At 40.6% G+C, this 72089-nt stretch overlaps 8 non-coding genes across 8 annotated transcripts; 4 read left to right on the top strand and 4 right to left on the bottom strand.

The window, feature by feature from the left end:
* Positions 1–49086: 49086 nt before the first annotated feature.
* TRNAH-AUG (transfer RNA histidin (anticodon AUG)) lies at positions 49087–49159 on the bottom strand. Its single transcript has one exon. It is a non-coding gene; the product is annotated as a tRNA-His (tRNA).
* A 955-nt stretch (positions 49160–50114) lies between these two features.
* On the bottom strand, positions 50115–50187 carry TRNAH-AUG (transfer RNA histidin (anticodon AUG)). The gene has a single exon. It is a non-coding gene; the product is annotated as a tRNA-His (tRNA).
* Positions 50188–51874: 1687 nt separating this feature from the next.
* Positions 51875–51947, bottom strand: TRNAH-AUG (transfer RNA histidin (anticodon AUG)). The gene has a single exon. It is a non-coding gene; the product is annotated as a tRNA-His (tRNA).
* Positions 51948–52902: 955 nt separating this feature from the next.
* On the bottom strand, positions 52903–52975 carry TRNAH-AUG (transfer RNA histidin (anticodon AUG)). Its single transcript has one exon. It is a non-coding gene; the product is annotated as a tRNA-His (tRNA).
* A 5659-nt stretch (positions 52976–58634) lies between these two features.
* Positions 58635–58707, top strand: TRNAK-CUU (transfer RNA lysine (anticodon CUU)). Its single transcript has one exon. It is a non-coding gene; the product is annotated as a tRNA-Lys (tRNA).
* Positions 58708–60248: 1541 nt separating this feature from the next.
* On the top strand, positions 60249–60321 carry TRNAH-AUG (transfer RNA histidin (anticodon AUG)). The gene has a single exon. It is a non-coding gene; the product is annotated as a tRNA-His (tRNA).
* Positions 60322–61076: 755 nt separating this feature from the next.
* On the top strand, positions 61077–61149 carry TRNAI-GAU (transfer RNA isoleucine (anticodon GAU)). Its single transcript has one exon. It is a non-coding gene; the product is annotated as a tRNA-Ile (tRNA).
* A 2518-nt stretch (positions 61150–63667) lies between these two features.
* TRNAI-GAU (transfer RNA isoleucine (anticodon GAU)) lies at positions 63668–63740 on the top strand. The gene has a single exon. It is a non-coding gene; the product is annotated as a tRNA-Ile (tRNA).
* Positions 63741–72089: the final 8349 nt, after the last annotated feature.

Raw genomic sequence — 72089 nt, 5'->3', positions numbered from 1 at the left:
GCAGGCTCGTAACTCTGTTTCTACTGGAGATACGGGGATGTCCTTTGAGTATGTTATTGTCCAATTTGTCCCCCATCTAACCATACTAAAAACATTGAGCTACGACAAACAAGGGCCGAGATATTAAGCAAAATGTTCGTCAACTTTGGTATCGTCTCACTTATTTTTATTATGTTACTTATGATTTTTGCACTAAACTTTGGAGGCTCATAACTCTTGTTCTACAAGAGATACTGGGATCTCCTTTGGATATGTTATAGTACTCTTTGCTCCCCATACAAGGATACTTTAAACTTGAGGCTACCTCAATATCGTCGTCAACTTATTTTCTGTCTCACTTATTGTTAGAAGGTTACTTTTGATTTTTGAAAAAAAACTTTGCAGGCTCGTAACTCTGTTTCTACTGGAGATACGGGGATGTCCTTTGAGTATGTTATAGACCAATTTGTCCCCCATCTAGCCATACTAAGAATTAGGGCTACGACAAACAGTAGTCGAGTAATTAAGCAAATCGTAAACAAACAAACCCCTCCATAGGAAATACAATAGACTAAATTCTGGAGGCTCGTAACTCTGGTTCTACCAGAGATACGGGGATGTAAATAATGTGACCTTGACACAAATGTTCGGATAATTATAAAAAAAAACTTCGCGGTTTCGAACCTGTGGCCTTCCGGAAGTGGGGCGGATGCGATAACCGCTACACTAAAGATATGTTATTATTTTTAATCGAAAGAACAGGGTCAAGTAATTAAGCAATGCATGAACAAACAAACCCCTCCATAGAAAATGCATTAGACTATACTTTGCAGGCTCGTAACTCTGTTTCTACTGTAGATACGGCGATGTCCTTTGAGTATGTTATATTCCAATTTGTCCCCCATCTAACCATACTAAAAACATTGAGCTACGACAAACAGGGGCCGAGTAATTAAGCTAAACGTAAACAAACAACCCGTCCAAAGGAAATGCATTAGACTATGCTTTGCAGGCCCATAACTCTGTGTCTACTAGAGATACGGGGATGTCCTTAGAATATGTTATAGTCCAAATTGTCCCCCATCTAACCATACTAAAAACATTGAGCTACGACAAACAGGGGCCGAGATGTTAAGCAAAATGTTCGTCAACTTTGGTATCGTCTCACTTATTTTTATTATGTTACTTATGATTTTTGCACTAAACTTTGGAGGCTCATAACTCTTGTTCTACAAGAGATACTGGGATCTCCTTTGGATATGTTATAGTACTCTTTGCTCCCCATACAAGGATACTTTAAACTTGAGGCTACCTCAATATCGTCGTCAACTTATTTTTTGCCTCACTTATTGTTAGAAGGTTACTTTTGATTTTTGAAAATAAAGTTTGCAGGCTCGTAACTCTGGTTCTACCAGAGATACGGGGATGTAAATAATGTGACCTTGACACAAATGTTCGGATAATTATTAAGTTCTTTGCATGTTCCAAGCAAAAAAAAAACTTCGAGGTTTCGAACCTGTGGCCTTCCGGGAGTGAGGCGGATGCGATAACCGCTACACTAAAGATATGCTATTATTTTTAATCGAAAGAACAGGGTCAAGTAATTAAGCAATACGTGAACAAACAAACCCCTCCATAGAAAATGCATTAGACTATACTTTGCAGGGCCATAACTCTGTGTCTACTAGAGATACCGGGATGTCCTTAGGATATGTTATAGTCCAATTTGTCCTTCATCTAACCATACTAAAAACTTTGGGCTACGACAAACAGGGGCCGAGTACTTAAGCAAAACGTAAAGAAACAAACCCCCTCCATAGGAAATGAGTTAGACTATACTTTGCAGGCTCGTAACTCTGTTTCTACTGGAGATACGGGGATGTCCTTTGAGTATTTTATAGTCCAATTTGTCCCCCATCTAACCATAGTAAAAACATTGAGCTACGACAAACACGGGCCGAGTAATTAAGCTAAACGTAAACAAACAACCCGTCCATAGGAAATGCATTAGACTATACTTTGCAGGCCCATAACTCTGTGTCTACAAGAGATACGGGGATGTCCTTAGGATATGATATAGTCCAAATTGTCCCCCATCTAACCGTACTAAAAACATTGAGCTACGACAAACAGGGGCCGAGATATTAAGCAAAATGTTCGTCATTTTTGGTATCGTCTCACTTATTTTTATTATGTTACTTATGATTTTTGCACTAAACTTTGGAGGCTCATAACTCTTGTTCTACAAGAGATACTGGGATCTCCTTTGGATATGTTATAGTACTCTTTGCTCCCCATACAAGGATACTTTAAACTTGAGGCTACCTCAATATCGTCGTCAACTCATTTTTTGTCTCACTTATTGTTAGAAGGTTACTTTTGATTTTTGAAAATAAACTTTGCAGGCTCGTAACTCTGTTTCTACTGGAGATACGGGGATGTCCTTTGAGTATGTTATAGACCAATTTGTCCCTCATCTAGCCATACTAAGAATTAGGGCTGCGACAAACAGTAGTCGAGTAATTAAGCTAATCGTAAACAAACAAACCCCTCCATAGGAAATACATTAGACTAAATTCTGGAGGCTCGTAACTCTGGTTCTACCAGAGATACGGGGATGTAAATAATGTGACCTTGACACAAATGTTCGGATAATTATAAAGGTCTTTGCATGTTCCAAGCAAAAAAACGAAACTTCGCGGTTTCGAACCTGTGGCCTTCCGGGAGTGAGGCGGATGCGATAACCGCTACACTAAAGATATGTTATTATTTTTAATCGAAAGAACAGGGTCAAGAAATTAAGCAATACATTAACAAACAAACCCCTCAATAGAAAATGCATTAGACCATACTTTGCAGGCCCATAACTCTGTGTCTACTAGAGATACCGGGATGTCGTTAGGATATGTTATAGTCCAATTTGTCCCCCATCTAACCATACTAAAAACATTGAGCTACGACAAACAGGGGCCGAGTAATTAAGCTAAACGTAAACAAACAACCCCTCCATAGGAAATGCATTAGACTATACTTTGCAGGCTCGTAACTCTGTTTCTACTGGAGATACGGGGATGTCCTTTTAGTATGTTTTATTCCAATTTGTCCCCCATCTAACCATACTAAAAACATTGAGCTACGACAAACAGGGGCCGAGATATTAAGCAAAATGTTCGTCAACTTTGGTATCGTCTCACTTATTTTTATTATGTTACTTATGATTTTTGCACTAAACTTTGGAGGCTCATAACTCTTGTTCTACAAGAGATACTGGGATCTCCTTTGGATATGTCATAGTACTCTTTGCTCCCCATACAAGGATACTTTAAACTTGAGGCTACCTGAATATCGTCGTCAACTTATTTTTTGTCTCACTTATTGTTAGAAGGTTACTTTTGATTTTTGAAAATAAACTTTGCAGGCTCGTAACTCTGTTTCTACTGGAGATACGGGGATGTCCTTTGAGTATGTTATAGACCAATTTGTCCCTCATCTAGCCATACTAAGAATTAGGGCTACGACAAACAGTAGTCGAGTAATTAAGCTAATCGTAAACAAACAAACCCCTCCATAGGAAATACATTAGACTAAATTCTGGAGGCTCGTAACTCTGGTTCTACCAGAGATACGGGGATGTAAATAATGTGACCTTGACACAAATGTTCGGATAATTATAAAGGTCTTTGCATGTTCCAAGCAAAAAAACGAAACTTCGCGGTTTCGAACCTGTGGCCTTCCGGGAGTGAGGCGGATGCGATAACCGCTACACTAAAGATATGTTATTATTTTTAATCGAAAGAACAGGGTCAAGAAATTAAGCAATACATTAACAAACAAACCCCTCAATAGAAAATGCATTAGACCATACTTTGCAGGCCCATAACTCTGTGTCTACTAGAGATACCGGGATGTCGTTAGGATATGTTATAGTCCAATTTGTCCCCCATCTAACCATACTAAAAACATTGAGCTACGACAAACAGGGGCCGAGTAATTAAGCTAAACGTAAACAAACAACCCCTCCATAGGAAATGCATTAGACTATACTTTGCAGGCTCGTAACTCTGTTTCTACTGGAGATACGGGGATGTCCTTTTAGTATGTTTTATTCCAATTTGTCCCCCATCTAACCATACTAAAAACATTGAGCTACGACAAACAGGGGCCGAGATATTAAGCAAAATGTTCGTCAACTTTGGTATCGTCTCACTTATTTTTATTATGTTACTTATGATTTTTGCACTAAACTTTGGAGGCTCATAACTCTTGTTCTACAAGAGATACTGGGATCTCCTTTGGATATGTCATAGTACTCTTTGCTCCCCATACAAGGATACTTTAAACTTGAGGCTACCTGAATATCGTCGTCAACTTATTTTTTGTCTCACTTATTGTTAGAAGGTTACTTTTGATTTTTGAAAATAAACTTTGCAGGCTCGTAACTCTGTTTCTACTGGAGATACGGGGATGTCCTTTGAGTATGTTATAGACCAATTTGTCCCCCATCTAGCCATACTAAGAATTAGGGCTACGACAAACAGTAGTCGAGTAATTAAGCTAATCGTAAACAAACAAACCCCTCCATAGGAAATACATTAGACTAAATTCTGGAGGCTCGTAACTCTGGTTCTACCAGAGATACGGGGATGTAAATAATGTGACTTTGACACAAATGTTCGGATAATTATAAAGGTCTTTGCATGTTCCAAGCAAAAAAAAAAAAAAACTTCGCGGTCTCGAACCTGTGGCCTTCCGGGAGTGAGGCGGATGCGATAACCGCTACACTAAAGATATGTTATTATTTTTAATCGAAAGAACAGGGTCAAGTAATTAAGCAATACATTAACAAACAAACCCCTCAATAGAAAATGCATCAGACCATACTTTGCAGGCCCATAACTCTGTGTCTACTAGAGATACCGGGATGTCGTTAGGATATGTTATAGTCCAATTTGTCCCCCATCTAACCATACTAAAAACATTGAGCTACGACAAACAGGGGCCGAGTAATTAAGCTAAACGTAAACAAACAACCCCTCCATAGGAAATGCATTAGACTATACTTTGCAGGCTCGTAACTCTGTTTCTACTGGAGATACGGGGATGTCCTTTTAGTATGTTTTATTCCAATTTGTCCCCCATCTAACCATACTAAAAACATTGAGCTACGACAAACAGGGGCCGAGATATTAAGCAAAATGTTCGTCAACTTTGGTATCGTCTCACTTATTTTTATTATGTTACTTATGATTTTTGCACTAAACTTTGGAGGCTCATAACTCTTGTTCTACAAGAGATACTGGGATCTCCTTTGGATATGTCATAGTACTCTTTGCTCCCCATACAAGGATACTTTAAACTTGAGGCTACCTGAATATCGTCGTCAACTTATTTTTTGTCTCACTTATTGTTAGAAGGTTACTTTTGATTTTTGAAAATAAACTTTGCAGGCTCGTAACTCTGTTTCTACTGGAGATACGGGGATGTCCTTTGAGTATGTTATAGACCAATTTGTCCCCCATCTAGCCATACTAAGAATTAGGGCTACGACAAACAGTAGTCGAGTAATTAAGCTAATCGTAAACAAACAAACCCCTCCATAGGAAATACATTAGACTAAATTCTGGAGGCTCGTAACTCTGGTTCTACCAGAGATACGGGGATGTAAATAATGTGACTTTGACACAAATGTTCGGATAATTATAAAGGTCTTTGCATGTTCCAAGCAAAAAAAAAAAAAAAACTTCGCGGTCTCGAACCTGTGGCCTTCCGGGAGTGAGGCGGATGCGATAACCGCTACACTAAAGATATGTTATTATTTTTAATCGAAAGAACAGGGTCAAGTAATTAAGCAATACATTAACAAACAAACCCCTCAATAGAAAATGCATTAGACCATACTTTGCAGGCCCATAACTCTGTGTCTACTAGAGATACCGGGATGTCGTTAGGATATGTTATAGTCCAATTTGTCCCCCATCTAACCATACTAAAAACATTGAGCTACGACAAACAGGGGCCGAGTAATTAAGCTAAACGTAAACAAACAACCCCTCCATAGGAAATGCATTAGACTATACTTTGCAGGCTCGTAACTCTGTTTCTACTGGAGATACGGGGATGTCCTTTTAGTATGTTTTATTCCAATTTGTCCCCCATCTAACCATACTAAAAACATTGAGCTAAGACAAACAGGGGCCGAGATATTAAGCAAAATGTTCGTCAACTTTGGTATCGTCTCACTTATTTTTATTATGTTACTTATGATTTTTGCACTAAACTTTGGAGGCTCATAACTCTTGTTCTACAAGAGATACTGGGATCTCCTTTGGATATGTCATAGTACTCTTTGCTCCCCATACAAGGATACTTTAAACTTGAGGCTACCTGAATATCGTCGTCAACTTATTTTTTGTCTCACTTATTGTTAGAAGGTTACTTTTGATTTTTGAAAATAAACTTTGCAGGCTCGTAACTCTGTTTCTACTGGAGATACGGGGATGTCCTTTGAGTATGTTATAGACCAATTTGTCCCCCATCTAGCCATACTAAGAATTAGGGCTACGACAAACAGTAGTCGAGTAATTAAGCTAATCGTAAACAAACAAACCCCTCCATAGGAAATACATTAGACTAAATTCTGGAGGCTCGTAACTCTGGTTCTACCAGAGATACGGGGATGTAAATAATGTGACTTTGACACAAATGTTCGGATAATTATAAAGGTCTTTGCATGTTCCAAGCAAAAAAAAAAAAACTTCGCGGTCTCGAACCTGTGGCCTTCCGGGAGTGAGGCGGATGCGATAACCGCTACACTAAAGATATGTTATTATTTTTAATCGAAGGAACAGGGTCAAGTAATTAAGCAATACGTGAACAAACAAACCCCTCCATAGAAAATGCATTAGACTATATTTTGCAGGCTCGTAACTCTGTTTCTACTGGAGATACGGGGATGTCCTTTGAGTATGTTATAGACCAATTTGTCCCCCATCTAGCCATACTAAGAATTAGGGCTACGACAAACAGTAGTCGAGTAATTAAGCTAATCGTAAACAAACAAACCCCTCCATAGGAAATACATTAGACTAAATTCTGGAGGCTCGTAACTCTGGTTCTACCAGAGATACGGGGAATTAAATAATGTGACTTTGACACAAATGTTCGGATAATTATAAAGGTCTTTGCATGTTCCAAGCAAAAAAAAAAAAAAACTTCGCGGTCTCGAACCTGTGGCCTTCCGGGAGTGAGGCGGATGCGATAACCGCTACACTAAAGATATGTTATTATTTTTAATCGAAAGAACAGGGTCAAGTAATTAAGCAATACATTAACAAACAAACCCCTCAATAGAAAATGCATTAGACCATACTTTGCAGGCCCATAACTCTGTGTCTACTAGAGATACCGGGATGTCGTTAGGATATGTTATAGTCCAATTTGTCCCCCATCTAACCATACTAAAAACATTGAGCTACGACAAACAGGGGCCGAGTAATTAAGCTAAACGTAAACAAACAACCCCTCTATAGGAAATGCATTAGACTATACTTTGCAGGCTCGTAACTCTGTTTCTACTGGAGATACGGGGATGTCCTTTTAGTGTGTTTTATTCCAATTTGTCCCCCATCTAACCATACTAAAAACATTGAGCTACGACAAACAGGGGCCGAGATATTAAGCAAAATGTTCGTCAACTTTGGTATCGTCTCACTTATTTTTATTATGTTACTTATGATTTTTGCACTAAACTTTGAGGCTCATAACTCTTGTTCTACAAGAGATACTGGGATCTCCTTTGGATATGTCATAGTACTCTTTGCTCCCCGTACAAGGATACTTTAAACTTGAGGCTACCTGAATATCGTCGTCAACTTATTTTTTGTCTCACTTATTGTTAGAAGGTTACTTTTGATTTTTGAAAATAAACTTTGCAGGCTCGTAACTCTGTTTCTACTGGAGATACGGGGATGTCCTTTGAGTATGTTATAGACCAATTTGTCCCCCATCTAGCCATACTAAGAATTAGGGCTACGACAAACAGTAGTCGAGTAATTAAGCTAATCGTAAACAAACAAACCCCTCCATAGGAAATACATTAGACTAAATTCTGGAGGCTCGTAACTCTGGTTCTACCAGAGATACGGGGATGTAAATAATGTGACTTTGACACAAATGTTCGGATAATTATAAAGGTCTTTGCATGTTCCAAGCAAAAAAAAAAAAAAACTTCGCGGTCTCGAACCTGTGGCCTTCCGGGAGTGAGGCGGATGCGATAACCGCTACACTAAAGATATGTTATTATTTTTAATCGAAGGAACAGGGTCAAGTAATTAAGCAATACGTGAACAAACAAACCCCTCCATAGAAAATGCATTAGACTGTATTTTGCAGGCTCGTAACTCTGTTTCTACTGGAGATACGGGGATGTCCTTTGAGTATGTTATAGACCAATTTGTCCCCCATCTAGCCATACTAAGAATTAGGGCTACGACAAACAGTAGTCGAGTAATTAAGCTAATCGTAAACAAACAAACCCCTCCATAGGAAATACATTAGACTAAATTCTGGAGGCTCGTAACTCTGGTTCTACCAGAGATACGGGGATGTAAATAATGTGACTTTGACACAAATGTTCGGATAATTATAAAGGTCTTTGCATGTTCCAAGCAAAAAAAAAAAAAAAACTTCGCGGTCTCGAACCTGTGGCCTTCCGGGAGTGAGGCGGATGCGATAACCGCTACACTAAAGATATGTTATTATTTTTAATCGAAAGAACAGGGTCAAGTAATTAAGCAATACATTAACAAACAAACCCCTCAATAGAAAATGCATTAGACCATACTTTGCAGGCCCATAACTCTGTGTCTACTAGAGATACCGGGATGTCGTTAGGATATGATATAGTCCAAATTGCCCCCCATCTAACCATACTAAAACCATTGAGCTACGACAAACAGGGGCCGAGATATTAAGCAAAATGTTCGTCAACTTTGGTATCGTCTCACTTATTTTTATTATGTTACTTATGATTTTTGCACCAAACTTTGGAGGCTCATAACTCTTGTTCTACAAAAGATACTGGGATCTCCTTTGGATATGTTATAGTACTCTTTGCTCCCCATACAAGGATACTTTAAACTTGAGGCTACCTCAATATCGTCGTCAACTTATTTTTTGTCTCACTTATTGTTAGAAGGTTACTTTTGATTTTTGAAAATAAACTTTGCAGGCTCGTAACTCTGGTTCTACCAGAGATACGGGGATGTAAATAATGTGACCTTGACACAAATGTTCGGATAATTATAAAGGTCTTTGCATAGTTCCAAGCAAAAAAAAAAACTTCGCGGTTTCGAACCTGTGGCCTTCCGGGAGTGAGGCGGATGCGATAACCGCTACACTAAAGATATGCTATTATTTTTAATCGAAAGAACAGGGTCAAGTAATTAAGCAATACGTGAACAAACAAACCCCTCCATAGAAAATGCATTAGACTATACTTTGCAGGGCCATAACTCTGTGTCTACTAGAGATACCGGGATGTCCTTAGGATATGTTATAGTCCAATTTGTCCTTCATCTAATCATACTAAAAACTTTGGGCTACGACAAACAGGGGCCGAGTACTTAAGCAAAACGTAAAGAAACAAACCCCCTCCATAGGAAATGAGTTAGACTATACTTTGCAGGCTCGTAACTCTGTTTCTACTGGAGATACGGGGATGTCCTTTGAGTATTTTATAGTCCAATGTGTCCCCCATCTAACCATACTAAAAACATTGAGCTACGACAAACAGGGGCCGAGTAATTAAGCTAAACGTAAACAAACAACCCGTCCATAGGAAATGCATTAGACTATACTTTGCAGGCCCATAACTCTGTGTCTACAAGAGATACGGGGATGTCCTTAGGATATGATATAGTTAAAATTGTCCCCCATCTAACCATACTAAAAACATTGAGCTACGACAAACAGGGGCCGAGATATTAAGCAAAATGTTCGTCAACTTTGGTATCGTCTCACTTATTTTTATTATGTTACTTATGATTTTTGCACTAAACTTTGGAGGCTAATAACTCTTGTTCTACAAGAGATACTGGGATCTCCTTTGGATATGTTATAGTACTCTTTGCTCCCCATACAAGGATACTTTAAACTTGAGGCTACCTCAATATCGTCGTCAACTTATTTTTTGTCTCACTTATTGTTAGAAGGTTACTTTTGATTTTTGAAAATAAACTTTGCAGGTTCGTAACTCTGGTTCTACCAGAGATACGGGGATGTAAATAATGTGACCTTGACACAAATGTTCGGATAATTATAAAGGTCTTTGCATGTTCCAAGCAAAAAAAAAAACTTCGCGGTTTCGAACCTGTGGCCTTCCGGGAGTGAGGCGGATGCGATAACCGCTACACTAAAGATATGCTATTATTTTTAATCGAAAGAACAGGGTCAAGTAATTAAGCAATACGTGAACAAACAAACCCCTCCATAGAAAATGCATTAGACTATACTTTGCAGGCTCGTAACTCTGTTTCTACTGGAGATACGGGGATGTCCTTTGAGTATGTTATAGTCCAATTTGTCCCCCATCTAACCATACTAAAAACTTTGGGCTACGACAAACAGGGGCCGAGTACTTAAGCAAAACGTAAAGAAACAAACCTCCTCCATAGGAAATGAGTTAGACTATACTTTGCAGGCTCGTAACTCTGTTTCTACTGGAGATACGGGGATGTCCTTTGAGTATTTTATAGTCCAATTTGTCCCCCATCTAACCATACTAAAAACATTGAGCTACGACAAACAGGGGCCGAGTAATTAAGCTAAACGTAAGCAAACAACCCGTCCATAGGAAATGCATTAGACTATACTTTGCAGGCCCATAACTCTGTGTCTACAAGAGATACGGGGATGTCCTTAGGATATGATATAGTCCAAATTGTCCCCCATCTAACCATACTAAAAACATTGAGCTACGACAAACAGGGGCCGAGATATTAAGCAAAATGTTCGTCAACTTTGGTATCGTCTCACTTATTTTTATTATGTTACTTATGATTTTTGCACTAAACTTTGGAGGCTCATAACTCTTGTTCTACAAGAGATACTGGGATCTCCTTTGGATATGTTATAGTACTCTTTGCTCCCCATACAAGGATACTTTAAACTTGAGGCTACCTCAATATCGTCGTCAACTTATTTTTTGTCTCACTTATTGTTAGAAGGTTACTTTTGATTTTTGAAAATAAACTTTGCAGGCTCGTAACTCTGGTTCTACCAGAGATACGGGGATGTAAATAATGTGACCTTGACACAAATGTTCGGATAATTATAAAGGTCTTTGCATAGTTCCAAGCAAAAAAAAAAACTTCGCGGTTTCGAACCTGTGGCCTTCCGGGAGTGAGGCGGATGCGATAACCGCTACACTAAAGATATGCTATTATTTTTAATCGAAAGAACAGGGTCAAGTAATTAAGCAATACGTGAACAAACAAACCCCTCCATAGAAAATGCATTAGACTATACTTTGCAGGCTCGTAACTCTGTTTCTACTGGAGATACGGGGATGTCCTTTGAGTATGTTATAGTCCAATTTGTCCCCCATCTAACCATACTAAAAATATTGAGCTACGACAAACAGGGGCCGAGTAATTAAGCTAAACGTAAACAAACAACCCGTCGATAGGAAATGCATTAGACTATATTTTGCAGGGCCATAACTCTGTGTCTACTAGAGATACCGGGATGTCCTTAGGATATGTTATAGTCCAATTTGTCCTTCATCTAACCATACTAAAAACTTTGGGCTACGACAAACAGGGGCCGAGTACTTAAGCAAAACGTAAAGAAACAAACCCCCTCCATAGGAAATGAGTTAGACTATACTTTGCAGGCTCGTAACTCTGTTTCTACTGGAGATACGGGGATGTCCTTTGAGTAATTTATAGTCCAATTTGTCCCCCATCTAACCATACTAAAAACATTGAGCTACGACAAACAGGGGCCGAGTAATTAAGCTAAACGTAAACAAACAACCCGTCCATAGGAAATGCATTAGACTATACTTTGCAGGCCCATAACTCTGTGTCTACAAGAGATACGGGGATGTCCTTAGGATATGATATAGTCCAAATTGTCCCCCATCTAACCATACTAAAAACATTGAGCTACGACAAACAGGGGCCGAGATATTAAGCAAAATGTTCGTCAACTTTGGTATCGTCTCACTTATTTTTATTATGTTACTTATGATTTTTGCACTAAACTTTGGAGGCTCATAACTCTTGTTCTACAAGAGATACTGGGATCTCCTTTGGATATGATATAGTACTCTTTGCTCCCCATACAAGGATACTTTAAACTTGAGGCTACCTCAATATCGTCGTCAACTTATTTTTTGTCTCACTTATTGTTAGAAGGTTACTTTTGATTTTTGAAAATAAACTTTGCAGGCTCGTAACTCTGGTTCTACCAGAGATACGGGGATGTAAATAATGTGACCTTGACACAAATGTTCGGATAATTATAAAGGTCTTTGCATAGTTCCAAGCAAAAAAAAAAAACTTCGCGGTTTCGAACCTGTGGCCTTCCGGGAGTGAGGCGGATGCGATAACCGCTACACTAAAGATATGCTATTATTTTTAATCGAAAGAACAGGGTCAAGTAATTAAGCAATACGTGAACAAACAAACCCCTCCATAGAAAATGCATTAGACTATACTTTGCAGGCTCGTAACTCTGTTTCTACTGGAGATACGGGGATGTCCTTTGAGTATGTTATTTTCCAATTTGTCCCCCATCTAACCATACTAAAAATATTGAGCTACGACAAACAGGGGCCGAGTAATTAAGCTAAACGTAAACAAACAACCCGTCGATAGGAAATGCATTAGACTATATTTTGCAGGGCCATAACTCTGTGTCTACTAGAGATACCGGGATGTCCTTAGGATATGTTATAGTCCAATTTGTCCTTCATCTAACCATACTAAAAACTTTGGGCTACGACAAACAGGGGCCGAGTACTTAAGCAAAACGTAAAGAAACAAACCCCCTCCATAGGAAATGAGTTAGACTATACTTTGCAGGCTCGTAACTCTGTTTCTACTGGAGATACGGGGATGTCCTTTGAGTAATTTATAGTCCAATTTGTCCCCCATCTAACCATACTAAAAACATTGAGCTACGACAAACAGGGGCCGAGTAATTAAGCTAAACGTAAACAAACAACCCGTCCATAGGAAATGCATTAGACTATACTTTGCAGGCCCATAACTCTGTGTCTACAAGAGATACGGGGATGTCCTTAGGATATGATATAGTCCAAATTGTCCCCCATCTAACCATACTAAAAACATTGAGCTACGACAAACAGGGGCCGAGATATTAAGCAAAATGTTCGTCAACTTTGGTATCGTCTCACTTATTTTTATTATGTTACTTATGATTTTTGCACTAAACTTTGGAGGCTCATAACTCTTGTTCTACAAGAGATACTGGGATCTCCTTTGGATATGATATAGTACTCTTTGCTGCCCATACAAGGATACTTTAAACTTGAGGCTACCTCAATATCGTCGTCAACTTATTTTTTGTCTCACTTATTGTTAGAAGGTTACTTTTGATTTTTGAAAATAAACTTTGCAGGCTCGTAACTCTGGTTCTACCAGAGATACGGGGATGTAAATAATGTGACCTTGACACAAATGTTCGGATAATTATAAAGGTCTTTGCATAGTTCCAAGCAAAAAAAAAAACTTCGCGGTTTCGAACCTGTGGCCTTCCGGGAGTGAGGCGGATGCGATAACCGCTACACTAAAGATATGCTATTATTTTTAATCGAAAGAACAGGGTCAAGTAATTAAGCAATACGTGAACAAACAAACCCCTCCATAGAAAATGCATTAGACTATACTTTGCAGGCTCGTAACTCTGTTTCTACTGGAGATACGGGGATGTCCTTTGAGTATGTTATAGTCCAATTTGTCCCCCATCTAACCATACTAAAAATATTGAGCTACGACAAACAGGGGCCGAGTAATTAAGCTAAACGTAAACAAACAACCCGTCGATAGGAAATGCATTAGACTATATTTTGCAGGGCCATAACTCTGTGTCTACTAGAGATACCGGGATGTCCTTAGGATATGTTATAGTCCAATTTGTCCTTCATCTAACCATACTAAAAACTTTGGGCTACGACAAACAGGGGCCGAGTACTTAAGCAAAACGTAAAGAAACAAACCCCCTCCATAGGAAATGAGTTAGACTAAACTTTGGAGGCTCATAACTCTTGTTCTACAAGAGATACTGGGATCTCCTTTGGATATGTCATAGTACTCTTTGCTCCCCATACAAGGATACTTTAAACTTGAGGCTACCTGAATATCGTCGTCAACTTATTTTTTGTCTCACTTATTGTTAGAAGGTTACTTTTGATTTTTGAAAATAAACTTTGCAGGCTCGTAACTCTGTTTCTACTGGAGATACGGGGATGTCCTTTGAGTATGTTATAGACCAATTTGTCCCCCATCTAGCCATACTAAGAATTAGGGCTACGACAAACAGTAGTCGAGTAATTAAGCTAATCGTAAACAAACAAACCCCTCCATAGGAAATACATTAGACTAAATTCTGGAGGCTCGTAACTCTGGTTCTACCAGAGATACGGGGATGTAAATAATGTGACTTTGACACAAATGTTCGGATAATTATAAAGGTCTTTGCATGTTCCAAGCAAAAAAAAAAAAAAACTTCGCGGTCAAGAACCTGTGGCCTTCCGGGAGTGAGGCGGATGCGATAACCGCTACACTAAAGATATGTTATTATTTTTAATCGAAAGAACAGGGTCAAGTAATTAAGCAATACATTAACAAACAAACCCCTCAATAGAAAATGCATTAGACCATACTTTGCAGGCCCATAACTCTGTGTCTACTAGAGATACCGGGATGTCGTTAGGATATGTTATAGTCCAATTTGTCCCCCATCTAACCATACTAAAAACATTGAGCTACGACAAACAGGGGCCGAGTAATTAAGCTAAACGTAAACAAACAACCCCTCCATAGGAAATGCATTAGACTATACTTTGCAGGCTCGTAACTCTGTTTCTACTGGAGATACGGGGATGTCCTTTTAGTATGTTTTATTCCAATTTGTCCCCCATCTAACCATACTAAAAACATTGAGCTACGACAAACAGGGGCCGAGATATTAAGCAAAATGTTCGTCAACTTTGGTATCGTCTCACTTATTTTTATTATGTTACTTATGATTTTTGCACTAAACTTTGGAGGCTCATAACTCTTGTTCTACAAGAGATACTGGGATCTCCTTTGGATATGTCATAGTACTCTTTGCTCCCCATACAAGGATACTTTAAACTTGAGGCTACCTGAATATCGTCGTCAACTTATTTTTTGTCTCACTTATTGTTAGAAGGTTACTTTTGATTTTTGAAAATAAACTTTGCAGGCTCGTAAGTCTGTTTCTACTGGAGATACGGGGATGTCCTTTGAGTATGTTATAGACCAATTTGTCCCCCATCTAGCCATACTAAGAATTAGGGCTACGACAAACAGTAGTCGAGTAATTAAGCTAATCGTAAACAAACAAACCCCTCCATAGGAAATACATTAGACTAAATTCTGGAGGCTCGTAACTCTGGTTCTACCAGAGATACGGGGATGTAAATAATGTGACTTTGACACAAATGTTCGGATAATTATAAAGGTCTTTGCATGTTCCAAGCAAAAAAAAAAAAAAAACTTCGCGGTCTCGAACCTGTGGCCTTCCGGGAGTGAGGCGGATGCGATAACCGCTACACTAAAGATATGTTATTATTTTTAATCGAAAGAACAGGGTCAAGTAATTAAGCAATACATTAACAAACAAACCCCTCAATAGAAAATGCATTAGACCATACTTTGCAGGCCCATAACTCTGTGTCTACTAGAGATACCGGGATGTCGTTAGGATATGTTATAGTCCAATTTGTCCCCCATCTAACCATACTAAAAACATTGAGCTACGACAAACAGGGGCCGAGTAATTAAGCTAAACGTAAACAAACAACCCCTCCATAGGAAATGCATTAGACTATACTTTGCAGGCTCGTAACTCTGTTTCTACTGGAGATACGGGGATGTCCTTTTAGTATGTTTTATTCCAATTTGTCCCCCATCTAACCATACTAAAAACATTGAGCTAAGACAAACAGGGGCCGAGATATTAAGCAAAATGTTCGTCAACTTTGGTATCGTCTCACTTATTTTTATTATGTTACTTATGATTTTTGCACTAAACTTTGGAGGCTCATAACTCTTGTTCTACAAGAGATACTGGGATCTCCTTTGGATATGTCATAGTACTCTTTGCTCCCCATACAAGGATACTTTAAACTTGAGGCTACCTGAATATCGTCGTCAACTTATTTTTTGTCTCACTTATTGTTAGAAGGTTACTTTTGATTTTTGAAAATAAACTTTGCAGGCTCGTAACTCTGTTTCTACTGGAGATACGGGGATGTCCTTTGAGTATGTTATAGACCAATTTGTCCCCCATCTAGCCATACTAAGAATTAGGGCTACGACAAACAGTAGTCGAGTAATTAAGCTAATCGTAAACAAACAAACCCCTCCATAGGAAATACATTAGACTAAATTCTGGAGGCTCGTAACTCTGGTTCTACCAGAGATACGGGGATGTAAATAATGTGACTTTGACACAAATGTTCGGATAATTATAAAGGTCTTTGCATGTTCCAAGCAAAAAAAAAAAAACTTCGCGGTCTCGAACCTGTGGCCTTCCGGGAGTGAGGCGGATGCGATAACCGCTACACTAAAGATATGTTATTATTTTTAATCGAAGGAACAGGGTCAAGTAATTAAGCAATACGTGAACAAACAAACCCCTCCATAGAAAATGCATTAGACTATATTTTGCAGGCTCGTAACTCTGTTTCTACTGGAGATACGGGGATGTCCTTTGAGTATGTTATAGACCAATTTGTCCCCCATCTAGCCATACTAAGAATTAGGGCTACGACAAACAGTAGTCGAGTAATTAAGCTAATCGTAAACAAACAAACCCCTCCATAGGAAATACATTAGACTAAATTCTGGAGGCTCGTAACTCTGGTTCTACCAGAGATACGGGGATGTAAATAATGTGACTTTGACACAAATGTTCGGATAATTATAAAGGTCTTTGCATGTTCCAAGCAAAAAAAAAAAAAAAACTTCGCGGTCTCGAACCTGTGGCCTTCCGGGAGTGAGGCGGATGCGATAACCGCTGCACTAAAGATATGTTATTATTTTTAATCGAAAGAACAGGGTCAAGTAATTAAGCAATACATTAACAAACAAACCCCTCAATAGAAAATGCATTAGACCATACTTTGCAGGCCCATAACTCTGTGTCTACTAGAGATACCGGGATGTCGTTAGGATATGTTATAGTCCAATTTGTCCCCCATCTAACCATACTAAAAACATTGAGCTACGACAAACAGGGGCCGAGTAATTAAGCTAAACGTAAACAAACAACCCCTCTATAGGAAATGCATTAGACTATACTTTGCAGGCTCGTAACTCTGTTTCTACTGGAGATACGGGGATGTCCTTTTAGTGTGTTTTATTCCAATTTGTCCCCCATCTAACCATACTAAAAACATTGAGCTACGACAAACAGGGGCCGAGATATTAAGCAAAATGTTCGTCAACTTTGGTATCGTCTCACTTATTTTTATTATGTTACTTATGATTTTTGCACTAAACTTTGAGGCTCATAACTCTTGTTCTACAAGAGATACTGGGATCTCCTTTGGATATGTCATAGTACTCTTTGCTCCCCGTACAAGGATACTTTAAACTTGAGGCTACCTGAATATCGTCGTCAACTTATTTTTTGTCTCACTTATTGTTAGAAGGTTACTTTTGATTTTTGAAAATAAACTTTGCAGGCTCGTAACTCTGTTTCTACTGGAGATACGGGGATGTCCTTTGAGTATGTTATAGACCAATTTGTCCCCCATCTAGCCATACTAAGAATTAGGGCTACGACAAACAGTAGTCGAGTAATTAAGCTAATCGTAAACAAACAAACCCCTCCATAGGAAATACATTAGACTAAATTCTGGAGGCTCGTAACTCTGGTTCTACCAGAGATACGGGGATGTAAATAATGTGACTTTGACACAAATGTTCGGATAATTATAAAGGTCTTTGCATGTTCCAAGCAAAAAAAAAAAAAAACTTCGCGGTCTCGAACCTGTGGCCTTCCGGGAGTGAGGCGGATGCGATAACCGCTACACTAAAGATATGTTATTATTTTTAATCGAAGGAACAGGGTCAAGTAATTAAGCAATACGTGAACAAACAAACCCCTCCATAGAAAATGCATTAGACTGTATTTTGCAGGCTCGTAACTCTGTTTCTACTGGAGATACGGGGATGTCCTTTGAGTATGTTATAGACCAATTTGTCCCCCATCTAGCCATACTAAGAATTAGGGCTACGACAAACAGTAGTCGAGTAATTAAGCTAATCGTAAACAAACAAACCCCTCCATAGGAAATACATTAGACTAAATTCTGGAGGCTCGTAACTCTGGTTCTACCAGAGATACGGGGATGTAAATAATGTGACTTTGACACAAATGTTCGGATAATTATAAAGGTCTTTGCATGTTCCAAGCAAAAAAAAAAAAAAAACTTCGCGGTCTCGAACCTGTGGCCTTCCGGGAGTGAGGCGGATGCGATAACCGCTACACTAAAGATATGTTATTATTTTTAATCGAAAGAACAGGGTCAAGTAATTAAGCAATACATTAACAAACAAACCCCTCAATAGAAAATGCATTAGACCATACTTTGCAGGCCCATAACTCTGTGTCTACTAGAGATACCGGGATGTCGTTAGGATATGATATAGTCCAAATTGCCCCCCATCTAACCATACTAAAACCATTGAGCTACGACAAACAGGGGCCGAGATATTAAGCAAAATGTTCGTCAACTTTGGTATCGTCTCACTTATTTTTATTATGTTACTTATGATTTTTGCACCAAACTTTGGAGGCTCATAACTCTTGTTCTACAAGAGATACTGGGATCTCCTTTGGATATGTTATAGTACTCTTTGCTCCCCATACAAGGATACTTTAAACTTGAGGCTACCTCAATATCGTCGTCAACTTATTTTTTGTCTCACTTATTGTTAGAAGGTTACTTTTGATTTTTGAAAATAAACTTTGCAGGCTCGTAACTCTGGTTCTACCAGAGATACGGGGATGTAAATAATGTGACCTTGACACAAATGTTCGGATAATTATAAAGGTCTTTGCATAGTTCCAAGCAAAAAAAAAAACTTCGCGGTTTCGAACCTGTGGCCTTCCGGGAGTGAGGCGGATGCGATAACCGCTACACTAAAGATATGCTATTATTTTTAATCGAAAGAACAGGGTCAAGTAATTAAGCAATACGTGAACAAACAAACCCCTCCATAGAAAATGCATTAGACTATACTTTGCAGGGCCATAACTCTGTGTCTACTAGAGATACCGGGATGTCCTTAGGATATGTTATAGTCCAATTTGTCCTTCATCTAACCATACTAAAAACTTTGGGCTACGACAAACAGGGGCCGAGTACTTAAGCAAAACGTAAAGAAACAAACCCCCTCCATAGGAAATGAGTTAGACTATACTTTGCAGGCTCGTAACTCTGTTTCTACTGGAGATACGGGGATGTCCTTTGAGTATTTTATAGTCCAATGTGTCCCCCATCTAACCATACTAAAAACATTGAGCTACGACAAACAGGGGCCGAGTAATTAAGCTAAACGTAAACAAACAACCCGTCCATAGGAAATGCATTAGACTATACTTTGCAGGCCCATAACTCTGTGTCTACAAGAGATACGGGGATGTCCTTAGGATATGATATAGTTAAAATTGTCCCCCATCTAACCATACTAAAAACATTGAGCTACGACAAACAGGGGCCGAGATATTAAGCAAAATGTTCGTCAACTTTGGTATCGTCTCACTTATTTTTATTATGTTACTTATGATTTTTGCACTAAACTTTGGAGGCTAATAACTCTTGTTCTACAAGAGATACTGGGATCTCCTTTGGATATGTTATAGTACTCTTTGCTCCCCATACAAGGATACTTTAAACTTGAGGCTACCTCAATATCGTCGTCAACTTATTTTTTGTCTCACTTATTGTTAGAAGGTTACTTTTGATTTTTGAAAATAAACTTTGCAGGCTCGTAACTCTGGTTCTACCAGAGATACGGGGATGTAAATAATGTGACCTTGACACAAATGTTCGGATAATTATAAAGGTCTTTGCATGTTCCAAGCAAAAAAAAAAACTTCGCGGTTTCGAACCTGTGGCCTTCCGGGAGTGAGGCGGATGCGATAACCGCTACACTAAAGATATGCTATTATTTTTAATCGAAAGAACAGGGTCAAGTAATTAAGCAATACGTGAACAAACAAACCCCTCCATAGAAAATGCATTAGACTATACTTTGCAGGCTCGTAACTCTGTTTCTACTGGAGATACGGGGATGTCCTTTGAGTATGTTATAGTCCAATTTGTCCCCCATCTAACCATACTAAAAATATTGAGCTACGACAAACAGGGGCCGAGTAATTAAGCTAAACGTAAACAAACAACCCGTCGATAGGAAATGCATTAGACTATATTTTGCAGGGCCATAACTCTGTGTCTACTAGAGATACCGGGATGTCCTTAGGATATGTTATAGTCCAATTTGTCCTTCATCTAACCATACTAAAAACTTTGGGCTACGACAAACAGGGGCCGAGTACTTAAGCAAAACGTAAAGAAACAAACCCCCTCCATAGGAAATGAGTTAGACTAAACTTTGGAGGCTCATAACTCTTGTTCTACAAGAGATACTGGGATCTCCTTTGGATATGTCATAGTACTCTTTGCTCCCCATACAAGGATACTTTAAACTTGAGGCTACCTGAATATCGTCGTCAACTTATTTTTTGTCTCACTTATTGTTAGAAGGTTACTTTTGATTTTTGAAAATAAACTTTGCAGGCTCGTAACTCTGTTTCTACTGGAGATACGGGGATGTCCTTTGAGTATGTTATAGACCAATTTGTCCCCCATCTAGCCATACTAAGAATTAGGGCTACGACAAACAGTAGTCGAGTAATTAAGCTAATCGTAAACAAACAAACCCCTCCATAGGAAATACATTAGACTAAATTCTGGAGGCTCGTAACTCTGGTTCTACCAGAGATACGGGGATGTAAATAATGTGACTTTGACACAAATGTTCGGATAATTATAAAGGTCTTTGCATGTTCCAAGCAAAAAAAAAAAAAAAACTTCGCGGTCTCGAACCTGTGGCCTTCCGGGAGTGAGGCGGATGCGATAACCGCTGCACTAAAGATATGTTATTATTTTTAATCGAAAGAACAGGGTCAAGTAATTAAGCAATACATTAACAAACAAACCCCTCAATAGAAAATGCATTAGACCATACTTTGCAGGCCCATAACTCTGTGTCTACTAGAGATACCGGGATGTCGTTAGGATATGTTATAGTCCAATTTGTCCCCCATCTAACCATACTAAAAACATTGAGCTACGACAAACAGGGGCCGAGTAATTAAGCTAAACGTAAACAAACAACCCCTCTATAGGAAATGCATTAGACTATACTTTGCAGGCTCGTAACTCTGTTTCTACTGGAGATACGGGGATGTCCTTTTAGTGTGTTTTATTCCAATTTGTCCCCCATCTAACCATACTAAAAACATTGAGCTACGACAAACAGGGGCCGAGATATTAAGCAAAATGTTCGTCAACTTTGGTATCGTCTCACTTATTTTTATTATGTTACTTATGATTTTTGCACTAAACTTTGAGGCTCATAACTCTTGTTCTACAAGAGATACTGGGATCTCCTTTGGATATGTCATAGTACTCTTTGCTCCCCGTACAAGGATACTTTAAACTTGAGGCTACCTGAATATCGTCGTCAACTTATTTTTTGTCTCACTTATTGTTAGAAGGTTACTTTTGATTTTTGAAAATAAACTTTGCAGGCTCGTAACTCTGTTTCTACTGGAGATACGGGGATGTCCTTTGAGTATGTTATAGACCAATTTGTCCCCCATCTAGCCATACTAAGAATTAGGGCTACGACAAACAGTAGTCGAGTAATTAAGCTAATCGTAAACAAACAAACCCCTCCATAGGAAATACATTAGACTAAATTCTGGAGGCTCGTAACTCTGGTTCTACCAGAGATACGGGGATGTAAATAATGTGACTTTGACACAAATGTTCGGATAATTATAAAGGTCTTTGCATGTTCCAAGCAAAAAAAAAAAAAAACTTCGCGGTCTCGAACCTGTGGCCTTCCGGGAGTGAGGCGGATGCGATAACCGCTACACTAAAGATATGTTATTATTTTTAATCGAAGGAACAGGGTCAAGTAATTAAGCAATACGTGAACAAACAAACCCCTCCATAGAAAATGCATTAGACTGTATTTTGCAGGCTCGTAACTCTGTTTCTACTGGAGATACGGGGATGTCCTTTGAGTATGTTATAGACCAATTTGTCCCCCATCTAGCCATACTAAGAATTAGGGCTACGACAAACAGTAGTCGAGTAATTAAGCTAATCGTAAACAAACAAACCCCTCCATAGGAAATACATTAGACTAAATTCTGGAGGCTCGTAACTCTGGTTCTACCAGAGATACGGGGATGTAAATAATGTGACTTTGACACAAATGTTCGGATAATTATAAAGGTCTTTGCATGTTCCAAGCAAAAAAAAAAAAAAAACTTCGCGGTCTCGAACCTGTGGCCTTCCGGGAGTGAGGCGGATGCGATAACCGCTACACTAAAGATATGTTATTATTTTTAATCGAAAGAACAGGGTCAAGTAATTAAGCAATACATTAACAAACAAACCCCTCAATAGAAAATGCATTAGACCATACTTTGCAGGCCCATAACTCTGTGTCTACTAGAGATACCGGGATGTCGTTAGGATATGATATAGTCCAAATTGCCCCCCATCTAACCATACTAAAACCATTGAGCTACGACAAACAGGGGCCGAGATATTAAGCAAAATGTTCGTCAACTTTGGTATCGTCTCACTTATTTTTATTATGTTACTTATGATTTTTGCACCAAACTTTGGAGGCTCATAACTCTTGTTCTACAAGAGATACTGGGATCTCCTTTGGATATGTTATAGTACTCTTTGCTCCCCATACAAGGATACTTTAAACTTGAGGCTACCTCAATATCGTCGTCAACTTATTTTTTGTCTCACTTATTGTTAGAAGGTTACTTTTGATTTTTGAAAATAAACTTTGCAGGCTCGTAACTCTGGTTCTACCAGAGATACGGGGATGTAAATAATGTGACCTTGACACAAATGTTCGGATAATTATAAAGGTCTTTGCATAGTTCCAAGCAAAAAAAAAAACTTCGCGGTTTCGAACCTGTGGCCTTCCGGGAGTGAGGCGGATGCGATAACCGCTACACTAAAGATATGCTATTATTTTTAATCGAAAGAACAGGGTCAAGTAATTAAGCAATACGTGAACAAACAAACCCCTCCATAGAAAATGCATTAGACTATACTTTGCAGGGCCATAACTCTGTGTCTACTAGAGATACCGGGATGTCCTTAGGATATGTTATAGTCCAATTTGTCCTTCATCTAACCATACTAAAAACTTTGGGCTACGACAAACAGGGGCCGAGTACTTAAGCAAAACGTAAAGAAACAAACCCCCTCCATAGGAAATGAGTTAGACTATACTTTGCAGGCTCGTAACTCTGTTTCTACTGGAGATACGGGGATGTCCTTTGAGTAATTTATAGTCCAATTTGTCCCCCATCTAACCATACTAAAAACATTGAGCTACGACAAACAGGGGCCGAGTAATTAAGCTAAACGTAAACAAACAACCCGTCCATAGGAAATGCATTAGACTATACTTTGCAGGCCCATAACTCTGTGTCTACAAGAGATACGGGGATGTCCTTAGGATATGATATAGTCCAAATTGTCCCCCATCTAACCATACTAAAAACATTGAGCTACGACAAACAGGGGCCGAGATATTAAGCAAAATGTTCGTCAACTTTGGTATCGTCTCACTTATTTTTATTATGTTACTTATGATTTTTGCACTAAACTTTGGAGGCTCATAACTCTTGTTCTACAAGAGATACTGGGATCTCCTTTGGATATGATATAGTACTCTTTGCTCCCCATACAAGGATACTTTAAACTTGAGGCTACCTCAATATCGTCGTCAACTTATTTTTTGTCTCACTTATTGTTAGAAGGTTACTTTTGATTTTTGAAAATAAACTTTGCAGGCTCGTAACTCTGGTTCTACCAGAGATACGGGGATGTAAATAATGTGACCTTGACACAAATGTTCGGATAATTATAAAGGTCTTTGCATGTTCCAAGCAAAAATAAACTTCGCGGTTTCGAACCTGTGGCCTTCCGGGAGTGAGGCGGATGCGATAACCGCTACACTAAAGATATGCTATTATTTTTAATCGAAAGAACAGGGTCAAGTAATTAAGCAATACGTGAACAAACAAACCCCTCCATAGAAAATGCATTAGACTATACTTTGCAGGCCCATAACTCTGTGTCTACTAGAGATACGGGGATGTCCTTGGGATATGTTATAGTCCAAATTGTCCTTCATCTAACCATACTAAAAACTTTGGGCTACGACAAACAGGGGCCGAGTACTTAAGCAAAACGTAAAGAAACAAACCCCCTCCATAGGAAATGAGTTAGACTATATTTTGCAGGCTCGTAACTCTGTTTCCACTGGAGATACGGGGATGTCCTTTGAGTATTTTATCATGGATTTATAATAGAAGCTTACGCTTCCTGGATATTCCACTGTAGCCTTCAGTAAGGCATTTTGATTTTAAACACATTTATGTCATAAAATTCACGCGGATGGGGACTGGGGGGCTGATGACGAAGAAATTGAGGCAAACTTTTTTCTCTCGGCGCGCGTGCGCGCGCGCTTTTCTAAAAATTGTTTCGCGCGCGCTATTAAAAATTAAAACTTAAGCGCGTGAAAAACTTCCACCCCCTCTGAATTTGCCTCAAATTCTACGTCACAAACGCGCGTGCCAGGCTCCTACTAGCTCGCGCCATTTCAGACGAGGAATAAATGTTGTGCCCGTTTTAAGGCGAGTGGAATATCCAGGAAGCGTAAGCTTCTATTATAAATCCATGATGTTATAGTACAATTTGTCCCCCATCTAACCATACTAAAAACATTGAGCTACGACAAACAGGGGCCGAGTAATTAAGCGAAACGTAAACAAACAACCCGTCCATAGGAAATGCATTAGACTATACTTTGCAGGCCCATAACTCTGTGTCTGCTAGAGATACCGGGATGTCCTTAGGATATGTTATAGTCCAATTTGTCCTTCATCTAACCATACTAAAAACATTGAGCTACGACAAACAGGGGCCGAGCAACCCTTACAAAAATCTTCTTAAGAACTCTTAAGAAAATTCCTTGGGAAATTTCTTTGGAAATCCTTAAGGCGTTCTTTAGGAAATTGGGGAATATTGGCCTCTTTTTCTTTGGAAATTGCTTTGGAAATATCTTTGGAATTTTCTTGGGAAATATCTTTGGAATTTGCTTGGAAAATATCTTTGGAATTTTCTTGGGAAATATCTTTGGAATTTTCTTGGGAAATATCTTTGGAATTTTCTTGGGAAATATCTTTGGAATTTTCTTGGGAAATATCTTTGGAATTTTTTTGGGAAATATCTTTGGAATTTTCTTGGGAAATATCTTTGGAATTTTCTTGGGAAATATCTTTGAAATTTTCTTGAGAAATGTCTTTGGAATTTTCTTGAGAAATGTCTTTGAAATTTACTTGGGAAATGTCTTTGGAAATTACTTGGGAAATATCTTTGGCATTTTCTTGGGAAATTTTTTTGGAATTTACTTGGGAAATGTCTTTGGAATTTACATGGGAAATATCTTTGGAATTTTCTTGAGAAATGTCTTTGGAATTTTCTTGGGAAATATCGTGAGAAGTGGGTAAATTAATTTAGCCACTTGAAACGAGGATAGTTCTTACACGCAGAACCATATCCCAATACAGGGAGTGTAGTGAACTACACCCCACATAGCGAAGGAAGTTCTCGCATGCAGTGTGAAATTGCTTATAAAGTCAGACATTTAATCGACTTAAACAAACGTAAACGGCAGAAAGTTTTAACCTTGTGCAATTGTATGGTGTACTATGTGGGTTTTGGAGGCTTTAACGGCCAAGCAGTAGATACAGACGTTGTTGTTAAATTTAATAATGTATATTCACTGAGAGTTTTTCAAGTATCAGAAACACGTTTAACCTAATTTTCTCTACAATGTTTTCTAAAAAATATTTATTTTGGACTCTAATTACGCTCGAAATAAAGATAAAACATGCCATAAGAGAATTAAGCAAAAATTCCGACTGACAGCTTAGATTCCCTGTAAATCTAAACATAACGATTTTAATTATATACTGTTATTTTACTTTTAAGAATTAGTGCCAGCCGGGAGTGTGGCGCACTCCTGTAAGCCAAGCTTCTGGGCGGCAAAGTTTGAGGGAATAAGACACATGTCGGCGATCCAACCCTATAAGTGCCGACTGCCCCGTGTCCGTCGGAGGTGACTTGACCCCCACACCCCTTCCGTCACCTCCCAAGTAAACCTCATTTTCTTCCCTGCTTAAACACATACTGAACCCTGACTAATCGCATCCTTGTCGCGGACGTATGTGCCCTACTTACATTGAAACATCCACAATAGAAAAAAAGAGTTAGTGCCATAATTTTCGTCATCCACAAACTTAAAATGTGAAAAACTTTGGAAAATAAACCCTAAACCTTCTTTGGAAATTGATCTCAAGAATTCCTAAAGAATTTCGTTGGAAAATATTCCCTAGACGTTCTTTGGGAATTTATCTCTAGAAATCCTAAAGAATTTCTTTAGAAAATAATCCTAAGAAATTCTATGGAAATTTATCTCTAGAATTCCTAAAGAATTTTTCAGAAAATAATCCCAAGAAATTCTTTGGAAATTTATCTCTAGAATTCCTAAAGAATTTCTTTAGAAAATAATCCCTAGAACTTCTTTGGAAATTTTTCTCTAGAATTCCTAAAGAATTTCTTTAGAAAATAATCCTAAGAAATTCTTTGGAAATTTATCTCTAGAATTCCTAAAGAATTTTTCAGAAAATAATCCCAAGAAATTCTTTGGAAATTTATCTCTAGAATTCCTAAAGAATTTCTTTAGAAAATAATCCCTAGACCTTCTTTGGAAATTTATCTCTAGAATTCCTAAAGAATTTCTTTAGAAAATAATCCTAAGAAATTCTTTGGAAATTTATCTCTAGAATTCCTAAAGAATTTTTTCAGAAAATAATCCCAAGAAATTCTTTGGAAATTTATCTCTAGAATTCCTAAAGAATTTCTTTAGAAAATAATCCCAAGAAATTCTTTGGAAATTTATCTCAAGAATTCTTTAGGAAATTCCAAGGAAGTCTTTGGAAATTGTTTCTTTAGAAAATGATCCCAAGGGCTCCGTAGGGTTCCAAAGAAATTCCTTTAGAACTCTTAAGAAGTTTTTTGTAAGGGAATTAAGCTAAACGTAAACAAACAACCCGTCCATAGGAAATGCAGTAGACTATATTTTGCAGGCCCATAACTCTGTGTCTACTAGAGATACGGGGATGTCCTTAGGATACGTTATAGTCCAAATTGTCCCCCATCTAACCTTACTAAAAACATTGAGCTACGACAAACAAGGGCCGAGATATTAAGCAAAATGTTCGTCAACTTTGGTATCGTCTCACTTATTTTTATTATGTTACTTATGATTTTTGCACGAAACTTTGGAGGCTCATAACTCTTGTTCTACAAGAGATACTGGGATCTCCTTTGGATATGTTATAGTACTCTTTGCTCCCCATACAAGGATACTTTAAACTTGAGGCTACCTCAATATCGTCGTCAACTTATTTTTTGTCTCACTTATTGTTAGAAGGTTACTTTTGATTTTTGAAAATAAACTTTGCAGGCTCGTATCTCTGTTTCTACTGGAGATACGGGGATGTCCTTTGAGTATGTTATAGACCAATTTGTCCCCCATCTAGCCATACTAAGAATTAGGGCTTCGACAAACAGTAGTCGAGTAATTAAGCTAATCGTAAACAAACAAACCCCTCCATAGGAAATACATTAGACTAAATTCTGGAGGCTGGTAACTCTGGTTCTACCAGAGATACGGGGATGTAAATAATGTGACCTTGACACAAATGTTCGGATAATTATAAAAAAAACTTCGCGGTTTCGAACCTGTGGCCTTCCGGGAGTGAGGCGGATGCGATAACCGCTACACTAAAGATATGTTATTATTTTTAATCGAAAGAACAGGGTCAAGTAATTACGCAATACGTGAACAAACAAACCCCTCCATAGAAAATGCATTAGACTATACTTTGCAGGCTCGTAACTCTGTGTCTACTGGAGATACGGGGATGTCCTTTGAGTATGTTATAGTCCAATTTGTCCCCCATCTAACCATAGTAAAAACATTGAGCTACGACAAACAGTAGTCGAGTATTTAAGCTAATCGTAAACAAACAAACCCCTCTATAGGAAATGCATTAGACTATACTTTGCAGGCCCATAACTCTGTGTCTACTAGAGATACGGGGATGTCCTTAGGATATGTTATAGTCCAAATTGTCCTTCATCTAACCATACTAAAAACTTTGGGCTACGACAAACAGGGGCCGAGTACTTAAGCAAAACGTAACGAAACAAACCCACTCCATAGGAAATGCATTAGACTATACTTTGCAGGCTCGTAACTCTGTTTCTACTGGAGATACGGGGATGTCCTATGAGTATGTTATAGTCCAATTTGTCCCCCATCTAACCATACTAAAAATAATGAGCTACGACAAACAGGGGCCGAGTAATTAAGCTAAACGTAAACAAACAACCCGTCCATAGGAAATGCATTAGACTATATTTTGCAGGCCCATAACTCTGTGTCTACTAGAGATACGGGGATGTCCTTAGGAAATGTTGTAGTCCAAATTGTCCTCCATCTAACCATACTAAAAACATTGAGCTACGACAAACAAGGGCCGAGATATTAAGCAAAATGTTCGTCAACTTTGGTATCTTCTCACTTATTTTTATTATGTTACTTATGATTTTTGCACTAAACTTTGGAGGCTCATAACTCTTGTTCTACAAGAGATACTGGGATCTCCTTTGGATATGTTATAGTACTCTTTGCTCCCCATACAAGGATACTTTAAACTTGAGGCTACCTCAATATCGTCGTCAACTTATTTTTTGTCTCACTTATTGTTAGAAGGTTACTTTTGATTTTTGAAAATAAACTTTGCAGGCTCGTAACTCTGGTTCTACCAGAGATACGGGGATGTAAATAATGTGACCTTGACACAAATGTTCGGATAATTATAAAGGTCTTTGCATGTTCCAAGCAAAAGAAAAAACTTCGCGGTTTCGAACCTGTGGCCTTCCGGGAGTGAGGCGGATGCGATAACCGCTACACTAAAGATATGTTATTATTTTTAATCGAAAGAACAGGGTCAAGTAATTAAGCAATACGTGAACAAACAAACCCCTCCATAGAAAATGCATTAGACTATACTTTGCAGGCTCGTAATTCTGTTTCTACTGTTGATAAGGCGATGTCCTTTGAGTATGTTATATTCCAATTTGTCCCCCATCTAACCATACTAAAAACATTGAGCTACGACAAACAGGGGCCGAGTAATTAAGCTAAACGTAAACAAACAACCCGTCCAAAGGAAATGCATTAGACTATGCTTTGCAGGCCCATAACTCTGTGTCTACTAGAGATACGGGGATGTCCTTAGGATATGTTATAGTCCAAATTGTCCTTCATCTAACCATACTAAAAACTTTGGGCTACGACAAACAGGGGCCGAGTACTTAAGCAAAACGTAACGACACAAACCCCCTCCATAGGAAATGCATTAGACTATACTTTGCAGGCTCGTAACTCTGTTTCTACTGGAGATACGGGGATGTCCTATGAGTATGTTATAGTCCAATTTGTCCCCCATCTAACCATACTAAAAACATTGAGCTACGACAAACAGGGGCCGAGTAATTAAGCTAAACGTAAACAAACAACCCGTCCATAGGAAATGCATTAGACTATACTTTGCAGGCCCATAACTCTGTGTCTACAAAAGATACGGGGATGTCCTTAGGATATGATATAGTTAAAATTGTCCCCCATCTAACCATAGTAAAAACATTGAGCTACGACAAACAGGGGCCGAGATATTAAGCAAAATGTTCGTCAACTTTGGTATCGTCTCACTTATTTTTATTATGTTACTTATGATTTTTGCACTAAACTTTGGAGGCTAATAACTCTTGTTCTACAAGAGATACTGGGATCTCCTTTGGATATGTTATAGTACTCTTTGCTCCCCATACAAGGATACTTTAAACTTGAGGCTACCTCAATATCGTCGTCAACTTATTTTTTGTCTCACTTATTGTTAGAAGGTTACTTTTGATTTTTGAAAATAAACTTTGCAGGCTCGTAACTCTGTTTCTACTGGAGATACGGGGATGTCCTTTGAGTATGTTATAGACCAATTTGTCCCCCATCTAGCCATACTAAGAATTAGGGCTACGACAAACAGTAGTCGAGTAATTAAGCTAATCGTAAACAAACAAACCCCTCCATAGGAAATACATTAGACTAAATTCTGGAGGCTCGTAACTCTGGTTCTACCAGAGATACGGGGATGTAAATAATGTGACTTTGACACAAATGTTCGGATAATTATAAAGGTCTTTGCATGTTCCAAGCAAAAAAAAAAAAAAAAACTTCGCGGTCTCGAACCTGTGGCCTTCCGGGAGTGAGGTGGATGCGATAACCGCTACACTAAAGATATGCTATTATTTTTAATCGAAAGAACAGGGTCACGTAATTAAGCAATACGTGAACAAACAAACCCCTCCATAGAAAATGCATTAGACTATACTTTGCAGGCTCGTAACTCTGTTTCTACTGGAGATACGGGGATGTCCTTTGAGTATGTTATAGTCCAATTTGTCCCCCATCTAACCATACTAAAAATATTGAGCTACGACAAACAGGGGCCGAGTAATTAAGCTAAACGTAAACAAACAACCCGTCGATAGGAAATGCATTAGACTATATTTTGCAGGGCCATAACTCTGTGTCTACTAGAGATACCGGGATGTCCTTAGGATATGTTATAGTCCAAATTGTCCTTCATCTAACCATACTAAAAACTTTGGGCTACGACAAACAGGGGCCGAGTACTTAAGCAAAACGTAACGAAACAAACCCCCTCCATAGGAAATGCATTAGACTATACTTTGCAGGCTCGTAACTCTGTTTCTACTGGAGATACGGGGATGTCCTATGAGTATGTTATAGTCCAATTTGTCCCCCATCTAACCATACTAAAAATAATGACCTACGACAAACAGGGGCCGAGTAATTAAGCTAAACGTAAACAAACAACCCGTCCATAGGAAATGCATTAGACTATATTTTGCAGGCCCATAACTCTGTGTCTACTAGAGATACGGGGATGTCCTTAGGAAATGTTATAGTCCAAATTGTCCCCCATCTAACCATACTAAAAACATTGAGCTACGACAAACAAGGGCCGAGATATTAAGCAAAATGTTCGTCAACTTTGGTATCGTCTCACTTATTTTTATTATGTTACTTATGATTTTTGCACTAAACTTTGGAGGCTCATAACTCGCTCCCCATACAAGGATACTTTAAACTTGAGGCTACCTCAATATCGTCGTCAACTTATTTTTTGTCTCACTTATTGTTAGAAGGTTACTTTTGATTTTTGAAAATAAACTTTGCAGGCTCGTAACTCTGGTTCTACCAGAGATACGGGGATGTAAATAATGTGACCTTGACACAAATGTTCGGATAATTATAAAGGTCTTTGCATGTTCCAAGCAAAAGAAAAAACTTCGCGGTTTCGAACCTGTGGCCTTCCGGGAGTGAGGCGGATGCGATAACCGCTACACTAAAGATATGTTATTATTTTTAATCGAAAGAACAGGGTCAAGTAATTAAGCAATACGTGAACAAACAAACCCCTCCATAGAAAATGCATTAGACTATACTTTGCAGGCTCGTAAGTCTGTTTCTACTTTAGATAAGGCGATGTCCTTTGAGTATGTTATATTCCAATTTGTCCCCCATCTAACCATACTAAAAACATTGAGCTACGACAAACAGGGGCCGAGTAATTAAGCTAAACGTAAACAAACAACCCGTCCAAAGGAAATGCATTAGACTATGCTTTGCAGGCCCATAACTCTGTGTCTACTAGAGATACGGGGATGTCCTTAGGATATGTTATAGTCCAAATTGTCCTTCATCTAACCATACTAAAAACTTTGGGCTACGACAAACAGGGGCCGAGTACTTAAGCAAAACGTAACGAAACAAACCCCCTCCATAGGAAATGCATTAGACTATACTTTGCAGGCTCGTAACTCTGTTTCTACTGGAGATACGGGGATGTCCTATGAGAATGTTATAGTCCAATTTGTCCCCCATCTAACCATACTAAAAATAATGACCTACGACAAACAGGGGCCGAGTAATTAAGCTAAACGTAAACAAACAACCCGTCCATAGGAAATGCATTAGACTATATTTTGCAGGCCCATAACTCTGTGTCTACTAGAGATACGGGGATGTCCTTAGGAAATGTTATAGTCCAAATTGTCCCCCATCTAACCATACTAAAAACATTGAGCTACGACAAACAAGGGCCAAGATATTAAGCAAAATGTTCGTCAACTTTGGTATCGTCTCACTTATTTTTATTATGTTACTTATGATTTTTGCACTAAACTTTGGAGGCTCATAACTCGCTCCCCATACAAGGATACTTTAAACTTGAGGCTACCTCAATATCGTCGTCAACTTATTTTTTGTCTCACTTATTGTTAGAAGGTTACTTTTGATTTTTGAAAATAAACTTTGCAGGCTCGTAACTCTGGTTCTACCAGAGATACGGGGATGTAAATAATGTGACCTTGACACAAATGTTCGGATAATTATAAAGGTCTTTGCATGTTCCAAGCAAAAGAAAAAACTTCGCGGTTTCGAACCTGTGGCCTTCCGGGAGTGAGGCGGATGCGATAACCGCTACACTCAAGATATGTTATTATTTTTAATCGAAAGAACAGGGTCAAGTAATTAAGCAATACGTGAACAAACAAACCCCTCCATAGAAAATGCATTAGACTATACTTTGCAGGCTCGTAACTCTGTTTCTACTGTAGATAAGGCGATGTCCTTTGAGTATGTTATATTCCAATTTGTCCCCCATCTAACCATACTAAAAACATTGAGCTACGACAAACAGGGGCCGAGTAATTAAGCTAAACGTAAACAAACAACCCGTCCAAAGGAAATGCATTAGACTATGCTTTGCAGGCCCATAACTCTGTGTCTACTAGAGATACGGGGATGTCCTTAGGATATGTTATAGTCCAAATTGTCCTTCATCTAACCATACTAAAAACTTTGGGCTACGACAAACAGGGGCCGAGTACTTAAGCAAAACGTAACGAAACAAACCCCCTCCATAGGAAATGCATTAGACTATACTTTGCAGGCTCGTAACTCTGTTTCTACTGGAGATACGGGGATGTCCTATGAGTATGTTATAGTCCAATTTGTCCCCCATCTAACCATACTAAAAATAATGAGCTACGACAAACAGGGGCCGAGTAATTAAGCTAAACGTAAACAAACAACCCGTCCATAGGAAATGCATTAGACTATATTTTGCAGGCCCATAACTCTGTGTCTACTAGAGATACGGGGATGTCCTTAGGAAATGTTATAGTCCAAATTGTCCCCCATCTAACCATACTAAAAACATTGAGCTACGACAAACAAGGGCCGAGATATTAAGCAAAATGTTCGTCAACTTTGGTATCGTCTCACTTATTTTTATTATGTTACTTATGATTTTTGCACTAAACTTTGGAGGCTCATAACTCTTGTTCTACAAGAGATACTGGGATCTCCTTTGGATATGTTATAGTACTCTTTGCTCCCCATACAAGGATACTTTAAACTTGAGGCTACCTCAATATCGTCGTCAACTTATTTTTTGTCTCACTTATTGTTAGAAGGTTACTTTTGATTTTTGAAAATAAACTTTGCAGGCTCGTAACTCTGGTTCTACCAGAGATACGGGGATGTAAATAATGTGACCTTGACACAAATGTTCGGATAATTATAAAGGTCTTTGCATGTTCCAAGCAAAAGAAAAAACTTCGCGGTTTCGAACCTGTGGCCTTCCGGGAGTGAGGCGGATGCGATAACCGCTACACTAAAGATATGTTATTATTTTTAATCGAAAGAACAGGGTCAAGTAATTAAGCAATACGTGAACAAACAAACCCCTCCATAGAAAATGCATTAGACTATACTTTGCAGGCTCGTAACTCTGTTTCTACTGTAGATAAGGCGATGTCCTTTGAGTATGTTATATTCCAATTTGTCCCCCATCTAACCATACTAAAAACATTGAGCTACGACAAACAGGGGCCGAGTAATTAAGCTAAACGTAAACAAACAACCCGTCCAAAGGAAATGCATTAGACTATGCTTTGCAGGCCCATAACTCTGTGTCTACTAGAGATACGGGGATGTCCTTAGGATATGTTATAATCCAAATTGTCCTTCATCTAACCATACTAAAAACTTTGGGCTACGACAAACAGGGGCCGAGTACTTAAGCAAAACGTAACGAAACAAACCCCCTCCATAGGAAATGCATTAGACTATACTTTGCAGGCTCGTAACTCTGTTTCTACTGGAGATACGGGGATGTCCTATGAGTATGTTATAGTCCAATTTGTCCCCCATCTAACCATACTAAAAATAATGAGCTACGACAAACAGGGGCCGAGTAATTAAGCTAAACGTAAACAAACAACCCGTCCATAGGAAATGCATTAGACTATATTTTGCAGGCCCATAACTCTGTGTCTACTAGAGATACGGGGATGTCCTTAGGAAATGTTATAGTCCAAATTGTCCCCCATCTAACCATACTAAAAACATTGAGCTACGACAAACAAGGGCCGAGATATTAAGCAAAATGTTCGTCAACTTTGGTATCGTCTCACTTATTTTTATTATGTTACTTATGATTTTTGCACTAAACTTTGGAGGCTCATAACTCTTGTTCTACAAGAGATACTGGGATCTCCTTTGGATATGTTATAGTACTCTTTGCTCCCCATACAAGGATACTTTAAACTTGAGGCTACCTCAATATCGTCGTCAACTTATTTTTTGTCTCACTTATTGTTAGAAGGTTACTTTTGATTTTTGAAAATAAACTTTGCAGGCTCGTAACTCTGGTTCTACCAGAGATACGGGGATGTAAATAATGTGACCTTGACACAAATGTTCGGATAATTATAAAGGTCTTTGCATGTTCCAAGCAAAAGAAAAAACTTCGCGGTTTCGAACCTGTGGCCTTCCGGGAGTGAGGCGGATGCGATAACCGCTACACTAAAGATATGTTATTATTTTTAATCGAAAGAACAGGGTCAAGTAATTAAGCAATACGTGAACAAACAAACCCCTCCATAGAAAATGCATTAGACTATACTTTGCAGGCTCGTAACTCTGTTTCTACTGTAGATAAGGCGATGTCCTTTGAGTATGTTATATTCCAATTTGTCCCCCATCTAACCATACTAAAAACATTGAGCTACGACAAACAGGGGCCGAGTAATTAAGCTAAACGTAAACAAACAACCCGTCCAAAGGAAATGCATTAGACTATGCTTTGCAGGCCCATAACTCTGTGTCTACTAGAGATACGGGGATGTCCTTAGGATATGTTATAGTCCAAATTGTCCTTCATCTAACCATACTAAAAACTTTGGGCTACGACAAACAGGGGCCGAGTACTTAAGCAAAACGTAACGAAACAAACCCCCTCCATAGGAAATGCATTAGACTATACTTTGCAGGCTCGTAACTCTGTTTCTACTGGAGATACGGGGATGTCCTATGAGTATGTTATAGTCCAATTTGTCCCCCATCTAACCATACTAAAAATAATGAGCTACGACAAACAGGGGCCGAGTAATTAAGCTAAACGTAAACAAACAACCCGTCCATAGGAAATGCATTAGACTATATTTTGCAGGCCCATAACTCTGTGTCTACTAGAGATACGGGGATGTCCTTAGGAAATGTTATAGTCCAAATTGTCCCCCATCTAACCATACTAAAAACATTGAGCTACGACAAACAAGGGCCGAGATATTAAGCAAAATGTTCGTCAACTTTGGTATCGTCTCACTTATTTTTATTATGTTACTTATGATTTTTGCACTAAACTTTGGAGGCTCATAACTCGCTCCCCATACAAGGATACTTTAAACTTGAGGCTACCTCAATATCGTCGTCAACTTATTTTTTGTCTCACTTATTGTTAGAAGGTTACTTTTGATTTTTGAAAATAAACTTTGCAGGCTCGTAACTCTGGTTCTACCAGAGATACGGGGATGTAAATAATGTGACCTTGACACAAATGTTCGGATAATTATAAAGGTCTTTGCATGTTCCAAGCAAAAGAAAAAACTTCGCGGTTTCGAACCTGTGGCCTTCCGGGAGTGAGGCGGATGCGATAACCGCTACACTAAAGATATGTTATTATTTTTAATCGAAAGAACAGGGTCAAGTAATTAAGCAATACGTGAACAAACAAACCCCTCCATAGAAAATGCATTAGACTATACTTTGCAGGCTCGTAAGTCTGTTTCTACTGTAGATAAGGCGATGTCCTTTGAGTATGTTATATTCCAATTTGTCCCCCATCTAACCATACTAAAAACATTGAGCTACGACAAACAGGGGCCGAGTAATTAAGCTAAACGTAAACAAACAACCCGTCCAAAGGAAATGCATTAGACTATGCTTTGCAGGCCCATAACTCTGTGTCTACTAGAGATACGGGGATGTCCTTAGGATATGTTATAGTCCAAATTGTCCTTCATCTAACCATACTAAAAACTTTGGGCTACGACAAACAGGGGCCGAGTACTTAAGCAAAACGTAACGAAACAAACCCCCTCCATAGGAAATGCATTAGACTATACTTTGCAGGCTCGTAACTCTGTTTCTACTGGAGATACGGGGATGTCCTATGAGAATGTTATAGTCCAATTTGTCCCCCATCTAACCATACTAAAAATAATGACCTACGACAAACAGGGGCCGAGTAATTAAGCTAAACGTAAACAAACAACCCGTCCATAGGAAATGCATTAGACTATATTTTGCAGGCCCATAACTCTGTGTCTACTAGAGATACGGGGATGTCCTTAGGAAATGTTATAGTCCAAATTGTCCCCCATCTAACCATACTAAAAACATTGAGCTACGACAAACAAGGGCCAAGATATTAAGCAAAATGTTCGTCAACTTTGGTATCGTCTCACTTATTTTTATTATGTTACTTATGATTTTTGCACTAAACTTTGGAGGCTCATAACTCGCTCCCCATACAAGGATACTTTAAACTTGAGGCTACCTCAATATCGTCGTCAACTTATTTTTTGTCTCACTTATTGTTAGAAGGTTACTTTTGATTTTTGAAAATAAACTTTGCAGGCTCGTAACTCTGGTTCTACCAGAGATACGGGGATGTAAATAATGTGACCTTGACACAAATGTTCGGATAATTATAAAGGTCTTTGCATGTTCCAAGCAAAAGAAAAAACTTCGCGGTTTCGAACCTGTGGCCTTCCGGGAGTGAGGCGGATGCGATAACCGCTACACTCAAGATATGTTATTATTTTTAATCGAAAGAACAGGGTCAAGTAATTAAGCAATACGTGAACAAACAAACCCCTCCATAGAAAATGCATTAGACTATACTTTGCAGGCTCGTAACTCTGTTTCTACTGTAGATAAGGCGATGTCCTTTGAGTATGTTATATTCCAATTTGTCCCCCATCTAACCATACTAAAAACATTGAGCTACGACAAACAGGGGCCGAGTAATTAAGCTAAACGTAAACAAACAACCCGTCCAAAGGAAATGCATTAGACTATGCTTTGCAGGCCCATAACTCTGTGTCTACTAGAGATACGGGGATGTCCTTAGGATATGTTATAGTCCAAATTGTCCTTCATCTAACCATACTAAAAACTTTGGGCTACGACAAACAGGGGCCGAGTACTTAAGCAAAACGTAACGAAACAAACCCCCTCCATAGGAAATGCATTAGACTATACTTTGCAGGCTCGTAACTCTGTTTCTACTGGAGATACGGGGATGTCCTATGAGTATGTTATAGTCCAATTTGTCCCCCATCTAACCATACTAAAAATAATGAGCTACGACAAACAGGGGCCGAGTAATTAAGCTAAACGTAAACAAACAACCCGTCCATAGGAAATGCATTAGACTATATTTTGCAGGCCCATAACTCTGTGTCTACTAGAGATACGGGGATGTCCTTAGGAAATGTTATAGTCCAAATTGTCCCCCATCTAACCATACTAAAAACATTGAGCTACGACAAACAAGGGCCGAGATATTAAGCAAAATGTTCGTCAACTTTGGTATCGTCTCACTTATTTTTATTATGTTACTTATGATTTTTGCACTAAACTTTGGAGGCTCATAACTCTTGTTCTACAAGAGATACTGGGATCTCCTTTGGATATGTTATAGTACTCTTTGCTCCCCATACAAGGATACTTTAAACTTGAGGCTACCTCAATATCGTCGTCAACTTATTTTTTGTCTCACTTATTGTTAGAAGGTTACTTTTGATTTTTGAAAATAAACTTTGCAGGCTCGTAACTCTGGTTCTACCAGAGATACGGGGATGTAAATAATGTGACCTTGACACAAATGTTCGGATAATTATAAAGGTCTTTGCATGTTCCAAGCAAAAGAAAAAACTTCGCGGTTTCGAACCTGTGGCCTTCCGGGAGTGAGGCGGATGCGATAACCGCTACACTAAAGATATGTTATTATTTTTAATCGAAAGAACAGGGTCAAGTAATTAAGCAATACGTGAACAAACAAACCCCTCCATAGAAAATGCATTAGACTATACTTTGCAGGCTCGTAACTCTGTTTCTACTGTAGATAAGGCGATGTCCTTTGAGTATGTTATATTCCAATTTGTCCCCCATCTAACCATACTAAAAACATTGAGCTACGACAAACAGGGGCCGAGTAATTAAGCTAAACGTAAACAAACAACCCGTCCAAAGGAAATGCATTAGACTATGCTTTGCAGGCCCATAACTCTGTGTCTACTAGAGATACGGGGATGTCCTTAGGATATGTTATAGTCCAAATTGTCCTTCATCTAACCATACTAAAAACTTTGGGCTACGACAAACAGGGGCCGAGTACTTAAGCAAAACGTAACGAAACAAACCCCCTCCATAGGAAATGCATTAGACTATACTTTGCAGGCTCGTAACTCTGTTTCTACTGGAGATACGGGGATGTCCTATGAGTATGTTATAGTCCAATTTGTCCCCCATCTAACCATACTAAAAATAATGAGCTACGACAAACAGGGGCCGAGTAATTAAGCTAAACGTAAACAAACAACCCGTCCATAGGAAATGCATTAGACTATATTTTGCAGGCCCATAACTCTGTGTCTACTAGAGATACGGGGATGTCCTTAGGAAATGTTATAGTCCAAATTGTCCCCCATCTAACCATACTAAAAACATTGAGCTACGACAAACAAGGGCCGAGATATTAAGCAAAATGTTCGTCAACTTTGGTATCGTCTCACTTATTTTTATTATGTTACTTATGATTTTTGCACTAAACTTTGGAGGCTCATAACTCTTGTTCTACAAGAGATACTGGGATCTCCTTTGGATATGTTATAGTACTCTTTGCTCCCCATACAAGGATACTTTAAACTTGAGGCTACCTCAATATCGTCGTCAACTTATTTTTTGTCTCACTTATTGTTAGAAGGTTACTTTTGATTTTTGAAAATAAACTTTGCAGGCTCGTAACTCTGGTTCTACCAGAGATACGGGGATGTAAATAATGTGACCTTGACACAAATGTTCGGATAATTATAAAGGTCTTTGCATGTTCCAAGCAAAAGAAAAAACTTCGCGGTTTCGAACCTGTGGCCTTCCGGGAGTGAGGCGGATGCGATAACCGCTACACTAAAGATATGTTATTATTTTTAATCGAAAGAACAGGGTCAAGTAATTAAGCAATACGTGAACAAACAAACCCCTCCATAGAAAATGCATTAGACTATACTTTGCAGGCTCGTAACTCTGTTTCTACTGTAGATAAGGCGATGTCCTTTGAGTATGTTATATTCCAATTTGTCCCCCATCTAACCATACTAAAAACATTGAGCTACGACAAACAGGGGCCGAGTAATTAAGCTAAACGTAAACAAACAACCCGTCCAAAGGAAATGCATTAGACTATGCTTTGCAGGCCCATAACTCTGTGTCTACTAGAGATACGGGGATGTCCTTAGGATATGTTATAGTCCAAATTGTCCTTCATCTAACCATACTAAAAACTTTGGGCTACGACAAACAGGGGCCGAGTACTTAAGCAAAACGTAACGAAACAAACCCCCTCCATAGGAAATGCATTAGACTATACTTTGCAGGCTCGTAACTCTGTTTCTACTGGAGATACGGGGATGTCCTATGAGTATGTTATAGTCCAATTTGTCCCCCATCTAACCATACTAAAAATAATGAGCTACGACAAACAGGGGCCGAGTAATTAAGCTAAACGTAAACAAACAACCCGTCCATAGGAAATGCATTAGACTATATTTTGCAGGCCCATAACTCTGTGTCTACTAGAGATACGGGGATGTCCTTAGGAAATGTTATAGTCCAAATTGTCCCCCATCTAACCATACTAAAAACATTGAGCTACGACAAACAAGGGCCGAGATATTAAGCAAAATGTTCGTCAACTTTGGTATCGTCTCACTTATTTTTATTATGTTACTTATGATTTTTGCACTAAACTTTGGAGGCTCATAACTCTTGTTCTACAAGAGATACTGGGATCTCCTTTGGATATGTTATAGTACTCTTTGCTCCCCATACAAGGATACTTTAAACTTGAGGCTACCTCAATATCGTCGTCAACTTATTTTTTGTCTCACTTATTGTTAGAAGGTTACTTTTGATTTTTGAAAATAAACTTTGCAGGCTCGTAACTCTGGTTCTACCAGAGATACGGGGATGTAAATAATGTGACCTTGACACAAATGTTCGGATAATTATAAAGGTCTTTGCATGTTCCAAGCAAAAGAAAAAACTTCGCGGTTTCGAACCTGTGGCCTTCCGGGAGTGAGGCGGATGCGATAACCGCTACACTAAAGATATGTTATTATTTTTAATCGAAAGAACAGGGTCAAGTAATTAAGCAATACGTGAACAAACAAACCCCTCCATAGAAAATGCATTAGACTATACTTTGCAGGCTCGTAACTCTGTTTCTACTGTAGATAAGGAGATGTCCTTTGAGTATGTTATATTCCAATTTGTCCCCCATCTAACCATACTAAAAACATTGAGCTAAGACAAACAGGGGCCGAGTAATTAAGCTAAACGTAAACAAACAACCCGTCCAAAGGAAATGCATTAGACTATGCTTTGCAGGCCCATAACTCTGTGTCTACTAGAGATACGGGGATGTCCTTAGGATATGTTATAGTCCAAATTGTCCTTCATCTAACCATACTAAAAACTTTGGGCTACGACAAACAGGGGCCGAGTACTTAAGCAAAACGTAACGAAACAAACCCCCTCCATAGGAAATGCATTAGACTATACTTTGCAGGCTCGTAACTCTGTTTCTACTGGAGATACGGGGATGTCCTATGAGTATGTTATAGTCCAATTTGTCCCCCATCTAACCATACTAAAAATAATGAGCTACGACAAACAGGGGCCGAGTAATTAAGCTAAACGTAAACAAACAACCCGTCCATAGGAAATGCATTAGACTATATTTTGCAGGCCCATAACTCTGTGTCTACTAAAGATACGGGGATGTCCTTAGGAAATGTTATAGTCCAAATTGTCCCCCATCTAACCATACTAAAAACATTGAGCTACGACAAACAGGGGCCGAGTACTTAAGCAAAACGTAACGAAACAAACCCCCTCCATAGGAAATGCATTAGACTATACTTTGCAGGCTCGTAACTCTGTTTCTACTGGAGATACGGGGATGTCCTATGAGTATGTTATAGTCCAATTTGTCCCCCATCTAACCATACTAAAAATAATGAGCTACGACAAACAGGGGCCGAGTAATTAAGCTAAACGTAAACAAACAACCCGTCCATAGGAAATGCATTAGACTATATTTTGCAGGCCCATAACTCTGTGTCTACTAGAGATACGGGGATGTCCTTAGGAAATGTTATAGTCCATATTGTCCCCCATCTAACCATACTAAAAACATTGAGCTACGACAAACAAGGGCCGAGATATTAAGCAAAATGTTCGTCAACTTTGGTATCGTCTCACTTATTTTTATTATGTTACTTATGATTTTTGCACTAAACTTTGGAGGCTCATAACTCTTGTTCTACAAGAGATACTGGGATCTCCTTTGGATAAGTTATAGTACTCTTTGCTCCCCATACAAGGATATTTTAAACTTAAATGTTCGTCAGGTATTGTGGAAAAACTCTGACATTTTACGTTACATCTGAGACGTCACAAAACCTCTCCCGGATGGGCTCGAACCACCAACCTATTGGTTAACAGCCGAACGCGCTAACCATTGCGCCACTGAAGCCCAAAAATTAAATTTTCGTCAGGTATTGAGGAAAAACTTTGACTTTTTACTTCACATCTGAGACCTCACAACACCGCTCCCGGATGGGCTCGAACCACCAACCTTTCGGTTAACAGCCGAACGCGCTAACCATTCGCCACGGACGCCCAAAAATTAAATGGTCGTCAGGTATTGTGGAAAAACTTTGGCTATTTACGTTACATTTGAGATCCAAAAACACCGCTCCCGGGTGGGCTCGAACCACCAACCTTTCGGTTAACAGCTGAACGCGCTGACCATTGCGCCACTGAAGCCCAAAAATTAAATTTTCGTCAGGTATTGAGGTAAAACTTTGACTTTTTACTTCACATCTGAGACCACAAAACACCGCTCCCGGATGGGCTCGAACCACCAACCTTTCGGTTAACAGCCGAACGCGCTAACAATTGAGCCACGGAAGCTCAGAAAATAAATGGTTATCGCGTATTATGGAAAAAGTTTGACTTTTCACGCTACATCTGAGACCTCACAACACCGCTCCCGGATGGCCTCGAACCACCAACCTTTCGATTAACAGCCGAACGCGCTAACCATTGAGCCACGGAAGCCCAAAAATTAAATGTTCGTCAGGTATTGTGGAAAAACTCTGACATTTTACGTTACATCTGAGACGTCACAACACCGCTCCCGGGAGGGCCCGAACCACCAACCTATTGGTTAACAGCCGAACGCTCTAACCATTGAGCCACGGAAGCCCAAAAATTAAATGTTCGTCAGGTATTGTGGAAAAACTCTGACATTTTACGTTACATCTGAGACGTCACAACACCGCTCCCGGGAGGGCCCGAACCACCAACCTATTGGTTAACAGCCGAACGCTCTAACCATTGAGCCACGGAAGCCCAAAAATTAAATGTTCGTCAGGTATTGTGGAAAAACTCTGACATTTTACGTTACATCTGAGACGTCACAACACCGCTCCCGGGAGGGCCCGAACCACCAACCTATTGGTTAACAGCCGAACGCTCTAACCATTGAGCCACGGAAGCCCAAAAATTAATTGTTCGTCAGGTATTGTAGAAAAACTCTGACATTTTACGTTACATCTGAGACGTCACAACACCGCTCCCGGGAGGTCCCGAACCACCAACCTATTGGTTAACAGCCGAACGCTCTAACCATTGAGCCACGGAAGCCCAAAAATTAAATGTTCGTCAGGTATTGTGGAAAAACTTTGGCTATTTACGTTACATTTGAGATCCAAAAACACCGCTCCCGGGTGGGCTCGAACCACCAACCTTTCGGTTAACAGCTGAACGAGCTGACCATTGCGCCACTGAAGCCCAAAAATTAAATTTTCGTCAGGTATTGAGGTAAAACTTTGACTTTTTACTTCACATCTGAGACCACAAAACACCGCTCCCGGATGGGCTCGAACCACCAACCTTTCGGTTAACAGCCGAACGCGCTAACAATTGAGCCACGGAGGCTCAGAAAATAAATGGTTATCACGTATTATGGAAAAAGTTTGACTTTTCACGCTACATCTGAGACCTCACAACACCGCTCCCGGATGGCCTCGAACCACCAACCTTTCGATTAACAGCCGAACGCGCTAACCATTGAGCCACGGAAGCCCAAAAATTAAATGTTCGTCAGGTATTGTGGAAAAACTCTGACATTTTACGTTACATCTGAGACGTCACAACACCGCTCCCGGGAGGGCCCGAACCACCAACCTATTGGTTAACAGCCGAACGCTCTAACCATTGAGCCACGGAAGCCCAAAAATTAAATGTTCGTCAGGTATTGTGGAAAAACTCTGACATTTTACGTTACATCTGAGACGTCACAACACCGCTCCCGGGAGGGCCCGAACCACCAACCTATTGGTTAACAGCCGAACGCTCTAACCATTGAGCCACGGAAGCCCAAAAATTAAATGTTCGTCAGGTATTGTGGAAAAACTCTGACATTTTACGTTACATCTGAGACGTCACAACACCGCTCCCGGGAGGGCCCGAACCACCAACCTATTGGTTAACAGCCGAACGCTCTAACCATTGAGCCACGGAAGCCCAAAAATTAAATGTTCGTCAGGTATTGTAGAAAAACTCTGACATTTTACGTTACATCTGAGACGTCACAACACCGCTCCCGGGAGGGCCCGAACCATAAACCTATTGGTTAACAGCCGAACGCTCTAACCATTGAGCCACGGAAGCCCAAAAATTAAATGTTCGTCAGGTATTGTGGAAAAACTCTGACATTTTACGTTACATCTGAGACGTCACAACACCGCTCCCGGGAGGGCCCGAACCACCAACCTATTGGTTAACAGCCGAACGCGCTAACCAGTGAGCCACAGAAGCTCAGAAATTAAATGGTTGTTAGGTATTGTGGATAAGTTATGACTTTTTACGTTACATCTGAGACCCTACAACACCTCTCCCAGGTGGGCTCGAACCACCAACCTTTCGGTCAACAGCCGAACGCGCTAACCATAGCGCAACGGAAGCCCAAATATTAAATGGTCGTCCGTAATTGAGGTAAAACTTTGACTTTTTACTTCACATCTGAGACCTCACAACACCGCTCCCGGATGGGCTCGAACCACCAACCTTTCGGTTAACAGCCGAACGCGCTAACCATTGCGCCACGGACGCCCAAAAATTAAATGGTCGTCAGGGATTGTGGGAAAACTTTGGCTATTTACGTTACATTTGAGATCCCAAAACACCGCTCCCGGGTGGGCTCGAACCACCAACCTATTGGTTAACAGCCGAACGCGCTAACAATTGAGCCACGGAAGCTCAGAAAATAAATGGTTATCACGTATTATGGAAAAAGTTTGACTGTTCACACTACATCTGAGTCCTCACAACACCGCTCCCGGATGGGCTCGAACCACCAACCTTTCGATTAACAGCCGAACGCGCTAACCATTGAGCCACGGAAGCCCAAAAATTAAATGTTCGTCAGGTATTGTGGAAAAACTCTGACATTTTACGTTACATCTGAGACGTCACATCACCTCTCCCGGATGGGCTCGAACCACCAACCTATTGGTTAACAGCCGAACGCGCTAACCATTGCGCCACTGAAGCCCAAAAATTAAATTTTCGTCAGGTATTGAGGTAAAACTTTGACTTTTTACTTCACATCTGAGACCTCACAACACCGCTCCCGGATGGGCTCGAACCACCAACCTTTCGGTTAACAGCCGAACGCGCTAACCATTCGCCACGGACGCCCAAAAATTAAATGGTCGTCAGGTATTGTGGAAAAACTTTGGCTATTTACGTTACATTTGAGATCCAAAAACACCGCTCCCGGGTGGGCTCGAACCACCAACCTTTCGGTTAACAGCTGAACGCGCTGACCATTGCGCCACTGAAGCCCAAAAATTAAATTTTCGTCAGGTATTGAGGTAAAACTTTGACTTTTTACTTCACATCTGAGACCACACAACACCGCTCCCGGATGGGCTCGAACAACCAACCTTTCGGTTAACAGCCGAACGCGCTAACCATTGCGCCACGGACGCCCAAAACTTAAATGGTCGTCAGGTATTGTGGGAAAATTTGGGTTTTTACGTTACATTAGAGATCCCACAACACCGCTCCCGGGTGGGCTCGAACCACCAACCTTTCGGTTAACAGCCGAACGCGCTAACCATAGCGCAACGGAAGCCCAAATATTAAATGGTCGTCAGGTATTGAGGTAAAACTTTGACTTTTTACTTCACATCTGAGACCTCACAGCACCGCTCCCGGATGGGCTCGAACCACCAACCTTTCGGTTAACAGCCGAACGCGCTAACCATTGCGCCACGGACGCCCAAAAATTAAATGGTCGTCAGGTATTGTGGAAAAACTTTGGCTATTTGCGTTACATTTGAGATCCCAAAACACCGCTCCCGGGTGGGCTCGAACCACCAACCTATTGGTTAACAGCCGAACGCGCTAACAATTGAGCCACGGAAGCTCAGAAAATAAATGGTTATCACGTATTATGGAAAAAGTTTGACTGTTCACGCTACATCTGAGTCCTCACAACACCGCTCCCGGATGGGCTCGAACCACCAACCTTTCGATTAACAGCCGAACGCGCTAACCATTGAGCCACGGAAGCCCAAAAATTAAATGTTCGTCAGGTATTGTGGAAAAACTCTGACATTTTACGTTACATCTGAGACGTCACATCACCTCTCCCGGATGGGCTCGAACCACCAACCTATTGGTTAACAGCCGAACGCGCTAACCATTGCGCCACTGAAGCCCAAAAATTAAATTTTCGTCAGGTATTGAGGTAAAACTTTGACTTTTTACTTCACATCTGAGACCTCACAACACCGCTCCCGGATGGGCTCGAACCACCAACCTTTCGGTTAACAGCCGAACGCGCTAACCATTCGCCACGGACGCCCAAAAATTAAATGGTCGTCAGGTATTGTGGAAAAACTTTGGCTATTTACGTTACATTTGAGATCCAAAAACACCGCTCCCGGGTGGGCTCGAACCACCAACCTTTCGGTTAACAGCTGAACGCGCTGACCATTGCGCCACTGAAGCCCAAAAATTAAATTTTCGTCAGGTATTGAGGTAAAACTTTGACTTTTTACTTCACATCTGAGACCACACAACACCGCTCCCGGATGGGCTCGAACCACCAACCTTTCGGTTAACAGCCGAACGCGCTAACCATTGCGCCACGGACGCCCAAAACTTAAATGGTCGTCAGGTATTGTGGGAAAATTTGGGTTTTTACGTTACATTAGAGATCCCACAACACCGCTCCCGGGTGGGCTCGAACCACCAACCTTTCGGTTAACAGCCGAACGCGCTAACCATAGCGCAACGGAAGCCCAAATATTAAATGGTCGTCAGGTATTGTGGAAAAACTGACATTTTACGTTACATCTGAGACGTCACAACACCGCTCCCGGGAGGGCTCGAACCACCAACCTATTGGTTAACAGCCGAACGCGCTAACCATTGAGCCACGGAAGTTCAGAAATTAGTGTTTGTCCCGTATTGTGAAAAAGTTTTGACTTTTTACGCTACATCTGAGACCCCACAACACCTCTCCTGGGTGGGCTCGAAACACCAACCTTTCGGTTAACTGCTGAACGCGCTAACCATTGCGCCACGGCAGCCCAAATATTAAATGGTCGTCAGGTATTGTGGAAAAACCTCGACTTTTTACGTCACATCTGAGACATCACAACACCGCTCCCGGGTACGCTCGAACCACCAACCTTTCGGTTAACAGCCGAACGCGCTAACCATAGCGCAACGGAAGCCCAAATATTAAATGGTCGTCAGGTATTGAGGTAAAACTTTGACTTTTTACTTCACATCTGAGACCTCACAGCACCGCTCCCGGATGGGCTCGAACCACCAACCTTTCGGTTAACAGCCGAACGCGCTAACCATTGCGCCACGGACGCCCAAAAATTAAATGGTCGTCAGGTATTGTGGAAAAACTTTGGCTATTTACGTTACATTTGAGATCCCAAAACACCGCTCCCGGGTGGGCTCGAACCACCAACCTATTGGTTAACAGCTGAACGCGCTGACCATTGCGCCACTGAAGCCCAAAAATTAAATTTTCGTCAGGTATTGAGGTAAAACTGTGACTTTTTACTTCACATCTGAGACCACACAACACCGCTCCCGGATGGGCTCGAACCACCAACCTTTCGATTAACAGCTGAACGCGCTAACCATTGCGCCACGGAAGCCCAAAAATTAAATGCTCGTCAGGTATTGTGGAAAAACTCTGACATTTTACGTTACATCTGAGACGTCACAACACTTCTCCCGGATGGGCTCGAACCACCAACCTATTGGTTAACAGCAGAACGCGCTAACCAGTGAGCCACAGAAGCTCAGAAATTAAATGGTTGTTAGGTATTGTGGATAAGTTATGACTTTTTACGTTACATCTGAGACCCTACAGCACCTCTCCAAGGTGGGCTCGAACCACCAACCTTTTGAATAACAGTTGAGCGCGCTAACCATTGCGCCACGGAAGCCCAAAAATTAAATGTTCGTCAGGTATTGTGGAAAAACTCTGACTTTTTACGTCACATCTGAGACCTCACAACACCGCTCCCGGATGGGCACGAACCACCAACCTTTCGGTTCATAGCCGAACGCGCTAACCAATGCGCCACGGAAACCCAGAAATTCAATCGTCGTCAGGTATTGTGGAAAAACTTTGGTTTTTACGTTACATTACAGATCCCACAACACCACTCCCGGGTGGGCTCGAACTACTAACCTTTCGATTAACAGCTGGACGCGCTAATTATTGCGCCACGGAAGCCCAAAAATGAAATGTTCGTCAGGTATTGTGGAAAAACTCCGACATTTTACGTAACATCTGAGACGTCACAACACCGCTCCCGGATGGGCTCGAACCACCAACCTTTCGGTTAACAGCCGAACGCGCTAACCATAGCGCAACGGAAGCCCAAAAATTAAATTTTCGTCAGGTATTGAGGTAAAACTTTGACTTTTTACTTCACATCTGAGACCACGCAACACCGCTCCCGGATGGGCTCGAACCACCAACCTTTCGATTAACAGCTGAACGCGCTAACCATTGCGCCACGGAAGCCCAAAAATTAAATGCTCGTCAGGTATTGAGGTAAAACTTTGACTTATTACTTCACATCTGAGACCACACAACACCGCTCCCGGATGGGCTCGAACCACCAACCTTTCGATTAACAGCTGAACGCGCTAACCATTGCGCCACGGAAGCCCAAAAATTAAATGCTCGTCAGGTATTGTGGAAAAACTCTGACATTTTACGTTACATCTGAGACGTCACAACACTTCTCCCGGATGGGCTCGAACCACCAACCTATTGGTTAACAGCCGAACGCGCTAACCAGTGAGCCACAGAAGCTCAGAAATTAAATGGTTGTTAGGTATTGTGGATAAGTTATGACTTTTTACGTTACATCTGAGACCCTACAGCACCTCTCCAAGGTGGGCTCGAACCACCAACCTTTTGAATAACAGTTGAGCGCGCTAACCATTGCGCCACGGAAGCCCAAAAATTAAATGTTCGTCAGGTACTGTGGAAAAACTCTGACTTTTTACGTCACATCTGAGACCTCACAACACCGCTCCCGGATGGGCACGAACCACCAACCTTTCGGTTCATAGCCGAACGCGCTAACCAATGCGCCACGGAAACCCAAAAATTCAATCGTCGTCAGGTATTGTGGAAAAACTTTGGCTATTTACGTTACATTTGAGATCCAAAAACACCGCTCCCGGGTGGGCTCGAACCACCAACCTTTCGGTTAACAGCTGAACGCGCTGACCATTGCGCCACTGAAGCCCAAAAATTAAATTTTCGTCAGGTATTGAGGTAAAACTTTGACTTTTTACTTCACATCTGAGACCACACAACACCGCTCCCGGATGGGCTCGAACCACCAACCTTTCGGTTAACAGCCGAACGCGCTAACCATTGCGCCACGGACGCCCAAAACTTAAATGGTCGTCAGGTATTGTGGGAAAATTTGGGTTTTTACGTTACATTAGAGATCCCACAACACCGCTCCCGGGTGGGCTCGAACCACCAACCTTTCGGTTAACAGCCGAACGCGCTAACCATAGCGCAACGGAAGCCCAAATATTAAATGGTCGTCAGGTATTGTGGAAAAACTGACATTTTACGTTACATCTGAGACGTCACAACACCGCTCCCGGGAGGGCTCGAACCACCAACCTATTGGTTAACAGCCGAACGCGCTAACCATTGAGCCACGGAAGTTCAGAAATTAGTGTTTGTCCCGTATTGTGAAAAAGTTTTGACTTTTTACGCTACATCTGAGACCCCACAACACCTCTCCTGGGTGGGCTCGAAACACCAACCTTTCGGTTAACTGCTGAACGCGCTAACCATTGCGCCACGGCAGCCCAAATATTAAATGGTCGTCAGGTATTGTGGAAAAACCTCGACTTTTTACGTCACATCTGAGACATCACAACACCGCTCCCGGGTACGCTCGAACCACCAACCTTTCGGTTAACAGCCGAACGCGCTAACCATAGCGCAACGGAAGCCCAAATATTAAATGGTCGTCAGGTATTGAGGTAAAACTTTGACTTTTTACTTCACATCTGAGACCTCACAGCACCGCTCCCGGATGGGCTCGAACCACCAACCTTTCGGTTAACAGCCGAACGCGCTAACCATTGCGCCACGGACGCCCAAAAATTAAATGGTCGTCAGGTATTGTGGAAAAACTTTGGCTATTTACGTTACATTTGAGATCCCAAAACACCGCTCCCGGGTGGGCTCGAACCACCAACCTATTGGTTAACAGCTGAACGCGCTGACCATTGCGCCACTGAAGCCCAAAAATTAAATTTTCGTCAGGTATTGAGGTAAAACTGTGACTTTTTACTTCACATCTGAGACCACACAACACCGCTCCCGGATGGGCTCGAACCACCAACCTTTCGATTAACAGCTGAACGCGCTAACCATTGCGCCACGGAAGCCCAAAAATTAAATGCTCGTCAGGTATTGTGGAAAAACTCTGACATTTTACGTTACATCTGAGACGTCACAACACTTCTCCCGGATGGGCTCGAACCACCAACCTATTGGTTAACAGCAGAACGCGCTAACCAGTGAGCCACAGAAGCTCAGAAATTAAATGGTTGTTAGGTATTGTGGATAAGTTATGACTTTTTACGTTACATCTGAGACCCTACAGCACCTCTCCAAGGTGGGCTCGAACCACCAACCTTTTGAATAACAGTTGAGCGCGCTAACCATTGCGCCACGGAAGCCCAAAAATTAAATGTTCGTCAGGTATTGTGGAAAAACTCTGACTTTTTACGTCACATCTGAGACCTCACAACACCGCTCCCGGATGGGCACGAACCACCAACCTTTCGGTTCATAGCCGAACGCGCTAACCAATGCGCCACGGAAACCCAGAAATTCAATCGTCGTCAGGTATTGTGGAAAAACTTTGGTTTTTACGTTACATTACAGATCCCACAACACCACTCCCGGGTGGGCTCGAACTACTAACCTTTCGATTAACAGCTGGACGCGCTAATTATTGCGCCACGGAAGCCCAAAAATGAAATGTTCGTCAGGTATTGTGGAAAAACTCCGACATTTTACGTAACATCTGAGACGTCACAACACCGCTCCCGGATGGGCTCGAACCACCAACCTTTCGGTTAACAGCCGAACGCGCTAACCATAGCGCAACGGAAGCCCAAAAATTAAATTTTCGTCAGGTATTGAGGTAAAACTTTGACTTTTTACTTCACATCTGAGACCACGCAACACCGCTCCCGGATGGGCTCGAACCACCAACCTTTCGATTAACAGCTGAACGCGCTAACCATTGCGCCACGGAAGCCCAAAAATTAAATGCTCGTCAGGTATTGAGGTAAAACTTTGACTTATTACTTCACATCTGAGACCACACAACACCGCTCCCGGATGGGCTCGAACCACCAACCTTTCGATTAACAGCTGAACGCGCTAACCATTGCGCCACGGAAGCCCAAAAATTAAATGCTCGTCAGGTATTGTGGAAAAACTCTGACATTTTACGTTACATCTGAGACGTCACAACACTTCTCCCGGATGGGCTCGAACCACCAACCTATTGGTTAACAGCCGAACGCGCTAACCAGTGAGCCACAGAAGCTCAGAAATTAAATGGTTGTTAGGTATTGTGGATAAGTTATGACTTTTTACGTTACATCTGAGACCCTACAGCACCTCTCCAAGGTGGGCTCGAACCACCAACCTTTTGAATAACAGTTGAGCGCGCTAACCATTGCGCCACGGAAGCCCAAAAATTAAATGTTCGTCAGGTATTGTGGAAAAACTCTGACTTTTTACGTCACATCTGAGACCTCACAACACCGCTCCCGGATGGGCACGAACCACCAACCTTTCGGTTCATAGCCGAACGCGCTAACCAATGCGCCACGGAAACCCAAAAATTCAATCGTCGTCAGGTATTGTGGAAAAACTTTGGTTTTTACGTTACATTACAGATCCCACAACACCACTCCCGGGTGGGCTCGAACCACTAACCTTTCGATTAACAGCTGGACGCGCTAATTATTGCGCCACGGAAGCCCAAAAATGAAATGTTCGTCAGGTATTGTGGAAAAACTCCGACATTTTACGTAACATCTGAGACGTCACAACACCGCTCCCGGATGGGCTCGAACCACAAACCTTTCGGTTAACAGCCGAACGCGCTAACCATAGCGCAACGGAAGCCCAAAAATTAAATTTTCGTCAGGTATTGAGGTAAAACTTTGACTTTTTACTTCACATCTGAGACCACACAACACCGCTCCCGGATGGGCTCGAACCACCAACCTTTCGATTAACAGCTGAACGCGCTAACCATTGCGCCACGGAAGCCCAAAAATTAAATGCTCGTCAGGTATTGAGGTAAAACTTTGACTTTTTACTTCACATCTGAGACCACACAACACCGCTCCCGGATGGGCTCGAACCACCAACCTTTCGATTAACAGCTGAACGCGCTAACCATTGCGCCACGGAAGCCCAAAAATTAAATGCTCGTCAGGTATTGTGGAAAAACTCCGACATTTTACGTAACATCTGAGACGTCACAACACCGCTCCCGGATGGGCTCGAACCACCAACCTTTCGGTTAACAGCCGAACGCGCTAACCATAGCGCAACGGAAGCCCAAAAATTAAATTTTCGTCAGGTATTGAGGTAAAACTTTGACTTTTTACTTCACATCTGAGACCACACAACACCGCTCCCGGATGGGCTCGAACCACCAACCTTTCGATTAACAGCTGAACGCGCTAACCATTGCGCCACGGAAGCCCAAAAATTAAATGCTCGTCAGGTATTGAGGTAAAACTTTGACTTTTTACTTCACATCTGAGACCACACAACACCGCTCCCGGATGGGCTCGAACCACCAACCTTTCGATTAACAGCTGAACGCGCTAACCATTGCGCCACGGAAGCCCAAAAATTAAATGCTCGTCAGGTATTGTGGAAAAACTCTGACATTTTACGTTACATCTGAGACGTCACAACACCGCCCCCGGGAGGACTCGAACCACCAACCTATTGGTTAACAGCCGAACGCTCTAACCATTGAGCCACGGAAGCCCAAAAATTAAATGCTCGTCAGGTATTGTGGAAAAACTCTGACATTTTACGTTACATCTGAGACGTCACAACACTTCTCCCGGATGGGCTCGAACCACCAACCTATTGGTTAACAGCCGAACGCGCTAACCAGTGAGCCACAGAAGCTCAGAAATTAAATGGTTGTTAGGTATTGTGGATAAGTTATGACTTTTTACGTTACATCTGAGACCCTACAATACCTCTTCCGGTTGGGCTCGAACCACCAACCTTTCGGTTAACAGCCGAACGCGCTAACCATTGCGCCAAGGAAGCCCAAAAATTAAATGGTAGTCAGGTATTGTGGAAAAACTTTGGCTTTCTACGTTACATTTGAGATACCACAACACCGCTCCCGGGTGGGCTCGAACCACCAACCTTTCGATTAATAGCTGGACGCGCTAATTATTGCTCCACGGAAGCCCAAAAATTAAATGTTCGTCAGGTATTGTGGAAAAACTCTGACATTTTACGTAACATTTGAGACGTCACAACACGGCTCCCGGATGGGCTCGAACCACCAACCTTTCGGTTAACAGCCGAACGTGCTAACCATTGCGCCACGGACGCCCAAAAATTAAATGGTCGTCAGGTATTGTGGAAGAACTTTGGCTTTTTACGTTACATTAGAGATCCAACAACAACGCTCCCGGGTGGGCTCGAACCACCAACCTTTCGGTTAACAGCCGAAAGCGCTAACCATTGCGCAACGGAAGCCCAAATATTAAAAGGTCGTCAGTTATTGTGGAAAATCCTTGACTTTTTACGTCACATTTGCGACCTCACAACACCGGTCCCGGGAGGGCTCAAACCACCAGTCTTTTGAATAACAGCTGAACGCGCTAACCATTGCGCCACGGAAGCCCAAAATTTGTGTTGTGACGTCTCAGATGTAACGTAAAATGTCAGAGTTTTTCCACAATACCTGACGAACATTTAATTTTTGGGCTTCCGTGGCTCAATGGTTAGAGCGTTCGGCTGTTAACCAATAGGTTGGTGGTTCGGGCCCTCCCGGGAGCGGTGTTGTGACGTCTCAGATGTAACGTAAAATGTCAGAGTTTTTCCACAATACCTGACGAACATTTAATTTTTGGGCTTCCGTGGCTCAATGGTTAGCGCGTTCGGCTGTTAATCGAAAGGTTGGTGGTTCGAGGCCATCCGGGAGCGGTGTTGTGAGGTCTCAGATGTAGCGTGAAAAGTCAAACTTTTTCCATAATACGTGATAACCAATTATTTTCTGAGCTTCCGTGGCTCAATTGTTAGCGCGTTCGGCTGTTAACCGAAAGGTTGGTGGTTCGAGCCCATCCGGGAGCGGTGTTTTGTGGTCTCAGATGTGAAGTAAAAAGTCAAAGTTTTACCTCAATACCTGACGAAAATTTAATTTTTGGGCTTCAGTGGCGCAATGGTCAGCGCGTTCAGCTGTTAACCGAAAGGTTGGTGGTTCGAGCCCACCCGGGAGCGGTGTTTTTGGATCTCAAATGTAACGTAAATAGCCAAAGTTTTTCCACAATACCTGACGACCATTTAATTTTTGGGCGTCCGTGGCGAATGGTTAGCGCGTTCGGCTGTTAACCGAAAGGTTGGTGGTTCGAGCCCATCCGGGAGCGGTGTTGTGAGGTCTCAGATGTGCAGTAAAAAGTCAAAGTTTTTCCTCAATACCTGACGAAAATTTAATTTTTGGGCTTCAGTGGCGCAATGGTTAGCGCGTTCGGCTGTTAACCAATAGGTTGGTGGTTCGAGCCCATCCGGGAGAGGTGTTGTGACGTCTCAGATGTAACGTAAAATGTCAGAGTTTTTCCACAATACCTGACGAACATTTAATTTTTGGGCTTCCGTGGCTAAATGGTTAGCGCGTTCGGCTGTTAATCGAAAGGTCGGTGGTTCGAGCCCATCCGGGAGCGGTGTTGTGAGGTCTCAGATGTAGCGTGAAAAGTCAAACTTTTTCCATAATACGTGATAACCATTTATTTTCTGAGCTTCCGTGGCTCAATTGTTAGCGCGTTCGGCTGTTAACCAATAGGTTGGTGGTTCGAGCCCATCCTGGAGCGGTGTTGTGAGGTCTCAGGTGTGAAGTAAAAAGTCAAAGTTTTACCTCAATACCGGACGACCATTTAATATTTGGGCTTCCGTTGCGCTATGGTTAGCGCGTTCGGCTGTTGACCGAAAGGTTGGTGGTTCGAGCCCACCTGGGAGAGGTGTTGTAGGGTCTCAGATGTAACTTAAAAAGTCATAACTTATCCACAATACCTAACAACCATTTAATTTCTGAGCTTCTGTGGCTCACTGGTTAGCGCGTTCGGCTGTTAACCAATAGGTTGGTGGTTCGAGCCCATCCGGGAGAAGTGTTGTGACGTCTCAGATGTAACGTAAAATGTCAGTTTTTCCACAATACCTGACGAACATTTAATTTTTGGGCTTCCGTGGCTCAATGGTTAGAGCGTTCGGCTGTTAACCAATAGGTTGGCTGTTCGGGCCCTCCCGGGAGCGGTGTTGTGACGTCTCAGATGTAACGTAAAATGTCAGAGTTTTTCCACAATACCTGACGAACATTTAATTTTTGAGCTTCCGTGGCTCAATGGTTAGCGCGTTCGGCTGTTAATCGAAAGGTTGGTGGTTCGAGGCCATCCGGGAGCGGTGTTGTGAGGTCTCAGATGTAGCGTGAAAAGTCAAACTTTTTCCATAATACGTGATAACCATTTATTTTCTGAGCTTCCATGGCTCAATTGTTAGCGCGTTCGGCTGTTAACCAATAGGTTGGTGGTTCGAGCCAACCCGGGAGCGGTGTTTTGGGATCTCAAATGTAACGTAAAAAGTCAAAGTTTTACCTCAATACCTGACGACCATTTAATTTTTGGGCGTCCGTGGCGCAATAGTTAGCGCGTTCGGCTGTTAACCGAAAGGTTGGTGGTTCGAGCCCACCCGGGAGCGGTGTTGTGGGATCTCTAATGTAACGTAAAAACCCAAATTTTCCCACAATACCAGACGACCATTTAATTTTTGGGCATCCGTGGCTCAATGGTTAGCGCGTTCGGCTGTTAAGCAATAGGTTGGTGGTTCGAGCCCACCCGGGAGCGGTGTTTTGGGATCTCAAATGTAACGTAAATAGCCAAAGTTTTTCCACAACACCTGACGACCATTTAATTTTTGGGCTTCCGTGGCGCAATGGTTAGCGCGTTCGGCTGTTAACCAATAGGTTGGTGGTTCGAGCCCATCCGGGAGAAGTGTTGTGACGTCTCAGATGTAACGTAAAATGTCAGAGTTTTTCCACAATACCTGACGAACATTTAATTTTTGTCTTCCGTGGCTCAATGGTTAGCGCGTTCAGCTGTTAAGCAATAGGTTGGTGGTTCGAGCCCATCCGGGAGAAGTGTTGTGACGTCTCAGATGTAACGTAAAATGTCAGAGTTTTTCCACAATACCTGACGAACATTTAATTTTTGGGCTTCCGTGGCTCAATGGTTAGAGCGTTCGGCTGTTAACCAATAGGTTGGTGGTTCGAGCCCTCCCGGGAGCGGTGTTGTGACGTCTCAGATGTAACGTAAAATGTCAGAGTTTTTCCACAATACTTGACGAGCATTTAATTTTTGGGCTTCAGTGGCGCAATAGTTAGCGCGTTCAGCTGTTAATCGAAAGGTTGGTGGTTCGAGCCCATCCGGGAGCGGTGTTGTGAGGTCTCAGATGTGAAGTAAAAAGTCATAGTTTTACCTCAATACCTGACGAAAATTTAATTTTTGGGCTTCAGTGGCGCAATGGTTAGCGCCATCGGCTGTTAACCAATAGGTTGGTGGTTCGAGCTCATCCGGGAGAGGTGTTGTGACGTCTCAGATGTAACGTAAAATGTCAGAGTTTTTCACAATACCTGACGACCATTTAATTTTTGGGCGTCCGTGGCGAATGGTTAGCGCGTTCGGCTGTTAATCGAAAGGTTGGTGGTTCGAGGCCATCCGGGAGCGGTGTTGTGAGGTCTCAGATGTAGCGTGAAAAGTCAAACTTTTTCCATAATACGTGATAACCATTTATTTTCTGAGCTTCCGTGGCTCAATTGTTAGCGCGTTCGGCTGTTAACCAATAGGTTGGTGGTTCGAGCCAACCCGGGAGCGGTGTTTTGGGATCTCAAATGTAACGTAAAAACCCAAAGTTTTTCCACAATACCTGACGACCATTTAATTTTTGTTCGTCCGTGGCGCAATGGTTAGCGCGTTCGGCTGTTAACGAAAGGGTGGTGGTTCGAGCCCATCCGGGAGCGGTGCTGTGAGGTCTCAGATGTGAAGTAAAAAGTCAAAGTTTTACCTCAATACCTGACGACCATTTAATATTTGGGCTTCCGTTGCGATATGGTTAGCGCGTTCGGCTGTTAACCGAAAGGTTGGTGGTTCGAGCCCATCCAGGAGCGGTGTTGTGGGATCTCTAATGTAACGTAAAAACCCAAATTTTCCCACAATACCTGACGACCATTTAATTTTTGGGCGTCCGTGGCGCAATAGTTAGCGCGTTCGGCTCTTAACCGAAAGGTTGGTGGTTCGAGCCCACCCGGGAGCGGTGTTGTGGGATCTCTAATGTAACGTAAAAACCCAAATTTTCCCACAATACCTGACGACCATTTAATTTTTGGGCGTCCGTGGCTCAATGGTTAGCGCGTTCGGCTGTTAAGCAATAGGTTGGTGGTTCGAGCCCACCCGGGAGCGGTGTTTTGGGATCTCAAATGTAACGTAAATAGCCAAAGTTTTTCCACAACACCTGACGACCATTTAATTTTTGGGCTTCCGTGGCGCAATGGTTAGCGCGTTCGGCTGTTAACCAATAGGTTGGTGGTTCGAGCCCATCCGGGAGAAGTGTTGTGACGTCTCAGATGTAACGTAAAATGTCAGAGTTTTTCCACAATACCTGACGAACATTTAATTTTTGGGCTTCCGTGGCTCAATGGTTAGCGCGTTCAGCTGTTAAGCAATAGGTTGGTGGTTCGAGCCCATCCGGGAGAAGTGTTGTGACGTCTCAGATGTAACGTAAAATGTCAGAGTTTTTCCACAATACCTGACGAACATTTAATTTTTGGGCTTCCGTGGCTCAATGGTTAGAGCGTTCGGCTGTTAACCAATAGGTTGGTGGTTCGAGCCCTCCCGGGAGCGGTGTTGTGACGTCTCAGATGTAACGTAAAATGTCAGAGTTTTTCCACAATACTTGACGAGCATTTAATTTTTGGGCTTCAGTGGCGCAATGGTTAGCGCGTTCAGCTGTTAATCGAAAGGTTGGTGGTTCGAACCCATCCGGGAGCGGTGTTGTGAGGTCTCAGATGTGAAGTAAAAAGTCAAAGTTTTACCTCAATACCTGACGAAAATTTAATTTTTGGGCTTCAGTGGCGCAATGGTTAGCGCCATCGGCTGTGAACCAATAGGTTGGTGGTTCGAGCTCATCCGGGAGAGGTGTTGTGACGTCTCAGATGTAACGTAAAATGTCAGAGTTTTTCCACAATACCTGACGACCATTTAATTTTTGGGCGTCCGTGGCGAATGGTTAGCGCGTTCGGCTGTTAATCGAAAGGTTGGTGGTTCGAGCCCATCCGGGAGCGGTGTTGTGAGGTCTCAGATGTAGCGTGAAAAGTCAAACTTTTTCCATAATACGTGATAACCATTTATTTTCTGAGCTTCCGTGGCTCAATTGTTAGCGCGTTCGGCTTTTAACCAATAGGTTGGTGGTTCGAGCCCACCCGGGAGCGGTGTTTTGGGATCTCAAATGTAACGTAAATAGCCTAAGTTTTACCTCAATACCTGACGAACATTTCATTTTTGGGCGTCCGTGGCGCAATGGTTAGCGCGTTCGGCTGTTAACCGAGAGGTTGGTGGTTCGAGCCCATCCGGGAGCGGTGTTGTGACGTCTCAGATGTTACGTAAAATGTCGGAGTTTTTCCACAATACCTGACGAACATTTCATTTTTGGGCTTCCGTGGCGCAATAATTAGCGCGTCCAGCTGTTAATCGAAAGGTTAGTGGTTCGAGCCCACCCGGGAGTGGTGTTGTGGGATCTGTAATGTAACGTAAAAACCAAAGTTTTTCCACAATACCTGACGACGATTGAATTTTTGGGTTTCCGTGGCGCATTGGTTAGCGCGTTCGGCTATGAACCGAAAGGTTGGTGGTTCGTGCCCATCCGGGAGCGGTGTTGTGAGGTCTCAGATGTGACGTAAAAAGTCAGAGTTTTTCCACAATACCTGACGAACATTTAATTTTTGGGCTTCCGTGGCGCAATGGTTAGCGCGCTCAACTGTTATTCAAAAGGTTGGTGGTTCGAGCGTACCCGGGAGCGGTGTTGTGATGTCTGAGATGTGACGTAAAAAGTCGAGGTTTTTCCACAAAACCTGACGACCATTTAATATTTGGGCTTCCGTGGCGCAATGGTTAGCGCGTTCAGCAGTTAACCGAAAGGTTGGTGTTTCGAGCCCAACCAGGAGAGGTGTTGTGGCGTCTCAGATGTAGCGTAAAAAGTCAAAACTTTTTCACAATACGGGACAAACATTTAATTTCTGAACTTCCGTGGCTCAATGGTTAGCGCGTTCGGCTTTTAACCAATAGGTTGGTGGTTCGAGCCCATCTGGGAGCGGTGTTGTGAGGTCTCAGATGTAACGTAAAAAGTCAAACGTTTTCCACAATAACTGACGAACCGAAAGTTTGGTGGTTCGAGCCCACCCGGGAGCGTTTTGTGGTGTCTCAGATGTAACGTGAAAAGTCAGAGTTTTTCCACAATACCTGACGAACATTTAATTTTTGGGCTTCCGTGGCACAATGGTTAGTGCGCTCAGCTGTTATTCAAAAGGTTGGTGGTTCGAGCCCCTCCGGGAGCGTTTTGTGGGGTCTCAGATATAATGTAAAAAGTCAGAGTTTCTCCACAATACCTGACAACCAATTAATTACTGAGCTTCCGTGGCTCAATGGTTAGCGCGTTCGGCTGATAACCAATAGGTTGGTGGTTCGAGCCCATCCGGGAGCGGTGTTGTGAGGTCTCAGATGTAACGTAAAATGTCATAGTTTTTCCACAGCACCTGACGACCATTTAAATTTTGGGCTTCCGTGGCGCAATGGTTAGCGCGTTCAGCTGTTATTCAAAAGACTGGTGGTTTGAGCCCTCCCGGGACCGGTGTTGTGAGGTCGCAAATGTGACGTAAAAAGTCAAGGATTTTCCACAATAACTGACGACCTTTTAATATTTGGGCTTCCGTTGCGCAATGGTTAGCGCGTTCGGCTGTTAACCGAAAGGTTGGTGGTTCGAGCCCACCCGGGAGCGTTGTTGTTGGATCTCTAATGTAACGTAAAAAGCCAAAGTTCTTCCACAATACCTGACGACCATTTAATTTTTGGGCGTCCGTGGCGCAATGGTTAGCGCGTTCGGCTGTTAACCGAAAGGTTGGTGGTTCGAGCCCATCCGGGAGCCGTGTTGTGACGTCGCAAATGTTACGTAAAATGTCAGAGTTTTTCCACAATACCTGACGAACATTTAATTTTTGGGCTTCCGTGGAGCAATAATTAGCGCGTCCAGCTATTAATCGAAAGGTTGGTGGTTCGAGCCCACCCGGGAGCGGTGTTGTGGGATCTCAAATGTAACGTAGAAAGCCAAAGTTTTTCCACAATACCTGACTACCATTTAATTTTTGGGCTTCCTTGGCGCAATGGTTAGCGCGTTCGGCTGTTGACCGAAAGGTTAGTGGTTCGAGCCCACCTTGGAGAGGTGCTGTAGGGTCTCAGATGTAACGTAAAAAGTCATAACTTATCCACAATACCTAACAACCATTTAATTTCTGAGCTTCTGTGGCTCACTGGTTAGCGCGTTCGGCTGTTAACCAATAGGTTGGTGGTTCGAGCCCATCCGGGAGAAGTGTTGTGACGTCTCAGATGTAACGTAAAATGTCAGAGTTTTTCCACAATACCTGACGAGCATTTAATTTTTGGGCTTCCGTGGCTCAATGGTTAGAGCGTTCGGCTGTTAACCAATAGGTTGGTGGTTCGAGTCCTCCCGGGGGCGGTGTTGTGACGTCTCAGATGTAACGTAAAATGTCAGAGTTTTTCCACAATACCTGACGAGCATTTAATTTTTGGGCTTCCGTGGCGCAATGGTTAGCGCGTTCAGCTGTTAATCGAAAGGTTGGTGGTTCGAGCCCATCCGGGAGCGGTGTTGTGTGGTCTCAGATGTGAAGTAAAAAGTCAAAGTTTTACCTCAATACCTGACGAAAATTTAATTTTTGGGCTTCCGTTGCGCTATGGTTAGCGCGTTCGGCTGTTAACCGAAAGGTTGGTGGTTCGAGCCCATCCGGGAGAAGTGTTGTGACGTCTCAGATGTAACGTAAAATGTCAGAGTTTTTCCACAATACCTGACGAGCATTTAATTTTTGGGCTTCCGTGGCGCAATGGTTAGCGCGTTCAGCTGTTAATCGAAAGGTTGGTGGTTCGAGCCCATCCGGGAGCGGTGTTGTGTGGTCTCAGATGTGAAGTAAAAAGTCAAAGTTTTACCTCAATACCTGACGAAAATTTAATTTTTGGGCTTCAGTGGCGCAATGGTCAGCGCGTTCAGCTGTTAACCAATAGGTTGGTGGTTCGAGCCCACCCGGGAGCGGTGTTTTGGGATCTCAAATGTAACGTAAATAGCCAAAGTTTTTCCACAATACCTGACGACCATTTAATTTTTGGGCGTCCGTGGCGCAATGGTTAGCGCGTTCGGCTGTTAACCGAAAGGTTGGTGGTTCGAGCCCATCCGGGAGCGGTGCTGTGAGGTCTCAGATGTGAAGTAAAAAGTCAAAGTTTTACCTCAATACCTGACGACCATTTAATATTTGGGCTTCCGTTGCGCTATGGTTAGCGCGTTCGGCTGTTAACCGAAAGGTTGGTGGTTCGAGCGTACCCGGGAGCGGTGTTGTGATGTCTCAGATGTGACGGAAAAAGTCGAGGTTTTTCCACAATACCTGACGACCATTTAATATTTGGGCTGCCGTGGCGCAATGGTTAGCGCGTTCAGCAGTTAACCGAAAGGTTGGTGTTTCGAGCCCACCCAGGAGAGGTGTTGTGGGGTCTCAGATGTAGCGTAAAAAGTCAAAACTTTTTCACAATACGGGACAAACATTAATTTCTGAACTTCCGTGGCTCAATGGATAGCGCGTTCGGCTGTTAACCAATAGGTTGGTGGTTCGAGCCCATCTGGGAGCGGTGTTGTGAGGTCTCAGATGTAACGTAAAAAGTCAAACGTTTTCCACAATAACTGACGAACCGAAAGTTTGGTGGTTCGAGCCCATCCGGGAGCGTTTTGTGGTGTCTCAGATGTAACGTGAAAAGTCAGAGTTTTTCCACAATACCTGACGAACATTTAATTTTTGGGCTTCCGTGGCGCAATGGTTAGTGCGCTCAGCTGTTATTCAAAAGGTTGGTGGTTCGAGCCCCTCCGGGAGCGTTTTGTGGGGTCTCAGATATAACGTAAAAAGTCAGAGTTTCTCCACAATACCTGACAACCAATTAATTACTGAGCTTCCGTGGCTCAATGGTTAGCGCGTTCGGCTGATAACCAATAGGTTGGTGGTTCGAGCCCATCCGGGAGCGGTGTTGTGAGGTCTCAGATGTAACGTAAAATGTCAGTTTTTCCACAGCACCTGACGACCATTTAAATTTTGGGCTTCCGTGGCGCAATGGTTAGCGCGTTCAGCTGTTATTCAAAAGACTGGTGGTTTGAGCCCTCCCGGGAGCGGTGTTGTGAGGTCGCAAATGTAACGTAGAAAGCCAAAGTTTTTCCACAATACCTGACTACCATTTAATTTTTGGGCTTCCTTGGCGCAATGGTTAGCGCGTTCGGCTGTTGACCGAAAGGTTGGTGATTCGAGCCCACCTGGGAGAGGTGCTGTAGGGTCTCAGATGTAACGTAAAAAGTCATAACTTATCCACAATACCTAACAACCATTTAATTTCTGAGCTTCTGTGGCTCACTGGTTAGCGCGTTCGGCTGTTAACCAATAGGTTGGTGGTTCGAGCCCATCCGGGAGAAGTGTTGTGACGTCTCAGATGTAACGTAAAATGTCAGAGTTTTTCCACAATACCTGACGAGCATTTAATTTTTGGGCTTCCGTGGCTCAATGGTTAGAGCGTTCGGCTGTTAACCAATAGGTTGGTGGTTCGAGCCCTCCCGGGAGCGGTGTTGTGACGTCTCAGATGTAACGTAAAATGTCAGAGTTTTTCCACAATACCTGACGAGCATTTAATTTTTGGGCTTCCGTGGCGCAATGGTTAGCGCGTTCGGCTGTTAATCGAAAGGTTGGTGGTTCGAGGCCATCCGGGAGCGGTGTTTTGAGGTCTCAGATGTAACGTAAAAACCCAAAGGTTTTCCACAATACCTGACGACCATTTAATTTTTGGGCGTCCGTGGCGCAATGGTTAGCGCGTTCGGCTGTTAACGAAAGGGTGGTGGTTCGAGCCCATCCGGGAGCGGTGCTGTGAGGTCTCAGATGTGAAGTAAAAAGTCAAAGTTTTACCTCAATACCTGACGACCATTTAATATTTGGGCTTCCGTTGCGCTATGGTTAGCGCGTTCGGCTGTTAACCAATAGGTTGGTGGTTCGAGCCCTCCCGGGCTCATTTTCAAAATCGACGTAACTCGGCCTAAGAAAAACATTTTGAGTATTTGTTCACTATTTACAAATATATTCACTGAAACCATTATTTTTATACTTTTTGCTATAATTCAAGCAAATGTAACGATATTCATTCAAAAAACTGTTAAAATTCAATTTTTCAATAAGAAATCGTTGTCACGGATTTTGTATCTTGAAGAAGAAAAACATGCGATTTTTTCGGAACTTTTTTGAATGCATTTTTTTCTGGAGAAATGTTTGACCGAATTCAGCTTAATTCCCTATAAAACACTCATTGAAAGTGATTTCATCTCGATAGAACAATAATTAAAAATTTACCTCGATTTTTAATAACATTTTCAAAATCGACGTTTCACGGCCAAAGAAGCACACTTTGAGTATTTCTTCACTATTTTCAAATATGTTCACTGAAACCATTATTTTTATACTTTTTGCTTTAATTCAAGCAATGTAACGATATTCATTCAAAAAACTGTTAAAATTCAATTTTCAGTAAGAAATCGTATTCACGGATTTTGTGTCTTGAAGAAGAAAAACCTGCGATTTTTTCGGTACTTTTTTGAATGAATTTTTTTCTGGAGAAATGTTTGACCGAATTCAGCTTAATTCCCTATAAAACACTCTTTGAAAGTGATTTCATCTCGATTGAACAATAATTAAAAATTTACCTCGATTTTTAATAACATTTTCAAAATCGACGTTTCACGGCCAAAGAAGCATACTTTGAGTATTTCTTCATTATTTTCAAATATGTTCACTGAAACCATTATTTTTATACTTTTTGCTTTAATTCAAGCAATGTAACGATATTCATTCAAAAAACTGTTAAAATTCAATTTTCAGTAAGAAATCGTATTCACGGATTTTGTGTCTTGAAGAAGAAAAACCTGCGATTTTTTCGGTACTTTTTTGAATGAATTTTTTTCTGGAGAAATTTTTGACCGAATTCAGCTTAATTCCCTATAAAACACTCATTAAAAGTGATTTCATCTCGATTGAACAATAAATTAAAATGTACCTCGATTTTTAATAACATTTTCAAAATCGACGTAACTCGGCCTAAGAAAAACATTTTGAGTATTTGTTCACTATTTTCAAATATAACCACTGAAACCATTATTTTTGTAATTTTTGCATTAATTCAAGCAAATGTAACGATATTCATTCAACAAACTGTTAAAATTCAATTTTAAATAAGAAATCGTTGTCACGGATTTTGTATCTTGAAAAAAAACATGCGATTTTTTCGGTACACTTTTAAATGCATTTTTTTCTGGAGAAATGTTTGACCGAATTCAGCTTAATTCCCTATAAAACACTCATTAAAAGTGATTTCATCTCGATTGAACAATAATTAAAAATGTACCTCGATTTTTAATAACATTTTAAAAATCGACGTTTCACCGCCAACGAAGCATATTTTGAGTATTTCTTCACTATTTAAAAATATATTCACTGAAACCATTATTTTTATACTTTTTGCTTTAATTCAAGCAAATGTAACGATATTCATTCAACAAACTGTTAAAATTCAATTTTAAATAAGAAATCGTTGTCACGGATTTTGTATCTTGAAGAAAAAAAACATGCGATTTTTTCGGTACACTTTTGAATGCATTTTTTTCTGGAGAAATTTTTGACCGAATTCAGCTTAGTTCCCTATAAAACACTCATTAAAAGTGATTTCATCTCGATTGAACAATAAATAAAAATGTACCTCGATTTTTAATAACATTTTCAAAATCGACGTAACTTGGCCTAAGAAAAACATTTTGAGTATTTGTTCACTATTTTCAAATATAACCACTGAAACCATTATTTTTGTAATTTTTGCGTTAATTCAAGCAAATGTAACGATATTCATTCAACAAACTGTTAAAATTCAATTTTAAATAAGAAATCGTTGTCACGGATTTTGTATCTTGAAAAAAAAAACATGCGATTTTTTCGGTACACTTTTAAATGCATTTTTTTCTGGAGAAATGTTTGACCGAATTCAGCTTAATTCCCTATAAAACACTCATTAAAAGTGATTTCATCTCGATTGAACAATAATTAAAAATGTACCTCGATTTTTAATAACATTTTAAAAATCGACGTTTCACCGCCAACGAAGCATATTTTGAGTATTTCTTCACTATTTAAAAATATATTCACTGAAACCATTATTTTTATACTTTTTGCTTTAATTCAAGCAAATGTAACGATATTCAATCAAAAAACTGTTAAAATTAAATTTTTCAATAAGAAATCGTTGTCACGGATTTTGTATCTTGAAGAAGAAAAACATGCGATTTTTTCGGTACTTTTTTGAATGCATTTTTTTCTGGAGAAATTTTTGACCGAATTCAGCTTAATTCCCTATAAATCTCTCATTAAAAGTGATTTCATCTCGATTGAACAATAAATAAAAATGTACCTCGATTTTTAATAACATTTTCAAAATCGACGTAACTCGGCCTAAGAAAAACATTTTGAGTATTTGTTCACTATTTTCAAATATAACCACTGAAACCATTATTTTTATACTTTTTGCTTTAATTCAAGCAAATGTAACGATATTCATTCAACAAACTGTTAAAATTCAATTTTAAATAAGAAATCGTTGTCACGGATTTTGTATCTTGAAGAAAAAAACATGCGATTTTTTCGGTACACTTTTGAATGCATTTTTTTCTGGAGAAATTTTTGACCGAATTCAGCTTAATTCCCTATAAAACACTCATTAAAAGTGATTTCATCTCGATTGAACAATAAATAAAAATGTACCTCGATTTTTAATAACATTTTCAAAATCGACGTAACTCGGCCTAAGAAAAACATTTTGAGTATTTATTCACTATTTTCAAATATAACCACTGAAACCATTATTTTTGTAATTTTTGCGTTAATTCAAGCAAATGTAACGATATTCATTCAACAAACTGTTAAAATTCAATTTTAAATAAGAAATCGTTGTCACGGATTTTGTATCTTGAAAAAAAACATGCGATTTTTTCGGTACACTTATAAATGCATTTTTTTCTGGTGAAATGTTTGACCGAATTCAGCTTAATTCCCTATAAAACACTCATTAAAAGTGATTTCATCTCGATTGAACAATTATTAAAAATGTACCTCGATTCTTAATAACATTTTAAAAATCGACGTTTCACCGCCAACGAAGCATATTTTGAGTATTTCTTCACTATTTACAAATATATTCACTGAAACCATTATTTTTATACTTTTTGCTTTAATTCAAGCAAATGTAACGATATTCATTCAAAAAACTGTTAAAATTCAATTTTTCAATAAGAAATCGTTGTCACGGATTTTGTATCTTGAAGAAGAAAAACATGCGATTTTTTCGGTACACTTTTGAATGCATTTTTTTCTTGAGAAATTTTTGACCGAATTCAGCTTAATTCCCTATAAAACACTCATTGAAAGTGATTTCATCTCGATTTAACAATAATTAAAAATTTACCTCGATTTTTAATAACATTTTCAAAATCGACGTTTCACGGCCAAAGAAGCATACTTTGAGTATTTCTTCACTATTTTCAAATATGTTCACTGAAACCATTATTTTTATACTTTTTGCTTTAATTCAAGCAAATGTAACGATATTCAATCAAAAAACTGTTAAAATTAAATTTTTCAATAAGAAATCGTTGTCACGGATTTTGTATCTTGAAAAAAAAACATGCGATTTTTTCGGTACACTTTTAAATGCATTTTTTTCTGGAGAAATGTTTGACCGAATTCAGCTTAATTCCCTATAAAACACTCATTAAAAGTGATTTCATCTCGATTGAACAATAATTAAAAATGTACCTCGATTTTTAATAACATTTTAAAAATCGACGTTTCGCCGCCAACGAAGCATATTTTGAGTATTTCTTCACTATTTACAAATATATTCACTGAAACCATTATTTTTATACTTTTTGCTTTAATTCAAGCAAATGTAACGATATTCAATCAAAAAACTGTTAAAATTAAATTTTTCAATAAGAAATAGTTGTCACGGATTTTGTATCTTGAAGAAGAAAAACATGCGATTTTTTCGGTACTTTTTTGAATGCATTTTTTTCTGGAGAAATTTTTGACAGAATTCAGCTTAATTCCCTATAAAACACTCATTAAAAGTGATTTCATCTCGATTGAACAATAAATAAAAATGTACCTCGATTTTTAATAACATTTTCAAAATCGACGTAACTCGGCCTAAGAAAAACATTTTGAGTATTTGTTCACTGTTTTCAAATATAACCACTGAAACCATTATTTTTGTAATTTTTGCGTTAATTCAAGCAAATGTAACGATATTCATTCAACAAACTGTTAAAATTCAATTTTAAATAAGAAATCGTTGTCACGGATTTTGTATCTTGAAGAAAAAGAACATGCGATTTTTTCGGTACACTTTTGAATGCATTTTTTTCTGGAGAAATTTTTGACCGAATTCAGCTTAATTCCCTATAAAACACTCATTAAAAGTGATTTCATCTCGATTGAACAATAAATAAAAATGTACCTCGATTTTTAATAACATTTTCAAAATCGACGTTTCACGGCCAAAGAAGCATATTTTGAGTATTTCTTCACTATTTTCAAATATAACCACTGAAACCATTATTTTTATACTTTTTGCTTTAATTCAAGCAAATGTAACGATATTCATTCAAAAAACTGTTAAAATTCAATTTTTCAATAAGAAATCGTTGTCACGGATTTTGTATCTTGAAGAAGAAAAATATGCGATTTTTTCGGTACACTTTTGAATGCATTTTTTTATGGAGAAATTTTTGACCGAATTCAGCTTAATTCCCTATAAAACACTCATTGAAAGTGATTTCATCTCGATTTAACAATAATTAAAAATTTACCTCGATTTTTAATAACATTTTCAAAATCGACGTTTCACGGCCAAAGAAGCATACTTTGAGTATTTCTTCACTATTTTCAAATATGTTCACTGAAACCATTATTTTTATACTTTTTGCTTTAATTCAAGCAAATGTAACGATATTCAATCAAAAAACTGTTAAAATTAAATTTTTCAATAAGAAATCGTTGTCACGGATTTTGTATCTTGAAAAAAAAACATGCGATTTTTTCGGTACACTTTTAAATGCATTTTTTTCTGGAGAAATGTTTGACCGAATTCAGCTTAATTCCCTATAAAACACTCATTAAAAGTGATTTCATCTCGATTGAACAATAATTAAAAATGTACCTCGATTTTTAATAACATTTTAAAAATCGACGTTTCGCCGCCAACGAAGCATATTTTGAGTATTTCTTCACTATTTACAAATATATTCACTGAAACCATTATTTTTATACATTTTGCTTTAATTCAAGCAAATGTAACGATATTCAATCAAAAAACTGTTAAAATTAAATTTTTCAATAAGAAATCGTTGTCACGGATTTTGTATCTTGAAGAAGAAAAACATGCGATTTTTTCGGTACTTTTTTGAATACATTTTTTTCTGGAGAAATTTTTGACCGAATTCAGCTTAATTCCCTATAAAACACTCATTAAAAGTGATTTCATCTCGATTGAACAATAAATAAAAATGTACCTCGATTTTTAATAACATTTTCAAAATCGACGTTTCACGGCCAAAGAAGCATATTTTGAGTATTTCTTCACTATTTTCAAATATAACCACTGAAACCATTATTTTTTACTTTTTGCTTTAATTCAAGCAAATGTAACGATATTCATTCAAAAAACTGTTAAAATTCAATTTTCAATAAGAAATCGTATTCACGGATTTTGTGTCTTGAAGAAGAAAAACCTGCGATTTTTTCGGTACTTTTTTGAATGCTTTTTTTCTGGAGAAATTTTTTTTTTCTGGAGATGAAATCACTTTTAATTAGTGTTTTATAGGGAATTAAGCTGAATTCGGTCAAAAATTTCTCAGGAAAAAAATGCATTCAAAAAAGTACCGAAAAAATCGCAGGTTTTTCTTCTTCAAGACACAAAATCCGTGAATACGATTTCTTATTGAAAATTGAATTTTAACAGTTTTTTGAATGAATATCGTTACATTGCTTGAATTAAAGCAAAAAGTATAAAAATAATGGTTTCAGTGGTTATATTTGAAAATAGTGAAGAAATACTCAAAATATGCTTCTTTGGCCGTGAAACGTCGATTTTGAAAATGTTATTAAAAATCGAGGTACATTTTTATTTATTGTCCTGACGAACATTTAATTTTTGGGCTTCCGTGGCTCAATGTTAGCGCGTTCGGCTGTTAATCGAAAGGTTGGTGGTTCGAGCCCATCCGGGAGCGGTGTTGTGAGGTCTCAGATGTAGCGTGAAAAGTCAAACTTTTTCCATAATACGTGATAACCATTTATTTTCTGAGCTTCCGTGGCTCAATGGTTAGCGCGTTCGGCTGTTAAGCAATAGGTTGGTGGTTCGAGCCCACCCGGGAGCGGTGTTTTGGGATCTCAAATGTAACGTAAATAGCCAAAGTTTTTCCACAATACCTGACGACCATTTAATTTTTGGGCCTCAGTGGCGCAATGGTTAGCGCGTTCAGCTGTTAACCGAAAGGTTGGTGGTTCGAGCCCACCCGGGAGAGGTGTTGTGGGGTCTCAAATGTAACGTAGAAAGCCAAAGTTTTTCCACAATACCTGACAACCGTTTTATTTCTGAGCTTCCGTGGCTCAATGGTTAGCGCGTTCAGCTGTTAACCAATAGGTTGGTGGTTCGAGCCCAAACGAGAGAGGATTTGTGGGGTCTCAGAAGTAGCGTGAAAAGTCGTAACTTTTCAACAATACCTGACAACCATTTAATTATTGGGCGTCCGTGGCGCAATGGTTAGCGCGTTCGGCTGTTAACCAATAGGTTGGTGGTTCGAGCCCATCCGGGAGCGGTGTTGTGAGGTCTTAGATGTGACGTAAAAAGTCAAGGTTTTTACACAATATCTGACGAGCATCTAATTTTTGGGCTTCCGTGGCGCAATGGTTAGCGCGTTCAGCTGTTAATCGAAAGGTTGGTGGTTCGAGCCCACCCGGGAGAGGTGTTGTGGGGTCTCAAATGTAACGTAGAAAGCCAAAGTTTTTCCACAATACCTGACAACCGTTTAATTTCTGAGCTTCCGTGGCTCAATGGTTAGCGCGTTCAGCTGTTAACCAATAGGTTGGTGGTTCGAGCCCACCCGGGAGCGGTGTTGTGTGATCTCAAATGTAACGTAGAAAGCCAAAGTTTTTCCACAATACCAGACGACCATTTAATTTTTGGGCTTCCGTGGCGCAATGGTTAGCGCGTTCGGCTGTTAACCGAAAGGTTGGTGGTTCG

This window comes from Phalangium opilio, unplaced genomic scaffold (assembly GCF_054372755.1).
Source record: "Phalangium opilio isolate 3A_F unplaced genomic scaffold, DU_Popi_V2 ptg000101l_1, whole genome shotgun sequence".
NCBI classification, from domain to species: Eukaryota; Metazoa; Arthropoda; class Arachnida; order Opiliones; family Phalangiidae; genus Phalangium; species Phalangium opilio.
Note: the sequence above shows the minus strand (reverse complement) of the source record. Positions and strands in the feature narration are given on the sequence as shown.